Source organism: Aphelocoma coerulescens, chromosome 13 (assembly GCF_041296385.1).
Source record: "Aphelocoma coerulescens isolate FSJ_1873_10779 chromosome 13, UR_Acoe_1.0, whole genome shotgun sequence".
NCBI lineage: Eukaryota > Metazoa > Chordata > Aves > Passeriformes > Corvidae > Aphelocoma > Aphelocoma coerulescens.
In genome coordinates this window covers 1,555-70,725 of record NC_091027.1, presented here as the reverse complement: position 1 = coordinate 70,725, position 69,171 = coordinate 1,555, and the positions used below count along the sequence as shown (strand labels likewise).

The 69,171-nt window shown below is 50.0% G+C and overlaps 1 protein-coding gene and 1 long non-coding RNA gene across 13 annotated transcripts; both read left to right on the top strand.

The window, feature by feature from the left end:
* The first annotated feature begins 34,005 nt into the window (after positions 1-34,005).
* On the top strand, positions 34,006-36,439 carry LOC138118069 (uncharacterized). 2 transcript variants are annotated; one of them, XR_011154982.1, is made up of 3 exons: positions 34,006-34,048; positions 34,153-35,509; positions 35,615-36,439. It is a non-coding gene; the product is annotated as an uncharacterized lncRNA (long non-coding RNA). The 2 variants fall into 2 exon arrangements; XR_011154983.1 differs by having other exon boundaries at positions 34,012-34,048; positions 34,132-35,509.
* Positions 36,440-37,605: 1,166 nt separating this feature from the next.
* On the top strand, positions 37,606-61,760 carry LOC138118194 (tyrosine-protein phosphatase non-receptor type 1-like). 11 transcript variants are annotated; one of them, XM_069029050.1, is made up of 20 exons: positions 37,607-37,788; positions 51,307-51,390; positions 51,982-52,191; positions 52,625-52,786; positions 53,409-55,236; positions 56,238-56,317; positions 56,912-56,978; positions 57,555-57,595; positions 58,961-59,023; positions 59,102-59,143; positions 59,238-59,398; positions 59,478-59,557; positions 59,644-59,681; positions 60,652-60,714; positions 60,793-60,834; positions 60,929-60,973; positions 61,049-61,119; positions 61,201-61,241; positions 61,326-61,366; positions 61,468-61,760. In XM_069029050.1, exons 5-11 carry the CDS (start codon positions 55,227-55,229, stop codon positions 59,304-59,306), a joined length of 372 nt encoding a protein of 123 aa, XP_068885151.1. In that variant the 5' UTR covers positions 37,607-37,788; positions 51,307-51,390; positions 51,982-52,191; positions 52,625-52,786; positions 53,409-55,226; the 3' UTR covers positions 59,307-59,398; positions 59,478-59,557; positions 59,644-59,681; positions 60,652-60,714; positions 60,793-60,834; positions 60,929-60,973; positions 61,049-61,119; positions 61,201-61,241; positions 61,326-61,366; positions 61,468-61,760. The 11 variants fall into 11 exon arrangements, with proteins under 11 accessions (XP_068885147.1, XP_068885145.1, XP_068885146.1 ...); XM_069029046.1 differs by having other exon boundaries at positions 37,606-37,788; positions 53,409-56,317; positions 61,076-61,119; XM_069029044.1 differs by having other exon boundaries at positions 37,606-37,788; positions 53,409-56,317.
* Positions 61,761-69,171: the final 7,411 nt, after the last annotated feature.

Sequence of the window (69,171 nt, the reverse complement as noted above, 5' to 3'; positions counted from 1 at the left end):
AGCTGTGAAGTTCTAATGCAGCTCTTTGACTTTTGTCATCACTTTCTTGCAGATGCAGACAGATTAAATCTGCGGCAGAGCGCCCCATACCGTGTGAGGGGGTTCCCACCTGAAGGTCGGTCACTGTTTGTCTTTGCAGGGCAAACATAAATGGTGGCTGTGTTACAGGATTGTTCTTTGTCTTTGTTCTTAGGAGGTAAAGCCAGATCTTAGCAGTCAAGGTCAAGTGAATGAGGTAAGAAGTCACTGGTGGAAAGAACCACTTGTTATGCCTTGGGTGCCAAGTTCTGGTACAGCTCTAAGCATCCATTGTCATTTGTGTGTTTCAGGTAGTCCCCTTGTATTACACCGAACTCTTCGCCGACTGGCTGACAGACTTGTCTTGTTGCCCTCGTGAGTCCTCCGCAAGTATCATGGGACTCTGCGATGAAGCCTTTACCTTTTCCATGTGAAGGTACCCTCCCGGTAGCCTTTGGCGACGGCCGAGGAGTTGCGGCAAGTTAGGGTTGGAGAGGGGGGGAGCGAGGGTCCGCTCAAGTTTCAGCAGTCCCGCATCACCTCCTCTCCTCTTAACTCAGGTCTACCCTGCGATGACGGTATTGCCCTCGGGGCGTGGCCAAAGCGTGGGGCCCAAGGACCCCAGCCTTCTTAGGAGACGGTGAGTAGTGGAACTGTTGGGGGCTTGGCCAATGTGCCACGAAGTTCCTGTACTGATGTTTGGTTTTCTTTATTGTAGCCGTCTAAAAGACAAAAGCCCGGCGATGGTAGGAGCTTCCAGGATGGTGAGGCGGTCTTCTTTTGTGTCCCAGGTGGATTCGCATCTCAGGACGTCTGAGAGATAAGTCAAGGGAATGAAAGTGGAGTATCGAGTCGGGCCTCGCCGGGAGGGATTTTTGCGTCAGCTTTGGAGATGGGGATACCCAAGAAGGGGTGCCTTAGCCCGCATAAAGTGAAAGTCTCACATTTGATGACAATGCTGAGGTGCGCAGGGCAGAGCAATCGCAGTGCGTGTTGTGTCACTTGTCTATAGTGCATGCCATGTCTTTTGGGTGTCCTGTGTCACAGGTCTTTTGCCTTAGCCCTTTGATGTGCTTGCAGTCATGCTTTCCACCCTGAGTTCTCTCTCCTTGTTGTATCCTCTCGTTTGTCATCTCCTCTGTCATGGGTGCCTGCATGGGTTTGGCCCAGAGCTGCTCTGCCCTGCTGCATACCCTGGCATATCGGTGTAATAGAACAAGGCTTGGGGACTTGAAATTTGTAATGTAGGGTGCAGTTTGTCCTCTAGATGATATTTCTAGATTGTCAGAAGATGGCTGGAGCTGTGAAGCTCTCATGCAGCCCTTTGACTTTTGTCATCACTTTCTTGCAGGTGCAGACAGATTAAATCCGTGCCAGAGCGCCCTATACCGGGTGACGGGGTTCGCACAGGAAGGTCAGTCACTGTTTGTGTTTCCTCAGCAAGTGTAACTGGTGGCTTTGTTACAGCATTGTTCTTTGTCTTTGTTCTTAGGAGGGAAAGCCAGATCTCGGCAGTCAAGGTCAAGTGAATGAGGTAAGAAGTCACTGGTGGAAAGAACCACTTGGTATTCCTTGGGTGTCAAGTTCTGGTACAGCTCTAAGCATCCACTGTCATTTGTGTGTTTCAGGTGGTCCCCTTGTATTACACGGAAACCCCTCACCGACTGGCTGATGGACCTGGCTCGCTGCCCTCGTGAGTCCTCTGCAAGTATCATGGGACTCTGCGATGAAGCCTTTACCTTTTCCATGCGAAGGTACGGTCTGGGTAGCCTTCAGCAACGGCCGAGGAGTTGCAGCATGTCGGGGAGGGAGGAGGAACAAGGGTCCACTCAAGTTTCAGCAATGCTGCATAACCTCGTCTCCACTCAACCCAGGTATACCCTGCGATGATGGCGTTGGCCTTGGAGCGTGGCCAGAGCGTGCGGCCTGAGGACCCGGGCTCTCTTAGTGAACGGTGAGTAGTGGAATTGTTGGGTTTTGGCTGGCATGCCACTAAGCTCATATACCGATGTTTGGTTGTCTTTATTGTAGCTGACTGAGAGACAACAGCCTGGCAATGGCAGGAGCTTCTGGGCCGGCGAGAGGCCGCCTTCTTTTGCGCCCCAGGAAGATTCACATCCCCAGATGTCCGAGAGATAAGTTGAGGGATATGACCCACGGAGGGAATGAAAGCGGGGTGTCGGGCCGGGGCTTGCTGGGAGGGAGTTTTGAGTCAGCTTTGGAGATGGGGATGTCCAAGGAGGGGCCCCTTAGCCCGCATAATGGGAAAGCCTCACATTTGATCGCAATGCTGAGGTGCGCAGGGCAGAGCAATCGCAGTGCATGTTGCGTCACTTGTCTATTGTGCATGCCGTGTCTTTTGGGCATCTTGTGTCACGGGTCTTTTGCCTTAGCCCTTTGATGTGCTTGCAGTCACGCTTTTCGCCGAGAGTTCTCTCTCCTCGTTGCATCCCCTCTTTTGTCGTCTCCTGTGTCACGGGTGCCTGCATGGAATGGCCCAGAGCTGCTCTGCCCTGCTGCATACTCTGGCATATAGGTGTAATAGAACAAGGCCCAAGGCCTTTAAATCCATAATGTAGGGTGTAGTCTGGCCTCTAGATGATATTCCTAGGTTGTCACAAGATGGCTGGAGCTGTGAAGTTCTCATGCAGCCCTTTGACGTTTGTCATCACTTTCTTGCAGATGCAGACAGATTAAATCTGTGGCAGAGCGCCCCATACCAGGTGAGGGGGTTTCCTGCAGGAAGGTCAGTCACCGTTTGTTTGTGGGGCAAGTGTAACTGGTAGCTGTGTTACAGCATCGTTCTTTGTCTTTGTTTTTAGGAGGTAATGCCAGATCTCAGCAGTCAAAGTTGAGTTAGTGAGGTAAGTGGTGACCTGTGTACTGAACCGGTGGTTATTGTTTTGATGCCAAGTTCTGTCACTCCAAGCTTTAAGCATCCATTGTCATTTGTGTTCTTTAGGCAGTCCCCATGTATTATGGTGAAATTCCTTGCCAACTGGCTGATGGACCTGGCTCGCCACTGTCGTTAGCCCTCTGGAAGTATTACAGGACTCTGTGACGACGCCTTTACCTTTTCCATTTGAACGTGCCGTCCAGGTTGCCTTCGGCAACGGCCAGGTAGTTGCGGTGAGTTGCGGAGGGAGGGAGGAGCAAGGGCCCACTCAAGTTTCGGCAATGCCGCATCACCTCGTCTCCTCTTAACCCAGGTATACTCTGTGACGATGACGATGGCGTTGCCCTCAGAGCGTGGCCAAAGCGTGCGGCCTGAGGAGGCCAGCCTTTTTAGGAGACGGTGAGTGGCAGAATTGACAGGTTTTGGCTGAGGTGCCACTAAGTTCATGCACTGATGTTTGTCTGGTTTTCTTTATTGTAGCTGACTAAGAGAGAACCAGCCCGGTGAAGGCACGAGCTTCCCGCATGGTGATGCAGCCTTCTTTTGCACCCGAGGCAGATTGACATCCCCAGACATCCAAGAGATAAGTTGAGACCTGTGACCCACAGTAGGGGTGAAAGCGGGGTGCCGAGTTGGCACTCACCAGGAGGTATTTTTGAGTCAGATTTGGAGGTGGGGATACCCAAGAAGGGGCCCCTTAGGCCCCATAAAGCTTAAGTCTTGCTTTTGATCACAGTGCCGAGTTGCGCAGGGCAGAGCAGGCCTGGTACATGTCACCTGTCTATTGTGCGTTCTCTGTCTTTTGTGCATCTCATGTCACAGGTCTTTTGCCTTAGCCCTTTGAGATGCTTATCGCAAACGCTGGGCATTATTCTTAGCATCTCTGTTCTTGGTGTTCCTCAGTGTGGTGCCGATACTATAGATCCTTTGACTCGTGAGCTTGGAGGTGCATCAGGATCACGTCTCTCTTCAGCGACATTGAGTCGGGTGTCTTTTCAGGTCTTGTTCTGAGCTGCATTGTCAGCTGTGCCCTGCAATGATCCATTATAGAGGATGAAGGCTTGTAAGAATGTGGAGATAGCTAGAGGATTCCACCCGTCCAATTCTCGGGCATCCATCTTTGCGGTTCTTGGAATAAATCCTTCTGTTATCATCCTCTTCTGCCAGGGTTCTTGCAGCCTTGTTGGCTCACCGTCGGTCTCGCCGCGGTCATCTCATTCCTCATTTGCTCGGTCCTTGTGATCATCTAGCCTAGAGTTTTCTCTCCTTGTTTTGTCCCCTTGTTTGTCATCTCCTGTGTCACGGGTGCCTGAGTGGGTTTGGCCCAGAGCTGCTCTTCCCTGATGCATACTGTGGAGTATGGGTGTAATAGGACAAGGCCTGGGGATGTGGAATTTGTGGGGTAGGTTGTAGTTTGGCCTCAAGATGGTATTCCTAGACTGATACAGGATGGCTGGAGCTGTGAAGTTCTAATGCAGCTCTTTGACTTTTGTCATCACTTTCTTGCAGATGCAGACGGATTAAATCTGCAGCAGAGCGCCCCATACCGTGTGAGGGGGTTCCCACCTGAAGGTCGGTCACTGTTTGTCTTTGCAGGGCAAACATAAATGGTGGCTGTGTTACAGGATTGTTCTTTGTCTTTGTTCTTAGGAGGTAAAGCCAGATCTTAGCAGTCAAGGTCAAGTGAATGAGGTAAGAAGTCACTGGTGGAAAGAACCACTTGTTATGCCTTGGGTGCCAAGTTCTGGTACAGCTCTAAGCATCCATTGTCATTTGTGTGTTTCAGGTAGTCCCCTTGTATTACACCGAACTCTTCGCCGACTGGCTGACAGACTTGTCTTGCTGCCCTCGTGAGTCCTCCGCAAGTATCATGGGACTCTGCGATGAAGCCTTTACCTTTTCCATGTGAAGGTACCCTCCCGGTAGCCTTTGGCGACGGCCGAGGAGTTGCGACAAGTTAGGGTTGGAGAGGGGGGGAGCGAGGGTCCTCTCAAGTTTCAGCAGTCCCGCATCACCTCCTCTCCTCTTAACTCAGGTCTACCCTGCGATGACGGTATTGCCCTCGGGGCGTGGCCAAAGCGTGGGGCCCAAGGACCCCGGCCTTCTTAGGAGACGGTGAGTAGTGGAACTGTTGGGGGCTTGGCCAATGTGCCACGAAGTTCCTGTACTGATGTTTGGTTTTCTTTATTGTAGCCGTCTAAAAGACAAAAGCCCGGCGATGGTAGGAGCTTCCAGGATGGTGAGGCGGTCTTCTTTTGTGTCCCAGGTGGATTCACATCTCAGGACGTCTGAGAGATAAGTCAAGGGGATGAAAGCGGAGTATCGAGTCGGGCATCGCCGGGAGGGATTTTTGCGTCAGCTTTGGAGATGGGGATACCCAAGAAGGGGTGCCTTAGCCCGCATAAAGTGAAAGTCTCACATTTGATGACAATGCTGAGGTGCGCAGGGCAGAGCAATCGCAGTGCGTGTTGTGTCACTTGTCTATAGTGCATGCCATGTCTTTTGGGTGTCCTGTGTCACAGGTCTTTTGCCTTAGCCCTTTGATGTGCTTGCAGTCATGCTTTCCACCCTGAGTTCTCTCTCCTTGTTGTATCCTCTCGTTTGTCATCTCCTCTGTCATGGGTGCCTGCATGGGTTTGGCCCAGAGCTGCTCTGCCCTGCTGCATACCCTGGCATATCGGTGTAATAGAACAAGGCTTGGGGACTTGAAATTTGTAATGTAGGGTGCAGTTTGTCCTCTAGATGATATTTCTAGATTGTCAGAAGATGGCTGGAGCTGTGAAGCTCTCATGCAGCCCTTTGACTTTTGTCATCACTTTCTTGCAGGTGCAGACAGATTAAATCCGTGCCAGAGCGCCCTATACCGGGTGACGGGGTTCGCACAGGAAGGTCAGTCACTGTTTGTGTTTCCTCAGCAAGCGTAACTGGTGGCTTTGTTACAGCATTGTTCTTTGTCTTTGTTCTTAGGAGGGAAAGCCAGATCTAGGCAGTCAAGTTCAAGTGAATGAGGTAAGAAGTCACTGGTGGAAAGAACCACTTGGTATTCCTTGGGTGTCAAGTTCTGGTACAGCTCTAAGCATCCACTGTCATTTGTGTGTTTCAGGTGGTCCCCTTGTATTACACGGAAACCCCTCACCGACTGGCTGATGGACCTGGCTCGCTGCCCTCGTGAGTCCTCTGCAAGTATCATGGGACTCTGCGATGAAGCCTTTACCTTTTCCATGCGAAGGTACCGTCTGGGTAGCCTTCAGCAACGGCCGAGGAGTTGCAGCATGTCGGGGAGGGAGGAGGAACAAGGGTCCACTCAAGTTTCAGCAATGCTGCATAACCTCGTCTCCACTCAACCCAGGTATACCCTGCGATGATGGCGTCGGCCTTGGAGCGTGGCCAGAGCGTGCGGCCTGAGGACCCGGGCTCTCTTAGTGAACGGTGAGTAGTGGAATTGTTGGGTTTTGGCTGGCATGCCACTAAGCTCATATACCGATGTTTGGTTGTCTTTATTGTAGCTGACTGAGAGACAACAGCCTGGCAATGGCAGGAGCTTCTGGGCCGGCGAGAGGCCGCCTTCTTTTGCGCCCCAGGAAGATTCACATCCCCAGATGTGCGAGAGATAAGTTGAGGGATATGACCCACGGAGGGAATGAAAGCGGGGTGTCGGGCCGGGGCTTGCTGGGAGGGAGTTTTGAGTCAGCTTTGGAGATGGGGATGTCCAAGGAGGGGCCCCTTAGCCCGCATAATGGGAAAGCCTCACATTTGATCGCAATGCTGAGGTGCGCAGGGCAGAGCAATCGCAGTGCATGTTGCGTCACTTGTCTATCGTGCATGCCGTGTCTTTTGGGCATCTTGTGTCACGGGTCTTTTGCCTTAGCCCTTTGATGTGCTTGCAGTCATGCTTTCCACCCTGAGTTCTCTCTCCTCGTTGCATCCCCTCTTTTGTCGTCTCCTGTGTCACGGGTGCCTGCATGGAATGGCCCAGAGCTGCTCTGCCCTGCTGCATACTCTGGCATATAGGTGTAATAGAACAAGGCCCAAGGCCTTTAAATCCATAATGTAGGGTGTAGTCTGGCCTCTAGATGATATTCCTAGGTTGTCACAAGATGGCTGGAGCTGTGAAGTTCTCATGCAGCCCTTTGACTTTTGTCATCACTTTCTTGCAGATGCAGACAGATTAAATCTGTGGCAGAGCGCCCCATACCAGGTGAGGGGGTTTCCTGCAGGAAGGTCAGTCACCGTTTGTTTGTGGGGCAAGTGTAATTGGTGGCTGTGTTACAGCATCGTTCTTTGTCTTTGTTTTTAGGAGGTAATGCCAGATCTCAGCAGTCAAAGTTGAGTTAGTGAGGTAAGTGGTGACCTGTGTACTGAACCGGTGGTTATTGTTTTGATGCCAAGTTCTGTCACTCTAAGCTTTAAGCATCCATTGTCATTTGTGTGCTTCAGGCAGTCCCCATGTATTATGGTGAAATTCCTTGCCAACTGGCTGATGGACCTGGCTCGCCACTGTCGTTAGCCCTCCGGAAGTATTACAGGACTCTGTGACGAAGCCTTTACCTTTTCCATTTGAACGTGCCGTCCAGGTTGCCTTCGGCAACGGCCAGGTAGTTACGGTGAGTTGCGGAGGGAGGGAGGAGCGAGGGCCCACTCAAGTTTCGGCAATGCCGCATCACCTCGTCTCCTCTTAACCCAGGTATACTCTGTGACGATGGCGTTGGCCTCAGAGCGTGGCCAAAGCGTGCGGCCTGAGGAGGCCAGCCTTTTTAGGAGACGGTGAGTGGCAGAATTGACAGGTTTTGGCTGAGGTGCCACTAAGTTCATGCACTGATGTTTGTCTGGTTTTCTTTATTGTAGCTGACTAAGAGAGAACCAGCCCGGTGAAGGCACGAGCTTCCCGCATGGTGATGCAGCCTTCTTTTGCACCCGAGGCAGATTGACATCCCCAGACATCCAAGAGATAAGTTGAGACCTGTGACCCACAGTAGGGGTGAAAGCAGGGTGCCGAGTTGGCACTCACCAGGAGGTATTTTTGAGTCAGATTTGGAGGTGGGGATACCCAAGAAGGGGCCCCTTAGGCCCCATAAAGCTTAAGTCTTGCTTTTGATCACAGTGCCGAGGTGCGCAGGGCAGAGCAGGCCTGGTACATGTCACCTGTCTATTGTGCGTTCTCTGTCTTTTGTGCATCTCATGTCGCAGGTCTTTTGCCTTAGCCCTTTGAGATGCTTATCGCAAACGCTGGGCATTATTCTTAGCATCTCTGTTCTTGGTGTTCCTCAGTGTGGTGCCGATACTATAGATCCTTTGACTCGTGAGCTTGGAGGTGCATCAGGATCACGTCTCTCTTCAGCGACATTGAGTCGGGTGTCTTTTCAGGTCTTGTTCTGAGCTGCATTGTCAGCTGTGCCCTGCAATGATCCATTATAGAGGATGAAGGCTTGTAAGAATGTGGAGATAGCTAGAGGATTCCACCCGTCCAATTCTCGGGCATCCATCTTTGCGGTTCTTGGAATAAATCCTTCTGTTATCATCCTCTTCTGCCAGGGTTCTTGCAGCCTTGTTGGCTCACCGTCGGTCTCGCCGTGGTCATCTCATTCCTCATTTGCTCGGTCCTTGTGATCATCTAGCCTAGAGTTTTCTCTCCTTGTTGTGTCCCCTTGTTTGTCATCTCCTGTGTCACGGGTGCCTGAGTGGGTTTGGCCCAGAGCTGCTCTTCCCTGATGCATACTGTGGAGTATGGGTGTAATAGGACAAGGCCTGGGGATGTGGAATTTGTGGTGTAGGTTGTAGTTTGGCCTCAAGATGGTATTCCTAGACTGATACAGGATGGCTGGAGCTGTGAAGTTCTAATGCAGCTCTTTGACTTTTGTCATCACTTTCTTGCAGATGCAGACGGATTAAATCTGCGGCAGAGCGCCCCATACCGTGTGAGGGGGTTCCCACCTGAAGGTCGGTCACTGTTTGTCTTTGCAGGGCAAACATAAATGGTGGCTGTGTTACAGGGTTGTTCTTTGTCTTTGTTCTTAGGAGGTAAAGCCAGATCTTAGCAGTCAAGGTCAAGTGAATGAGGTAAGAAGTCACTGGTGGAAAGAACCACTTGTTATGCCTTGGGTGCCAAGTTCTGGTACAGCTCTAAGCATCCATTGTCATTTGTGTGTTTCAGGTAGTCCCCTTGTATTACACCGAACTCTTCGCCGACTGGCTGACAGACTTGTCTTGTTGCCCTCGTGAGTCCTCCGCAAGTATCATGGGACTCTGCGATGAAGCCTTTACCTTTTCCATGTGAAGGTACCCTCCCGGTAGCCTTTGGCGACGGCCGAGGAGTTGCGGCAAGTTAGGGTTGGAGAGGGGGGGAGCGAGGGTCCGCTCAAGTTTCAGCAGTCCCGCATCACCTCCTCTCCTCTTAACTCAGGTCTACCCTGCGATGACAGTATTGCCCTCGGGGCGTGGCCAAAGCGTGGGGCCCAAGGACCCCAGCCTTCTTAGGAGACGGTGAGTAGTGGAACTGTTGGGGGCTTGGCCAATGTGCCACGAAGTTCCTGTACTGATGTTTGGTTTTCTTTATTGTAGCCGTCTAAAAGACAAAAGCCCGGCGATGGTAGGAGCTTCCAGGATGGTGAGGCGGTCTTCTTTTGTGTCCCAGGTGGATTCACATCTCAGGACGTCTGAGAGATAAGTCAAGGGGATGAAAGCGGAGTATCGAGTCGGGCATCGCCGGGAGGGATTTTTGCATCAGCTTTGGAGATGGGGATACCCAAGAAGGGGTGCCTTAGCCCGCATAAAGTGAAAGTCTCACATTTGATGACAATGCTGAGGTGCGCAGGGCAGAGCAATCGCAGTGCGTGTTGTGTCACTTGTCTATAGTGCATGCCATGTCTTTTGGGTGTCCTGTGTCACAGGTCTTTTGCCTTAGCCCTTTGATGTGCTTGCAGTCATGCTTTCCACCCTGAGTTCTCTCTCCTTGTTGTATCCTCTCGTTTGTCATCTCCTCTGTCATGGGTGCCTGCATGGGTTTGGCCCAGAGCTGCTCTGCCCTGCTGCATACCCTGGCATATCGGTGTAATAGAACAAGGCTTGGGGACTTGAAATTTGTAATGTAGGGTGCAGTTTGTCCTCTAGATGATATTTCTAGATTGTCAGAAGATGGCTGGAGCTGTGAAGCTCTCATGCAGCCCTTTGACTTTTGTCATCACTTTCTTGCAGGTGCAGACAGATTAAATCCGTGCCAGAGTGCCCTATACCGGGTGACGGGGTTCGCACAGGAAGGTCAGTCACTGTTTGTGTTTCCTCAGCAAGCGTAACTGGTGGCTTTGTTACAGCATTGTTCTTTGTCTTTGTTCTTAGGAGGGAAAGCCAGATCTAGGCAGTCAAGTTCAAGTGAATGAGGTAAGAAGTCACTGGTGGAAAGAACCACTTGGTATTCCTTGGGTGTCAAGTTCTGGTACAGCTCTAAGCATCCACTGTCATTTGTGTGTTTCAGGTGGTCCCCTTGTATTACACGGAAACCCCTCACCGACTGGCTGATGGACCTGGCTCGCTGCCCTCGTGAGTCCTCTGCAAGTATCATGGGACTCTGCGATGAAGCCTTTACCTTTTCCATGCGAAGGTACCGTCTGGGTAGCCTTCAGCAACGGCCGAGGAGTTGCAGCATGTCGGGGAGGGAGGAGGAACAAGGGTCCACTCAAGTTTCAGCAATGCTGCATAACCTCGTCTCCACTCAACCCAGGTATACCCTGCGATGATGGCGTCAGCCTTGGAGCGTGGCCAGAGCGTGCGGCCTGAGGACCCGGGCTCTCTTAGTGAACGGTGAGTAGTGGAATTGTTGGGTTTTGGCTGGCATGCCACTAAGCTCATATACCGATGTTTGGTTGTCTTTATTGTAGCTGACTGAGAGACAACAGCCTGGCAATGGCAGGAGCTTCTGGGCCGGCGAGAGGCCGCCTTCTTTTGCGCCCCAGGAAGATTCACATCCCCAGATGTCCGAGAGATAAGTTGAGGGATATGACCCACGGAGGGAATGAAAGCGGGGTGTCGGGCCGGGGCTTGCTGGGAGGGAGTTTTGAGTCAGCTTTGGAGATGGGGATGTCCAAGAAGGGGCCCCTTAGCCCGCATAATGGGAAAGCCTCACATTTGATCGCAATGCTGAGGTGCGCAGGGCAGAGCAATCGCAGTGCATGTTGCGTCACTTGTCTATTGTGCATGCCGTGTCTTTTGGGCATCTTGTGTCACAGGTCTTTTGCCTTAGCCCTTTGATGTGCTTGCAGTCATGCTTTCCACCCTGAGTTCTCTCTCCTCATTGCATCCCCTCTTTTGTCGTCCCCTGTGTCACGGGTGCCTGCATGGAATGGCCCAGAGCTGCTCTGCCCTGCTGCATACTCTGGCATATAGGTGTAATAGAACAAGGCCCAAGGCCTTTAAATCTGTAATGTATGGTGTAGTCTGGCCTCTAGATGATATTCCTAGATTGTCCCAAGATGGCTGGAGCTGTGAAGTTCTCATGCAGCCCTTTGACTTTTGTCATCACTTTCTTGCAGATGCAGACAGATTAAATCCGTGGCAGAGCGCCCCATACCAGGTGAGGGGGTTTCCTGCAGGAAGGTCAGTCACCGTTTGTTTGCTGGGGCAAGTGTAATTGGTGGCTGTGTTACAGCATCGTTCTTTGTCTTTGTTTTTAGGAGGTAAAGCCAGATCTCAGCAGTCAAAGTCGAGTTAGTGAGGTAAGTGGTGACCGGTGTACTGAACTGGTTGTTATTGTTTCGATGCCAAGTTCTGTCACTCTAAGCTTTAAGCATCCATTGTCATTTGTGTGCTTTAGGCAGTCCCCATGTATTATGGTGAAACTCCTTGCCAACTGGCTGATGGACCTGGCTCGCCGCTGTTGTTAGCCCTCCGGAAGTATTACCGGACTCTGTGACAAAGCCTTTACCTTTTCCATTTGAACGTGCCGTCCAGGTTGCCTTCGGCAACGGCCGAGTAGTTGCAGTGAGTTGCGGAGGGAGGGAGGAGCGAGGGCCCGCTCAAGTTTCGGCAATGCCGCATCACCTCGTCTCCTCTTAACCCAGGTATACTCTGTGACGATGACGATGGCGTTGCCCTCAGAGCGTGGCCAAAGCGTGCGGCCTGAGGAGGCCAGCCTTTTTAGGAGACGGTGAGTGGCAGAATTGACAGGTTTTGGCTTAGGTGCCACTAAGTTCATGCACTGATGTTTGTCTGGTTTTCTTTATTGTAGCTGACTAAGAGAGAACCAGCCCGGTGAAGGCACGAGCTTCCCGCATGGTGATGCAGCCTTCTTTTGCACCCGAGGCAGATTGACATCCCCAGACAATCAAGAGATAAGTTGAGAGCTGTGACCCACAGTAGGGGTGAAAGCGGGGTGTTGAGTTGGGCCTCACCAGGAGGTATTTTTGAGTCAGATTTGGAGGTGGGGATACCCAAGAAGGGGCCCCTTAGGCCCCATAAAGCTTAAGTCTTGCTTTTGATCACAGTGCCGAGGTGCGCAGGGCAGAGCAGGCCTGGTACATGTCACCTGTCTATTGTGCGTTCTCTGTCTTTTGTGCATCGCGTGTCACAGGTCTTTTGCCTTAGCCCTTTGAGATGCTTATCGCAAACGCTGGGCATTATTCTTAGCGTCTCTGTTCTTGGTGTTCCTCAGTGTGGTGCCGATACCATTGATCCTTTGACTCGTGAGCTTGGAGGTGCATCAGGATCACGTCTCTCTTCAGCGAGGTTGAGTCGGGTGTCTTTTCAGGTCTTGTTCTGAGCTGCATTGTCAGCTGTGCCCTGCAATGATCCATTATAGAGGATGAAAGCTTGTAAGAATGTGAAGATAGCTGGAGGATTCCACCCGTCCAATTCTCGGGCATCCATCTTTGCGGTTCTTGGAATAAGCCCTTCTGTTATCATCCTCCTCTGCCAGGGTTCTTGCAGCCTCGTTGGCTCACCGTCGGTCTCGCCGTGGTCATCTCATTCCTCATTTGCTCGGTCCTTGTGATCATCTAGCCTAGAGTTTTCTCTCCTTGTTGTGTCCCCTTGTTTGTCATCTTCTGTGTCACGGGTGCCTGAGTGGGTTTGGCCCAGAGCTGCTCTTCCCTGATGCATACTGTGGAGTATGGGTGTAATAGGACAAGGCCTGGGGCTGTGGAATTTGTGGTGTAGGTTGTAGTTTGGCCTCAAGATGGTATTCCTAGACTGATACAGGATGGCTGGAGCTGTGAAGTTCTAATGCAGCTCTTTGACCTTTGTCATCACTTTCTTGCAGATGCAGACGGATTAAATCTGCGGCAGAGCGCCCCATACCGTGTGAGGGGGTTCCCACCTGAAGGTCGGTCACTGTTTGTCTTTGCAGGGCAAACATAAATGGTGGCTGTGTTACAGGATTGTTCTTTGTCTTTGTTCTTAGGAGGTAAAGCCAGATCTCAGCAGTCAAGGTCAAGTGAATGAGGTAAGAAGTCACTGGTGGAAAGAACCCCTTGTTATGCCTTGGCTTCCAAGTTCTGGTACAGCTCTAAGCATCCATTGTCATTTGTGTGTTTCAGGCGGTCCCCTTGTATTACACTGAAACCCCTCACCGACTGGCTGATGGACCTGGCTCGCTGCCCTCGTGAGTCCTCTGCAAGTATCATGGGACTCTGCGATGAAGCCTTTACCTTTTCCATGCGAAGGTACCGTCTGGGTAGCCTTCAGCAACGGCCGAGGAGTTGCAGCATGTCGGGGAGGGAGGAGGAACAAGGGTCCACTCAAGTTTCAGCAATGCTGCATAACCTCGTCTCCACTCAACCCAGGTATACCCTGCGATGATGGCGTCGGCCTTGGAGCGCTGCCAGAGCGTGCGGCCTGAGGACCCGGGCTCTCTTAGTGGACGGTGAGTAGTGGAATTGTTGGGTTTTGGCTGACATGCCACTAAGCTCATATACTGATGTTTGGTTGTCTTTATTGTAGCTGACTGAGACACAACAGCCTGGCAATGGCAGGAGCTTCTGGGCCGGCGAGAGGCCGCCTTCTTTTGCGCCCCAGGAAGATTCACATCCCCAGATGTCCGAGAGATAAGTTGAGGGATATGACCCACGGAGGGAATGAAAGCGGGGTGTCGGGCCGGGGCTTGCTGGGAGGGAGTTTTGAGTCAGCTTTGGAGATGGGGATGTCCAAGAAGGGGCCCCTTAGCCCGCATAATGGGAAAGCCTCACATTTGATCGCAATGCTGAGGTGCGCAGGGCAGAGCAATCGCAGTGCATGTTGCGTCACTTGTCTATTGTGCATGCCGTGTCTTTTGGGCATCTTGTGTCACAGGTCTTTTGCCTTAGCCCTTTGATGTGCTTGCAGTCATGCTTTCCACCCTGAGTTCTCTCTCCTCATTGCATCCCCTCTTTTGTCGTTTCCTGTGTCACGGGTGCCTGCATGGAATGGCCCAGAGCTGCTCTGCCCTGCTGCATACTCTGGCATATAGGTGTAATAGAACAAGGCCCAAGGCCTTTAAATCTGTAATGTATGGTGTAGTCTGGCCTCTAGATGATATTCCTAGATTGTCCCAAGATGGCTGGAGCTGTGAAGTTCTCATGCAGCCCTTTGACTTTTGTCATCACTTTCTTGCAGATGCAGACAGATTAAATCCGTGGCAGAGCGCCCCATACCAGGTGAGGGGGTTTCCTGCAGGAAGGTCAGTCACCGTTTGTTTGCTGGGGCAAGTGTAATTGGTGGCTGTGTTACAGCATCGTTCTTTGTCTTTGTTTTTAGGAGGTAAAGCCAGATCTCAGCAGTCAAAGTCGAGTTAGTGAGGTAAGTGGTGACCGGTGTACTGAACTGGTTGTTATTGTTTCGATGCCAAGTTCTGTCACTCTAAGCTTTAACCATCCATGGTCATTTGTGTGCTTTAGGCAGTCCCCATGTATTATGGTGAAACTCCTTGCCAACTGGCTGATGGACCTGGCTCGCCGCTGTTGTTAGCCCGCCCGAAGTATTATAGGACTCTGTGACGAAGCCATTACCTTTTCCATTTGAACGTGCCGTCCATGTTGCCTTCGGCAACGGCCGAGTAGTTGCAGTGAATTGCGGAGGGAGGGAGGAGCGAGGGCCCACTCAAGTTTCGGCAATGCCGCATCACCTCGTCTCCTCTTAACCCAGGTATACTCTGTGACGATGACGATGGCGTTGCCCTCAGAGCGTGGCCAAAGCGTGCGGCCTGAGGAGGCCAGCCTTTTTAGGAGACGGTGAGTGGCAGAATTGACAGGTTTTGGCTTAGGTGCCACTAAGTTCATGCACTGATGTTTGTCTGGTTTTCTTTATTGTAGCTGACTAAGAGAGAACCAGCCCGGTGAAGGCACGAGCTTCCCGCATGGTGATGCAGCCTTCTTTTGCACCCGAGGCAGATTGACATCCCCAGACATCCAAGAGATAAGTTGAGAGCTGTGACCCACAGTAGGAGTGAAAGCGGGGTGTTGAGTTGGGCCTCACCAGGAGGTATTTTTGAGTCAGATTTGGAGGTGGGGATACCCAAGAAGGGGCCCCTTAGGCCCCATAAAGCTTAAGTCTTGCTTTTGATCACAGTGCCGAGGTGCGCAGGGCAGAGCAGGCCTGGTACATGTCACCTGTCTATTGTGCGTTCTCTGTCTTTTGTGCATCTCGTGTCACAGGTCTTTTGCCTTAGCCCTTTGAGATGCTTATCGCAAACGCTGGGCATTATTCCTAGCGTCTCTGTTCTTGGTGTTCCTTAGTGTGGTGCCGATACCATTGATCCTTTGACTCGTGAGCTTGGAGGTGCATCAGGATCACGTCTCTCTTCAGCGAGGTTGAGTCGGGTGTCTTTTCAGGTCTTGTTCTGAGCTGCATTGTCAGCTGTGCCCTGCAATGATCCATTATAGAGGATGAAAGCTTGTAAGAATGTGAAGATAGCTGGAGGATTCCACCCGTCCAATTCTCGGGCATCCATCTTTGCGGTTCTTGGAATAAGCCCTTCTGTTATCATCCTCCTCTGCCAGGGTTCTTGCAGCCTCGTTGGCTCACCGTCGGTCTCGCCGTGGTCATCTCATTCCTCATTTGCTCGGTCCTTGTGATCATCTAGCCTAGAGTTTTCTCTCCTTGTTGTGTCCCCTTGTTTGTCATCTTCTGTGTCACGGGTGCCTGAGTGGGTTTGGCCCAGAGCTGCTCTTCCCTGATGCATACTGTGGAGTATGGGTGTAATAGGACAAGGCCTGGGGCTGTGGAATTTGTGGTGTAGGTTGTAGTTTGGCCTCAAGATGGTATTCCTAGACTGATACAGGATGGCTGGAGCTGTGAAGTTCTAATGCAGCTCTTTGACCTTTGTCATCACTTTCTTGCAGATGCAGACGGATTAAATCTGCGGCAGAGCGCCCCATACCGTGTGAGGGGGTTCCCACCTGAAGGTCGGTCACTGTTTGTCTTTGCAGGGCAAACATAAATGGTGGCTGTGTTACAGGATTGTTCTTTGTCTTTGTTCTTAGGAGGTAAAGCCAGATCTCAGCAGTCAAGGTCAAGTGAATGAGGTAAGAAGTCACTGGTGGAAAGAACCCCTTGTTATGCCTTGGCTTCCAAGTTCTGGTACAGCTCTAAGCATCCATTGTCATTTGTGTGTTTCAGGCGGTCCCCTTGTATTACACTGAAACCCCTCACCGACTGGCTGATGGACCTGGCTCGCTGCCCTCGTGAGTCCTCTGCAAGTATCATGGGACTCTGCGATGAAGCCTTTACCTTTTCCATGCGAAGGTACCGTCTGGGTAGCCTTCAGCAACGGCCGAGGAGTTGCAGCATGTCGGGGAGGGAGGAGGAACAAGGGTCCACTCAAGTTTCAGCAATGCTGCATAACCTCGTCTCCACTCAACCCAGGTATACCCTGCGATGATGGCGTCGGCCTTGGAGCGCTGCCAGAGCGTGCGGCCTGAGGACCCGGGCTCTCTTAGTGGACGGTGAGTAGTGGAATTGTTGGGTTTTGGCTGACATGCCACTAAGCTCATATACTGATGTTTGGTTGTCTTTATTGTAGCTGACTGAGACACAACAGCCTGGCAATGGCAGGAGCTTCTGGGCCGGCGAGAGGCCGCCTTCTTTTGCGCCCCAGGAAGATTCACATCCCCAGATGTCCGAGAGATAAGTTGAGGGATATGACCCACGGAGGGAATGAAAGCGGGGTGTCGGGCCGGGGCTTGCTGGGAGGGAGTTTTGAGTCAGCTTTGGAGATGGGGATGTCCAAGAAGGGGCCCCTTAGCCCGCATAATGGGAAAGCCTCACATTTGATCGCAATGCTGAGGTGCGCAGGGCAGAGCAATCGCAGTGCATGTTGCGTCACTTGTCTATTGTGCATGCCGTGTCTTTTGGGCATCTTGTGTCACAGGTCTTTTGCCTTAGCCCTTTGATGTGCTTGCAGTCATGCTTTCCACCCTGAGTTCTCTCTCCTCATTGCATCCCCTCTTTTGTCGTTTCCTGTGTCACGGGTGCCTGCATGGAATGGCCCAGAGCTGCTCTGCCCTGCTGCATACTCTGGCATATAGGTGTAATAGAACAAGGCCCAAGGCCTTTAAATCTGTAATGTATGGTGTAGTCTGGCCTCTAGATGATATTCCTAGATTGTCCCAAGATGGCTGGAGCTGTGAAGTTCTCATGCAGCCCTTTGACTTTTGTCATCACTTTCTTGCAGATGCAGACAGATTAAATCCGTGGCAGAGCGCCCCATACCAGGTGAGGGGGTTTCCTGCAGGAAGGTCAGTCACCGTTTGTTTGCTGGGGCAAGTGTAATTGGTGGCTGTGTTACAGCATCGTTCTTTGTCTTTGTTTTTAGGAGGTAAAGCCAGATCTCAGCAGTCAAAGTCGAGTTAGTGAGGTAAGTGGTGACCGGTGTACTGAACTGGTTGTTATTGTTTCGATGCCAAGTTCTGTCACTCTAAGCTTTAACCATCCATGGTCATTTGTGTGCTTTAGGCAGTCCCCATGTATTATGGTGAAACTCCTTGCCAACTGGCTGATGGACCTGGCTCGCCGCTGTTGTTAGCCCGCCCGAAGTATTATAGGACTCTGTGACGAAGCCATTACCTTTTCCATTTGAACGTGCCGTCCATGTTGCCTTCGGCCACGGCCGAGTAGTTGCAGTGAGTTGCGGAGGGAGGGAGGAGCGAGGGCCCGCTCAAGTTTCGGCAATGCCGCATCACCTCGTCTCCTCTTAACCCAGGTATACTCTGTGACGATGACGATGGCGTTGCCCTCAGAGCGTGGCCAAAGCGTGCGGCCTGAGGAGGCCAGCCTTTTTAGGAGACGGTGAGTGGCAGAATTGACAGGTTTTGGCTTAGGTGCCACTAAGTTCATGCACTGATGTTTGTCTGGTTTTCTTTATTGTAGCTGACTAAGAGAGAACCAGCCCGGTGAAGGCACGAGCTTCCCGCATGGTGATGCAGCCTTCTTTTGCACCCGAGGCAGATTGACATCCCCAGACAATCAAGAGATAAGTTGAGAGCTGTGACCCACAGTAGGGGTGAAAGCGGGGTGTTGAGTTGGGCCTCACCAGGAGGTATTTTTGAGTCAGATTTGGAGGTGGGGATACCCAAGAAGGGGCCCCTTAGGCCCCATAAAGCTTAAGTCTTGCTTTTGATCACAGTGCCGAGGTGCGCAGGGCAGAGCAGGCCTGGTACATGTCACCTGTCTATTGTGCGTTCTCTGTCTTTTGTGCATCGCGTGTCACAGGTCTTTTGCCTTAGCCCTTTGAGATGCTTATCGCAAACGCTGGGCATTATTCTTAGCGTCTCTGTTCTTGGTGTTCCTCAGTGTGGTGCCGATACCATTGATCCTTTGACTCGTGAGCTTGGAGGTGCATCAGGATCACGTCTCTCTTCAGCGAGGTTGAGTCGGGTGTCTTTTCAGGTCTTGTTCTGAGCTGCATTGTCAGCTGTGCCCTGCAATGATCCATTATAGAGGATGAAGGCTTGTAAGAATGTGAAGATAGCTGGAGGATTCCACCCGTCCAATTCTCGGGCATCCATCTTTGCGGTTCTTGGAATAAGCCCTTCTGTTATCATCCTCCTCTGCCAGGGTTCTTGCAGCCTCGTTGGCTCACCGTCGGTCTCGCCGTGGTCATCTCATTCCTCATTTGCTCGGTCCTTGTGATCATCTAGCCTAGAGTTTTCTCTCCTTGTTGTGTCCCCTTGTTTGTCATCTTCTGTGTCACGGGTGCCTGAGTGGGTTTGGCCCAGAGCTGCTCTTCCCTGATGCATACTGTGGAGTATGGGTGTAATAGGACAAGGCCTGGGGCTGTGGAATTTGTGGTGTAGGTTGTAGTTTGGCCTCAAGATGGTATTCCTAGACTGATACAGGATGGCTGGAGCTGTGAAGTTCTAATGCAGCTCTTTGACCTTTGTCATCACTTTCTTGCAGATGCAGACGGATTAAATCTGCGGCAGAGCGCCCCATACCGTGTGAGGGGGTTCCCACCTGAAGGTCGGTCACTGTTTGTCTTTGCAGGGCAAACATAAATGGTGGCTGTGTTACAGGATTGTTCTTTGTCTTTGTTCTTAGGAGGTAAAGCCAGATCTTAGCAGTCAAGGTCAAGTGAATGAGGTAAGAAGTCACTGGTGGAAAGAACCCCTTGTTATGCCTTGGCTTCCAAGTTCTGGTACAGCTCTAAGCATCCATTGTCATTTGTGTGTTTCAGGCGGTCCCCTTGTATTACACTGAAACCCCTCACCGACTGGCTGATGGACCTGGCTCGCTGCCCTCGTGAGTCCTCTGCAAGTATCATGGGACTCTGCGATGAAGCCTTTACCTTTTCCATGCGAAGGTACCGTCTGGGTAGCCTTCAGCAACGGCCGAGGAGTTGCAGCATGTCGGGGAGGGAGGAGGAACAAGAGTCCACTCAAGTTTCAGCAATGCTGCATAACCTCGTCTCCACTCAACCCAGGTATACCCTGCGATGATGGCGTCGGCCTTGGAGCGCAGCCAGAGCTTGCGGCCTGAGGACCCGGGCTCTCTTAGTGGACGGTGAGTAGTGGAATTGTTGGGTTTTGGCTGACATGCCACTAAGCTCATATACTGATGTTTGGTTGTCTTTATTGTAGCTGACTGAGACACAACAGCCTGGCAATGGCAGGAGCTTCTGGGCAGGCGAGAGGCCGCCTTCTTTTGCGCCCCAGGAAGATTCACATCCCCAGATGTCCGAGAGATAAGTTGAGGGATATGACCCACGGAGGGAATGAAAGCGGGGTGTCGGGCCGGGGCTTGCTGGGAGGGAGTTTTGAGTCAGCTTTGGAGATGGGGATGTCCAAGAAGGGGCCCCTTAGCCCGCATAATGGGAAAGCCTCACATTTGATCGCAATGCTGAGGTGCGCAGGGCAGAGCAATCGCAGTGCATGTTGCGTCACTTGTCTATTGTGCATGCCGTGTCTTCTGGGCATCTTGTGTCACAGGTCTTTTGCCTTAGCCCTTTGATGTGCTTGCAGTCATGCTTTCCACCCTGAGTTCTCTCTCCTCATTGCATCCCCTCTTTTGTCGTCTCCTGTGACACGGGTGCCTGCATGGAATGGCCCAGAGCTGCTCTGCCCTGCTGCATACTCTGGCATATAGGTGTAATAGAACAAGGCCCAAGGCCTTTAAATCTGTAATGTATGGTGTAGTCTGGCCTCTAGATGATATTCCTAGATTGTCCCAAGATGGCTGGAGCTGTGAAGTTCTCATGCAGCCCTTTGACTTTTGTCATCACTTTCTTGCAGATGCAGACAGATTAAATCCGTGGCAGAGCGCCCCATACCAGGTGAGGGGGTTTCCTGCAGGAAGGTCAGTCACCGTTTGTTTGCTGGGGCAAGTGTAATTGGTGGCTGTGTTACAGCATCGTTCTTTGTCTTTGTTTTTAGGAGGTAAAGCCAGATCTCAGCAGTCAAAGTCGAGTTAGTGAGGTAAGTGGTGACCGGTGTACTGAACTGGTTGTTATTGTTTCGATGCCAAGTTCTGTCACTCTAAGCTTTAACCATCCATGGTCATTTGTGTGCTTTAGGCAGTCCCCATGTATTATGGTGAAACTCCTTGCCAACTGGCTGATGGACCTGGCTCGCCGCTGTTGTTAGCCCGCCCGAAGTATTATAGGACTCTGTGACGAAGCCTTTACCTTTTCCATTTGAACGTGCCGTCCATGTTGCCTTCGGCCACGGCCGAGTAGTTGCAGTGAGTTGCGGAGGGAGGGAGGAGCGAGGGCCCGCTCAAGTTTCGGCAATGCCGCATCACCTCGTCTCCTCTTAACCCAGGTATACTCTGTGACGATGACGATGGCGTTGCCCTCAGAGCGTGGCCAAAGCGTGCGGCCTGAGGAGGCCAGCCTTTTTAGGAGACGGTGAGTGGCAGAATTGACAGGTTTTGGCTTAGGTGCCACTAAGTTCATGCACTGATGTTTGTCTGGTTTTCTTTATTGTAGCTGACTAAGAGAGAACCAGCCCGGTGAAGGCACGAGCTTCCCGCATGGTGATGCAGCCGTCTTTTGCACCCGAGGCAGATTGACATCCCCAGACAATCAAGAGATAAGTTGAGAGCTGTGACCCACAGTAGGGGTGAAAGCGGGGTGTTGAGTTGGGCCTCACCAGGAGGTATTTTTGAGTCAGATTTGGAGGTGGGGATACCCAAGAAGGGGCCCCTTAGGCCCCATAAAGCTTAAGTCTTGCTTTTGATCACAGTGCCGAGGTGCGCAGGGCAGAGCAGGCCTGGTACATGTCACCTGTCTATTGTGCGTTCTCTGTCTTTTGTGCATCTCGTGTCACAGGTCTTTTGCCTTAGCCCTTTGAGATGCTTATCGCAAACGCTGGGCATTATTCTTAGCGTCTCTGTTCTTGGTGTTCCTCAGTGTGGTGCCGATACCATTGATCCTTTGACTCGTGAGCTTGGAGGTGCATCAGGATCACGTCTCTCTTCAGCGAGGTTGAGTCGGGTGTCTTTTCAGGTCTTGTTCTGAGCTGCATTGTCAGCTGTGCCCTGCAATGATCCATTATAGAGGATGAAGGCTTGTAAGAATGTGAAGATAGCTGGAGGATTCCACCCGTCCAATTCTCGGGCATCCATCTTTGCGGTTCTTGGAATAAGCCCTTCTGTTATCATCCTCCTCTGCCAGGGTTCTTGCAGCCTCGTTGGCTCACCGTCGGTCTCGCCGTGGTCATCTCATTCCTCATTTGCTCGGTCCTTGTGATCATCTAGCCTAGAGTTTTCTCTCCTTGTTGTGTCCCCTTGTTTGTCATCTTCTGTGTCACGGGTGCCTGAGTGGGTTTGGCCCAGAGCTGCTCTTCCCTGATGCATACTGTGGAGTATGGGTGTAATAGGACAAGGCCTGGGGCTGTGGAATTTGTGGTGTAGGTTGTAGTTTGGCCTCAAGATGGTATTCCTAGACTGATACAGGATGGCTGGAGCTGTGAAGTTCTAATGCAGCTCTTTGACCTTTGTCATCACTTTCTTGCAGATGCAGACGGATTAAATCTGCGGCAGAGCGCCCCATACCGTGTGAGGGGGTTCCCACCTGAAGGTCGGTCACTGTTTGTCTTTGCAGGGCAAACATAAATGGTGGCTGTGTTACAGGATTGTTCTTTGTCTTTGTTCTTAGGAGGTAAAGCCAGATCTTAGCAGTCAAGGTCAAGTGAATGAGGTAAGAAGTCACTGGTGGAAAGAACCCCTTGTTATGCCTTGGCTTCCAAGTTCTGGTACAGCTCTAAGCATCCATTGTCATTTGTGTGTTTCAGGCGGTCCCCTTGTATTACACTGAAACCCCTCACCGACTGGCTGATGGACCTGGCTCGCTGCCCTCGTGAGTCCTCTGCAAGTATCATGGGACTCTGCGATGAAGCCTTTACCTTTTCCATGCGAAGGTACCGTCTGGGTAGCCTTCAGCAACGGCCGAGGAGTTGCAGCATGTCGGGGAGGGAGGAGGAACAAGAGTCCACTCAAGTTTCAGCAATGCTGCATAACCTCGTCTCCACTCAACCCAGGTATACCCTGCGATGATGGCGTCGGCCTTGGAGCGCAGCCAGAGCGTGCGGCCTGAGGACCCGGGCTCTCTTAGTGGACGGTGAGTAGTGGAATTGTTGGGTTTTGGCTGACATGCCACTAAGCTCATATACTGATGTTTGGTTGTCTTTATTGTAGCTGACTGAGACACAACAGCCTGGCAATGGCAGGAGCTTCTGGGCAGGCGAGAGGCCGCCTTCTTTTGCGCCCCAGGAAGATTCACATCCCCAGATGTCCGAGAGATAAGTTGAGGGATATGACCCACGGAGGGAATGAAAGCGGGGTGTCGGGCCGGGGCTTGCTGGGAGGGAGTTTTGAGTCAGCTTTGGAGATGGGGATGTCCAAGAAGGGGCCCCTTAGCCCGCATAATGGGAAAGCCTCACATTTGATCGCAATGCTGAGGTGCGCAGGGCAGAGCAATCGCAGTGCATGTTGCGTCACTTGTCTATTGTGCATGCCGTGTCTTCTGGGCATCTTGTGTCACAGGTCTTTTGCCTTAGCCCTTTGATGTGCTTGCAGTCATGCTTTCCACCCTGAGTTCTCTCTCCTCATTGCATCCCCTCTTTTGTCGTCTCCTGTGTCACGGGTGCCTGCATGGAATGGCCCAGAGCTGCTCTGCCCTGCTGCATACTCTGGCATATAGGTGTAATAGAACAAGGCCCAAGGCCTTTAAATCTGTAATGTATGGTGTAGTCTGGCCTCTAGATGATATTCCTAGATTGTCCCAAGATGGCTGGAGCTGTGAAGTTCTCATGCAGCCCTTTGACTTTTGTCATCACTTTCTTGCAGATGCAGACAGATTAAATCCGTGGCAGAGCGCCCCATACCAGGTGAGGGGGTTTCCTGCAGGAAGGTCAGTCACCGTTTGTTTGCTGGGGCAAGTGTAATTGGTGGCTGTGTTACAGCATCGTTCTTTGTCTTTGTTTTTAGGAGGTAAAGCCAGATCTCAGCAGTCAAAGTCGAGTTAGTGAGGTAAGTGGTGACCGGTGTACTGAACTGGTTGCTATTGTTTCGATGCCAAGTTCTGTCACTCTAAGCTTTAACCATCCATGGTCATTTGTGTGCTTTAGGCAGTCCCCATGTATTATGGTGAAACTCCTTGCCAACTGGCTGATGGACCTGGCTCGCCGCTGTTGTTAGCCCGCCCGAAGTATTATAGGACTCTGTGACGAAGCCTTTACCTTTTCCATTTGAACGTGCCGTCCATGTTGCCTTCGGCCACGGCCGAGTAGTTGCAGTGAGTTGCGGAGGGAGGGAGGAGCGAGGGCCCGCTCAAGTTTCGGCAATGCCGCATCACCTCGTCTCCTCTTAACCCAGGTATACTCTGTGACGATGACGATGGCGTTGCCCTCAGAGCGTGGCCAAAGCGTGCGGCCTGAGGAGGCCAGCCTTTTTAGGAGACGGTGAGTGGCAGAATTGACAGGTTTTGGCTTAGGTGCCACTAAGTTCATGCACTGATGTTTGTCTGGTTTTCTTTATTGTAGCTGACTAAGAGAGAACCAGCCCGGTGAAGGCACGAGCTTCCCGCATGGTGATGCAGCCTTCTTTTGCACCCGAGGCAGATTGACATCCCCAGACAATCAAGAGATAAGTTGAGAGCTGTGACCCACAGTAGGGGTGAAAGCGGGGTGTTGAGTTGGGCCTCACCAGGAGGTATTTTTGAGTCAGATTTGGAGGTGGGGATACCCAAGAAGGGGCCCCTTAGGCCCCATAAAGCTTAAGTCTTGCTTTTGATCACAGTGCCGAGGTGCGCAGGGCAGAGCAGACCTGGTACATGTCACCTGTCTATTGTGCGTTCTCTGTCTTTTGTGCATCTCGTGTCACAGGTCTTTTGCCTTAGCCCTTTGAGATGCTTATCGCAAACGCTGGGCATTATTCTTAGCGTCTCTGTTCTTGGTGTTCCTCAGTGTGGTGCCGATACCATTGATCCTTTGACTCGTGAGCTTGGAGGTGCATCAGGATCACGTCTCTCTTCAGCGAGGTTGAGTCGGGTGTCTTTTCAGGTCTTGTTCTGAGCTGCATTGTCAGCTGTGCCCTGCAATGATCCATTATAGAGGATGAAGGCTTGTAAGAATGTGAAGATAGCTGGAGGATTCCACCCGTCCAATTCTCGGGCATCCATCTTTGCGGTTCTTGGAATAAGCCCTTCTGTTATCATCCTCCTCTGCCAGGGTTCTTGCAGCCTCGTTGGCTCACCGTCGGTCTCGCCGTGGTCATCTCATTCCTCATTTGCTCGGTCCTTGTGATCATCTAGCCTAGAGTTTTCTCTCCTTGTTGTGTCCCCTTGTTTGTCATCTTCTGTGTCACGGGTGCCTGAGTGGGTTTGGCCCAGAGCTGCTCTTCCCTGATGCATACTGTGGAGTATGGGTGTAATAGGACAAGGCCTGGGGCTGTGGAATTTGTGGTGTAGGTTGTAGTTTGGCCTCAAGATGGTATTCCTAGACTGATACAGGATGGCTGGAGCTGTGAAGTTCTAATGCAGCTCTTTGACCTTTGTCATCACTTTCTTGCAGATGCAGACGGATTAAATCTGCGGCAGAGCGCCCCATACCGTGTGAGGGGGTTCCCACCTGAAGGTCGGTCACTGTTTGTCTTTGCAGGGCAAACATAAATGGTGGCTGTGTTACAGGATTGTTCTTTGTCTTTGTTCTTAGGAGGTAAAGCCAGATCTTAGCAGTCAAGGTCAAGTGAATGAGGTAAGAAGTCACTGGTGGAAAGAACCCCTTGTTATGCCTTGGCTTCCAAGTTCTGGTACAGCTCTAAGCATCCATTGTCATTTGTGTGTTTCAGGCGGTCCCCTTGTATTACACTGAAACCCCTCACCGACTGGCTGATGGACCTGGCTCGCTGCCCTCGTGAGTCCTCTGCAAGTATCATGGGACTCTGCGATGAAGCCTTTACCTTTTCCATGCGAAGGTACCGTCTGGGTAGCCTTCAGCAACGGCCGAGGAGTTGCAGCATGTCGGGGAGGGAGGAGGAACAAGAGTCCACTCAAGTTTCAGCAATGCTGCATAACCTCGTCTCCACTCAACCCAGGTATACCCTGCGATGATGGCGTCGGCCTTGGAGCGCAGCCAGAGCTTGCGGCCTGAGGACCCGGGCTCTCTTAGTGGACGGTGAGTAGTGGAATTGTTGGGTTTTGGCTGACATGCCACTAAGCTCATATACTGATGTTTGGTTGTCTTTATTGTAGCTGACTGAGACACAACAGCCTGGCAATGGCAGGAGCTTCTGGGCAGGCGAGAGGCCGCCTTCTTTTGCGCCCCAGGAAGATTCACATCCCCAGATGTCCGAGAGATAAGTTGAGGGATATGACCCACGGAGGGAATGAAAGCGGGGTGTCGGGCCGGGGCTTGCTGGGAGGGAGTTTTGAGTCAGCTTTGGAGATGGGGATGTCCAAGAAGGGGCCCCTTAGCCCGCATAATGGGAAAGCCTCACATTTGATCGCAATGCTGAGGTGCGCAGGGCAGAGCAATCGCAGTGCATGTTGCGTCACTTGTCTATTGTGCATGCCGTGTCTTCTGGGCATCTTGTGTCACAGGTCTTTTGCCTTAGCCCTTTGATGTGCTTGCAGTCATGCTTTCCACCCTGAGTTCTCTCTCCTCATTGCATCCCCTCTTTTGTCGTCTCCTGTGACACGGGTGCCTGCATGGAATGGCCCAGAGCTGCTCTGCCCTGCTGCATACTCTGGCATATAGGTGTAATAGAACAAGGCCCAAGGCCTTTAAATCTGTAATGTATGGTGTAGTCTGGCCTCTAGATGATATTCCTAGATTGTCCCAAGATGGCTGGAGCTGTGAAGTTCTCATGCAGCCCTTTGACTTTTGTCATCACTTTCTTGCAGATGCAGACAGATTAAATCCGTGGCAGAGCGCCCCATACCAGGTGAGGGGGTTTCCTGCAGGAAGGTCAGTCACCGTTTGTTTGCTGGGGCAAGTGTAATTGGTGGCTGTGTTACAGCATCGTTCTTTGTCTTTGTTTTTAGGAGGTAAAGCCAGATCTCAGCAGTCAAAGTCGAGTTAGTGAGGTAAGTGGTGACCGGTGTACTGAACTGGTTGTTATTGTTTCGATGCCAAGTTCTGTCACTCTAAGCTTTAACCATCCATGGTCATTTGTGTGCTTTAGGCAGTCCCCATGTATTATGGTGAAACTCCTTGCCAACTGGCTGATGGACCTGGCTCGCCGCTGTTGTTAGCCCGCCCGAAGTATTATAGGACTCTGTGACGAAGCCTTTACCTTTTCCATTTGAACGTGCCGTCCATGTTGCCTTCGGCCACGGCCGAGTAGTTGCAGTGAGTTGCGGAGGGAGGGAGGAGCGAGGGCCCGCTCAAGTTTCGGCAATGCCGCATCACCTCGTCTCCTCTTAACCCAGGTATACTCTGTGACGATGACGATGGCGTTGCCCTCAGAGCGTGGCCAAAGCGTGCGGCCTGAGGAGGCCAGCCTTTTTAGGAGACGGTGAGTGGCAGAATTGACAGGTTTTGGCTTAGGTGCCACTAAGTTCATGCACTGATGTTTGTCTGGTTTTCTTTATTGTAGCTGACTAAGAGAGAACCAGCCCGGTGAAGGCACGAGCTTCCCGCATGGTGATGCAGCCGTCTTTTGCACCCGAGGCAGATTGACATCCCCAGACAATCAAGAGATAAGTTGAGAGCTGTGACCCACAGTAGGGGTGAAAGCGGGGTGTTGAGTTGGGCCTCACCAGGAGGTATTTTTGAGTCAGATTTGGAGGTGGGGATACCCAAGAAGGGGCCCCTTAGGCCCCATAAAGCTTAAGTCTTGCTTTTGATCACAGTGCCGAGGTGCGCAGGGCAGAGCAGGCCTGGTACATGTCACCTGTCTATTGTGCGTTCTCTGTCTTTTGTGCATCTCGTGTCACAGGTCTTTTGCCTTAGCCCTTTGAGATGCTTATCGCAAACGCTGGGCATTATTCTTAGCGTCTCTGTTCTTGGTGTTCCTCAGTGTGGTGCCGATACCATTGATCCTTTGACTCGTGAGCTTGGAGGTGCATCAGGATCACGTCTCTCTTCAGCGAGGTTGAGTCGGGTGTCTTTTCAGGTCTTGTTCTGAGCTGCATTGTCAGCTGTGCCCTGCAATGATCCATTATAGAGGATGAAGGCTTGTAAGAATGTGAAGATAGCTGGAGGATTCCACCCGTCCAATTCTCGGGCATCCATCTTTGCGGTTCTTGGAATAAGCCCTTCTGTTATCATCCTCCTCTGCCAGGGTTCTTGCAGCCTCGTTGGCTCACCGTCGGTCTCGCCGTGGTCATCTCATTCCTCATTTGCTCGGTCCTTGTGATCATCTAGCCTAGAGTTTTCTCTCCTTGTTGTGTCCCCTTGTTTGTCATCTTCTGTGTCACGGGTGCCTGAGTGGGTTTGGCCCAGAGCTGCTCTTCCCTGATGCATACTGTGGAGTATGGGTGTAATAGGACAAGGCCTGGGGCTGTGGAATTTGTGGTGTAGGTTGTAGTTTGGCCTCAAGATGGTATTCCTAGACTGATACAGGATGGCTGGAGCTGTGAAGTTCTAATGCAGCTCTTTGACCTTTGTCATCACTTTCTTGCAGATGCAGACGGATTAAATCTGCGGCAGAGCGCCCCATACCGTGTGAGGGGGTTCCCACCTGAAGGTCGGTCACTGTTTGTCTTTGCAGGGCAAACATAAATGGTGGCTGTGTTACAGGATTGTTCTTTGTCTTTGTTCTTAGGAGGTAAAGCCAGATCTTAGCAGTCAAGGTCAAGTGAATGAGGTAAGAAGTCACTGGTGGAAAGAACCCCTTGTTATGCCTTGGCTTCCAAGTTCTGGTACAGCTCTAAGCATCCATTGTCATTTGTGTGTTTCAGGCGGTCCCCTTGTATTACACTGAAACCCCTCACCGACTGGCTGACGGACCTGGCTCGCTGCCCTCGTGAGTCCTCTGCAAGTATCATGGGACTCTGTGATGAAGCCTTTACCTTTTCCATGCGAAGGTACCGTCTGGGTAGCCTTCAGCAACGGCCGAGGAGTTGCAGCATGTCGGGGAGGGAGGAGGAACAAGGGTCCACTCAAGTTTCAGCAATGCTGCATAACCTCGTCTCCACTCAACCCAGGTATACCCTGCGATGATGGCGTCGGCCTTGGAGCGCAGCCAGAGCGTGCGGCCTGAGGACCCGGGCTCTCTTAGTGGACGGTGAGTAGTGGAATTGTTGGGTTTTGGCTGACATGCCACTAAGCTCATATACTGATGTTTGGTTGTCTTTATTGTAGCTGACTGAGAGACAACAGCCTGGCAATGGCAGGAGCTTCTGGGCCGGCGAGAGGCTGCCTTCTTTTGCGCCCCAGGAAGATTCACATCCCCAGATGTCCGAGAGATAAGTTGCGGGATATGACCCACGGAGGCAATGAAAGCGGGGTGTCGGGCCGGGGCTTGCTGGGAGGGAGTTTTGAGTCAGCTTTGGAGATGGGGATGTCCAAGAAGGGGCCCCTTAGCCCGCATAATGGGAAAGCCTCACATTTGATCGCAATGCTGAGGTGCGCAGGGCAGAGCAATCGCAGTGCATGTTGCGTCACTTGTCTATTGTGCATGCCGTGTCTTTTGGGCATCTTGTGTCACAGGTCTTTTGCCTTAGCCCTTTGATGTGCTTGCAGTCATGCTTTCCACCCTGAGTTCTCTCTCCTCATTGCATCCCCTCTTTTGTCGTCTCCTGTGTCACGGGTGCCTGCATGGAATGGCCCAGAGCTGCTCTGCCCTGCTGCATACTCTGGCATATAGGTGTAATAGAACAAGGCCCAAGGCCTTTAAATCTGTAATGTATGGTGTAGTCTGGCCTCTAGATGATATTCCTAGATTGTCCCAAGATGGCTGGAGCTGTGAAGTTCTCATGCAGCCCTTTGACTTTTGTCATCACTTTCTTGCAGATGCAGACAGATTAAATCCGTGGCAGAGCGCCCCATACCAGGTGAGGGGGTTTCCTGCAGGAAGGTCAGTCACCGTTTGTTTGCTGGGGCAAGTGTAATTGGTGGCTGTGTTACAGCATCGTTCTTTGTCTTTGTTTTTAGGAGGTAAAGCCAGATCTCAGCAGTCAAAGTCGAGTTAGTGAGGTAAGTGGTGACCGGTGTACTGAACTGGTTGTTATTGTTTCGATGCCAAGTTCTGTCACTCTAAGCTTTAACCATCCATGGTCATTTGTGTGCTTTAGGCAGTCCCCATGTATTATGGTGAAACTCCTTGCCAACTGGCTGATGGACCTGGCTCGCCGCTGTTGTTAGCCCGCCCGAAGTATTATAGGACTCTGTGACGAAGCCTTTACCTTTTCCATTTGAACGTGCCGTCCATGTTGCCTTCGGCAACGGCCGAGTAGTTGCAGTGAGTTGCGGAGGGAGGGAGGAGCGAGGGCCCGCTCAAGTTTCGGCAATGCCGCATCACCTCGTCTCCTCTTAACCCAGGTATACTCTGTGACGATGACGATGGCGTTGCCCTCAGAGCGTGGCCAAAGCGTGCGGCCTGAGGAGGCCAGCCTTTTTAGGAGACGGTGAGTGGCAGAATTGACAGGTTTTGGCTTAGGTGCCACTAAGTTCATGCACTGATGTTTGTCTGGTTTTCTTTATTGTAGCTGACTAAGAGAGAACCAGCCCGGTGAAGGCACGAGCTTCCCGCATGGTGATGCAGCCTTCTTTTGCACCCGAGGCAGATTGACATCCCCAGACATCCAAGAGATAAGTTGAGAGCTGTGACCCACAGTAGGGGTGAAAGTGGGGTGTTGAGTTGGGCCTCACCAGGAGGTATTTTTGAGTCAGATTTGGAGGTGGGGATACCCAAGAAGGGGCCCCTTAGGCCCCATAAAGCTTAAGTCTTGCTTTTGATCACAGTGCCGAGGTGCGCAGGGCAGAGCAGGCCTGGTACATGTCACCTGTCTATTGTGCGTTCTCTGTCTTTTGTGCATCGCGTGTCACAGGTCTTTTGCCTTAGCCCTTTGAGATGCTTATCGCAAACGCTGGGCATTATTCTTAGCGTCTCTGTTCTTGGTGTTCCTCAGTGTGGTGCCGATACCATTGATCCTTTGACTCGTGAGCTTGGAGGTGCATCAGGATCACGTCTCTCTTCAGCGAGGTTGAGTCGGGTGTCTTTTCAGGTCTTGTTCTGAGCTGCATTGTCAGCTGTGCCCTGCAATGATCCATTATAGAGGATGAAGGCTTGTAAGAATGTGAAGATAGCTGGAGGATTCCACCCGTCCAATTCTCGGGCATCCATCTTTGCGGTTCTTGGAATAAGCCCTTCTGTTATCATCCTCCTCTGCCAGGGTTCTTGCAGCCTCGTTGGCTCACCGTCGGTCTCGCCGTGGTCATCTCATTCCTCATTTGCTCGGTCCTTGTGATCATCTAGCCTAGAGTTTTCTCTCCTTGTTGTGTCCCCTTGTTTGTCATCTTCTGTGTCACGGGTGCCTGAGTGGGTTTGGCCCAGAGCTGCTCTTCCCTGATGCATACTGTGGAGTATGGGTGTAATAGGACAAGGCCTGGGGCTGTGGAATTTGTGGTGTAGGTTGTAGTTTGGCCTCAAGATGGTATTCCTAGACTGATACAGGATGGCTGGAGCTGTGAAGTTCTAATGCAGCTCTTTGACCTTTGTCATCACTTTCTTGCAGATGCAGACGGATTAAATCTGCGGCAGAGCGCCCCATACCGTGTGAGGGGGTTCCCACCTGAAGGTCGGTCACTGTTTGTCTTTGCAGGGCAAACATAAATGGTGGCTGTGTTACAGGATTGTTCTTTGTCTTTGTTCTTAGGAGGTAAAGCCAGATCTTAGCAGTCAAGGTCAAGTGAATGAGGTAAGAAGTCACTGGTGGAAAGAACCACTTGTTATGACTTGGGTGCCAAGTTCTGGTACAGCTCTAAGCATCCATTGTCATTTGTGTGTTTCAGGTAGTCCCCTTGTATTACACCAAACTCCTCGCCGACTGGCTGACAGACTTGTTTTGCCGCCCTCGTGAGTCCTCCGCAAGTATCATGGGACTCTGCAATGAAGCCTTTACCTTTTCCATGTGAAGGTACCGTCCCGGTAGCCTTTGGCGACGGCCGAGGAGTTGCGGCAAGTCGGGGAGGGAGGGTGGGGGAGCGAGGGTCCGCTCAAGTTTCAGCAGTCCCGCATCACCTCCTCTCCTCTTAACTAAGGTATACCCTGCGGTGATGGTATCGGCCGCGGGGCGTGGCCAAAGCGTGTGGTCCGAGTTCCCCGGCCTTCTTAGGAGACGGTGAGTAGTGGAACTGTTGGGGGCTTGGCCAATGTGCCACGAAGATCCTGTACTGATGTTTGGTTTTCTTTATTGTAGCCGTCTAAAAGACAAAAGCCCGGCGATGGTAGGAGCTTCCAGGATGGTGAGACGGTCTTCTTTTGCGTCCCAGGTGGATCCACATCTCAGGACGTCTGAGAGATAAGTCAAGGGGATGAAATCGGAGTATCGAGTCAGGCCTTGCCGGGAGGGATTTTTGCGTCAGCTTTGGAGATGGGGATACCCAAGAAGGGGCGCCTTAGCCCGCATAAAGTGAAAGTCTCACATTTGATGACAATGCTGAGGTGCGCAGGGTAGAGCAATCGCAGTGCATGTTGTGTCACTTGTCTATAGTGCATGCCATGTCTTTTGGGTGTCCTGTGTCACAGGTCTTTTGCCTTAGCCCTTTGATGTGCTTGCAGTCATGCTTTCCACCCTGAGTTCTCTCTCCTTGTTGTATCCTCTCGTTTGTCATCTCCTCTGTCATGGGTGCCTGCATGGGTTTGGCCCAGAGCTGCTCTGCCCTGCTGCATACCCTGGCATATCGGTGTAATAGAACAAGGCTTGGGGACTTGAAATTTGTAATGTAGGGTGTAGTTTGGCCTCTAGATGATATTTCTAGATTGTCAGAAGATGGCTGGAGCTGTGAAGTTCTCATGCAGCCCTTTGACTTTCGTCATCACTTTCTTGCAGATGCAGACGGATTAAATCCGTGCCAGATCGCCCCATACCGTGTGAGGGGGTTCCCACCTGAAGGTCGGTCACTGTTTGTCTTTGCAGGGCAAACATAAATGGTGGCTGTGTTACAGGATTGTTCTTTGTCTTTGTTCTTAGGAGGTAAAGCCAGATCTCAGCAGTCAAGGTCAAGTGAATGAGGTAAGAAGTCATTGGTGGAAAGAACCACATGTTATTCCTTGGGTGGTAAGTTCTGATACAGCTCTAAGCATCCATTGTCATTTGTGTGTTTCAGGCTGTCCCATTGTCTTAGGCCGTACCCCTCACCGACCGGCCGACGGACCTGTCTCGCTGCCCTCGTTAGTACTCTGTGAGTATCATGGGACTCTGTGACGAAGCCTTTACCTTTTCCATGTGAGGGTACCATCCAGGTTGCCTTTGGCCGAGGAGTTGCAATAAGTTGGGGAGGGAGGGAGGGGGAGCGCGGATCCGCTCAAGTTTTAGCAATGCCGCATCACCTTGTCTCCACTCAACTCAGGTATACCCTACAACGATGGCGTTGGCCTTGGAGGGCGGCCAGAGCGTGCGGCCCGAGGACTCCAGCCTTTTTAGGAGACGGTGAGTGGCAGAATTGATGGGTTTTGGCTGAGGTGCCACTAAGTTCATGCACTGATGTCTGTTTGGTTTTGTTTATTGTAGCTGACTAAGAGATAACCAGCCTGGTGAAGGCACCAGCTGCCTGCATGGTGAGGCGGCCGCCTTTTGCACCCGAGGCAGATTGACATCCCCAGACATCAAAGAGGTAAGTTGAGACCTGTGACCCACAGTAGGGGTGAAAGCGGGGTGTCGAGTTGGCACTCACCGGAGGTATTTTTGAGTCAGATTTGGAGGTGGGGATACCCAAGAAGGGGCCCCTTAGGCCCCATAAAGCTTAAGTCTTGCTTTTGATCACAGTGCCGAGGTGCGCAGGGCAGAGCAGGCCTGGTACATGTCACCTGTCTATTGTGCGTTCTCTGTCTTTTGTGCATCTCATGTCACAGGTCTTTTGCCTTAGTCCTTTGAGGTGCCAAGCATGTACCTTTTCACTTTGCACGTATTGTCCAGGCCACCTCCAGAGTCGGGTGAAGATTTGAGATGCGCCAGGGCAGCAGTGTAGAGGAGCCCTGGGGATTAATCTTCTGGAGGGTGATAGTCACGTTTTCTGTTTTGTCGTCTTAGGTACCATGAGCCGGTGTGGAGCCGAAGTTTGGAAACGGCCGGTAAGCAATTAGCCTTTGCAGTTATGAGGGAGGGGGGTGTTGCAGAAGGGGTCATTTTTGGGACGTCTCATTGCAGTCTGAAGTTTCTTTCTGAATTTTCGCAGCCTCCAAAGCAGACTACAGGGAATGTACTGATGTCCACAGCGCCCACGTGTTCTTTTCTGTCGAGGATGGATTTTTTCCTCTCATCTCTGAAAGCTAAGTGCTGGGACTGGTGGTTGGGAGAAGGGAAAAACCTTTGGAATCACAGGAGGCAATCTGAAGTTAGCTTAGAGGAGAGGGCTGTAGTGGGATGGGCCCCTTGGAAGTAAAGGGAGAGGGTTTCTCCTTAGCATCACCTGACCCTTTGCCAGGCAGAGCAGTTCCATACCCATGTTTTTGCAAGCTTTGTGCTTTGAGTCTTGATGTCATCGCAGATCTTTTTGCCTGAGGAGCCTGCCTTTGGGTCCGGAGCGGTCGCCCAGCAGTCATCACCTCTTTCTCTAGGCCTACTGAACTTCTTGAGTATCCTCTTAACAGCTTTGGCACTAACTTCTCGTAAGGAGTTGTTTCACTGTCACGTGTTATTGCTATAGAGCCGTCTTTCCTTTGGCATCATCACTTTCTGGCTCATCTTGCAGCAGGAATCTTGGGTCCATCAGGTGAAACTGCTGGGCAGTTTTAACTTCTCTCTGTGTTACGTAGTTTGTGTCTATGTTGTGTAGTTTGTGTCTGTCAGGGTCCCTTCCCCGCCCTGTAGCCCTGGGAGCCCTGAGGGAGGCACGGGATTTCCCTGCCCCTGGTCAGCCTCGTTCCCCATTGGTTGGTTTGCGTTTCCCTGCGCAGGCAAAGGAGCTCGGGGGCTGACTGTAACAGTTCCTCGGCAGATCCCGGCCATGCGGCTGGAGAAATAAACATCTCTGAAACATCTAGCAAGAATCCGTCTATATATATTTCTTTTCCACGGGACTCCTGGTTTGATATAGGCGTGTTGCAGTATCCCCACTGTAACATGTGTCCACCCTATTCTGTGTCCTAGGGCTTTGTTATGTCTTGATGCTTTATCGGCATTGTTCTGGGCCGTATTGGCAGCGGGGGGGGGGGTCTCTCCTTGTGTACTTTCCCAGATTGGGCTTATTCTGGCATCTTTACATTTTTACTTTTTGAGACCAGAGGAAGTGCAGGAGATGTTCTCATCCATCTTCCTTCTCACTTTTGGTAGTGCTTTCTGTTCACATCCTATTCCCTTAGACTTCTATATGGAGCATATTAGACCCTCCTCATGTGACTGTGGTAGTTCTGTAGGTTTTGTTGCCTTAAAGCATATCGGGCTCAAGAATTAATCTTCCAGAGAGTTATCTCAAGCCCTCTTGTCATCTTTGCTTATATTTGGCGCACCACCCTGTCCATGTGCTCTTTGCAGTTGGAGCTGCCCTGCCCTGGCAGGGTAATGGTTAAGAAGAACAGTTATAAAACTTAAAGGTTCATATCTTTTCTATGGGGTTTTGGGTAGAAAATGTATGGGCCTAGCGTGGAGATAACTCCCAGCCTTCTGCCCCTCACTGACCGCCTCATGTTGTCTCTTAGGTCCCTGAGGTGGCTTTGGATCTCTGTGGTCACTGATGCTACCAATTTTCCCAGAATCTACCGTTTGATGTCGAGGAGCAGCAGCTGGAAGATGTGCTGAAGCATCTTCATCCGTAGAGTTTTTTGAGTAAGGGCCACAGTCAGTGTGTAAGCTGAAGAGTGTGTGACTGTGTGTCTGTGAGAGTTGTCTGTCTTTCTGCTTCTGTCTGCCTGTGAGAGCATGTGTGGTGATGGGTTCTAATGTTGTATGTGAGATTTTTGCCTTTCAGGTTTTTCAACACATTTTTAAATTTTGAATTAAAAAAACCCCAGCCAGGTTTGTTCCCCCCCCCCCGGTTTTTTTTCCTTCGGTCCTGGCCGGTCTGCGAGGCGACGTTCATCGCCAAGGTTTGGGTGCGGACCGTGCCGGCGATGGGGTTTTGTGAGGCAGGATGATTTGGAGGCTCCTGGGAACCACATTCCCATAGAGCGCCGAGGGTTAGTGGAGCGGTCAAGATGAGAGCAAGGGTGGGTTTGTGGGTAAGCTAAAGGAGGTGTAGGTGGTGGATGACTGTTATGTTCTCTACATGTTGCTGTTTTGGGTTTCTTATAACAATAAAAGAAAATGTAATAAACTTTCTAGAAACAGTAGCATTGTTTTATTGTATTGATATGTATTTGGCTTGCATTGCCCTGTATTGTTCTGTATTGGTGTTTGCCACTGAATTTCCATGTATTGCTCCGTGTGTAAATTGGACTTTTGCCAGCATGTATATGGATTGTATTCGTACTTGTGTTTGTATACGTTATTTCCACATTTTGCTGAAGTGTAAATAAAAAAATTCAATGGAGAAAGAAGTTCCAAAGAACTCGCTCAGAACAGGGACAGAAGAGAAAGCGCAGACTTTCAATGCAGTACTCTAAAACCGGCGAGAGATTTAGTCTCTGTCGGAGCAAAAGCTCCTCTGGACTCAGGCCCAGAGGGAAGCCAAAGCACGGGGATTGAATTTAAACCTTTGGACAGGCTGAGATACATGAAGCCACACCAAAGTGAAATAGAAACATAGATTTTTAACTTCAGTAGAAATATATGCTAAGTGCCTTAAACATTAAAAAGCTGTAGCAGAGACCTTAAACACAGTTCTTGCTGCAGCAGTGTTACCTTTTCACAGAATTCTTTACTTTAGACAAAATATAGATAGAATTACACTGTTCATATTTTTTAGATAGACTGTTCACATAAACAATAAGAGCCGATAGAAACTGCATACGCAAATCTGTGTAATACCTATGTAGTACTTGTGTAAGGCTTACGACTGTTAAAATCAGGCCAGGATAGGTTAAGAAAAACTAGAATCGTGTATTAATCTTATTGGTCAGTTAACAAATATAATCCACACTTCCGTAAGAAAAAATATAGAGTGTATAGTACATTGTATAGAGTGCATCAAGTATAGTGTGTATAGTATATAAAGCATATAGAGTATATGGAGCATATAGAACATATAGAAGAGGCTGGTTTTGCCTGCTGTTGCTGCTTGGCTTTATCATGTAACCCCCTCTGAACTCTGCCTTCAAGAAAACTATGAGACTATGAAATAAAGAACTTAGCAGAACAGCAGCCTCCTCTGCTCCGTTACCCCGGTCCGAGAAGGAAGGGTACCCCGTCAAAAGCTCAACAAGTCTCGTATATCAAATCTCAAAAGTCACATGCATACTTATGGAACACTTTCTAGTTTAAAAAAATATTTCAAAAACCAACCCTGACAGTTTACCTGCACCTGGCATCAACTATCTATTATCTATGGAAAGGAAAGCCCAGTGCCTCAGCGTGTCAGGTGCAGACAATGAGCCGTCCAGGGAAGGAGCAGCAAATCCTTTCTGCACCTGCCCTCACACTTGGACCGGCAACAACCCCAGGTGTGAGCCGTGAGAATGATGAGGGGGCGGAGCAGCCGCAGGTGTGAGCTGTGACGGTGAGGAGAGGGCGGCTCCTGCCGGGGCCTGTTTTAGGAGGGGTTACCTCAGCTCACTTTTGCAGGGCTATGTTGGAGGAGAGGGGCTTACGGTGAGGTCCTGGGGGGGTCTCTCACGAAAGGACGGTGAGAGCATCTCACAGGGTCTGGGGGAGCACTCGGATGCAGTTAGATGCGGAGCATTGCCAAAGGAGGCGCCAGGCAGCTGCAGCTAAGCAGGTGAGCCGGTGCGTGGGTTTGCGGGGGGGGGTCTTTCTATTTTTCCCTTCTGATTTCATCTTGCCAGTCCCTCCCCCCGTGCCCTCAGAAAAAATGGGGATTACGAGAACAAAAGGAGTTTAAATGGAGGGAAGAAACTCCTCCTTCATTATTGTCTGTGTTTGAACGAGGGGATCCCCCTTCCATTTAAAATGGAAGGGGAAAGCACAGATGTTACCATTTTATGGGTTTGAATTGAGGGTAACCCCTCCATTTTCATCAACCTAAGTTCTAAATTGAGGGGGAAGCCCTGCTGCCCCTGCTTTTTGAGGGTTTTAATGAAGGTAACAATCGCCCTTTCCCCATCATTTGAGAGTTGAGGAAAACTCCTCTCTTTCTGATATCTTAGACCATTAAATAGAAAGGGAGAACACATTTATTTATTTACCATTGTATTGGTTTGAATTGAGGTGAACACCCCCCGTTGCCTCAGTTTCAGGGGTTAAATTGAAAGAAACTCCGGCTTTTCCAGCACTTGAAAGGTTTGAATCGGAGCGTGCCACCGCATTTGAGGTCGCTTCCGGCCATGCCCCGGCACCGAATGTCTCGCGCGGGAGCACTCCCGGCCCCTGGGGAATTTCTGAGGAGGAGTGGGAATTTGGGGGCTGGGCCGCCGACAGGGACCGACGGAGCCGCGCCGGTCCGAGCCGCGCGGAGCCGAGGTGAGCGCCGCCGGGCCGGCAGGCGGGAGATGCGGCACGGAGCCGCGCCGCCCCCGGTCGTCCCGCCCGCTCCGTGCCGTCCGTGCGCGGGGCTCGGGCGCCGCCGGGTCCCCTTCGGTCAGGCGCCGGTGCCGGTGCCGTTCGGCAGGCGCCGGGGGCGGGCGGGGGTCTCCCGGCGCGGGACCGCCCCCGCCTGCCGGAGGAGGCGCTTTCGTGCCGCGAGCCGCGCGCCGCCGGGTCCCCCTCGGCCCGGCGCCAGTGCCGCTCGGCAGGCGCCGGGGGCGGGAGGGGTCTCCCGGCGCGGGGCCGCCCCCGCCTGCCGGAGGAGCCGCTTCCGTGCCGCGAGCCGCGCTGCGCCCGGTTCTGGGAGCGCGGGGCCGTCCCCGGGCGGCGAGTGCCGCCGGTTCCGTGGGTCGCGTGGCTTTTCCGGTCCCCTCGCACCGTGGAACAGCGCCAGCCCGGAGCGAGTCCCAGCAAGGGGCGCTGTAGCACGCTTGCGGCTTGTCCGCTTCATAGTTTGCTTGCAAAAGGCCACCGAAAGGAACAATGGAAAAAAACCCAACCCCGATCTCCCAGGCTTTTTATCCAGGAGCTTAATTGGTATTGCTCTTTAACTGAGCCACGGCTTTAAATAATGAATGATTTAGCAGCCTCTGAGATAATCCTTGTCCCCTCTGTGATTGACGGAGGCAGACAAGGAGGTTTAATCAAATTAGAGAATTTATTAATTACAGCAAGCAAGGCATAAGCAAAATCAGCGCTGGGCGACAGGGGAGTCCCCGCTCCACCGACTGCCGCAGGGGTTTGCAAATTTCAGTCCTTCTTTTATGCAGGATCATTTCCTATTAACTTATCTTTAAGGGAGTACTCTACGCATGTGTGAGCTTGTTGCTAGGGGGTCGTTTTCTGCCTTCTGGTGGTCGATGGCTGAAGGCAAGTAGTCTTCTTCAAGTGCCCTCTGGGTGACCCTTTCCATATTTGGTCAGTTAGTATCCCCCGCTTTTCTTCCTGGAGCTTAAACAATAGTACACTTACAGCACTTACAACCTTTACATATGGATTTGTTAAGACATTTCCTGTTATGTACGTTGTGGCCTGTGTCAGCTGTTTTCAATGAACAAAATACCCTTATTTATTACAATCCCCCCTTTTTCTCTTGTTCATTTTTGTTCATTGAATCTTTTTAGCTCTTGTTTAGCTAATTCTAACATTTCTTCTTCATGATTTTCTGGTATCTTCTGGTATTTAGCCCTAAGGAGCATTAAATGTGCTACTTCTAAGCGCCCTTTTACTATGGAGATCAGCTTATTGAATATACACGGCCCAAATGTGAGTCCTAGGACTAACAGAATTAGAGGCCCTGCAATGGTAGATAACAAAGTGGTTAACCAGGGTGAATGATTAAACCAGGATTCATACCAGCTCTGTTGTGCCTCTCTTTCTCTTTTCCGTTGTTCTAGCCGTTTTCTTAGTTCAGTCATGGTGTCTATCACTACCCCAGTGTGGTCTGCATAAACACAGCATTCTTCTTTGAGTGCTACACACAGTCCTCCCTGCTGAAGGAATAATAAGTCTAATCCCCTCCTATTTTGTAGGACTACTTCTGATAGAGATATTACTGATTTTACTAGGCCATCAATTGCTTGTTCTATTCGGCTTAGATCTTCATCTACTGAGACCCTTAGTGCTCTTAATTCTTTTTGCTGGGTGACTAAGGATGCTACTCCAGTTCCTGCCCCAACTCCTCCTATAGTGAGAAGGGTTGCTATGGTTAATGCAGTAAAAGGTTCTCTTTTTACTAGGTGATGATCTGCTGTGGTGTGTTGTTGGTACATGTATTCACTAGGATGATACGTGATTCGGGGTATGATGGACACTTGAATACAATAATCGTGGGTGTAATTAAATAGTTGAATTCGATGTAGTTTAAGTTCTAGCGGGGGTCTTTGAGTTATCATGCTCTTTTTCCATAATTATTCTCTATATTTCATTAAGGTAATAATGTAATGATTCATGTTTTGGTCTCTTAAATTTGGGTGATCTTGAGGTTCCCCCATATTATAAGGCATTCCATACAGCATCTCAAAAGGGGAGATTCCCATGTCAGATCTTGGTTGAGTCCGTATGTTTAACAAAGCTAATGGTAGACATTTCACCCACGACAACTTGGTTTCAAGCATAAGCTTTGTCAATTGCTTCTTTATTTCCCCATTCATTCTTTCTACTCGTCCTGAACTTTGGGGATGCCAGGGGGTATGATATTCCCACTTTATTCCCATAATTCCCATTACTTCTTTGATGATTTTAGATACAAAGTGGGGTCCTCGGTCGGAGTCAATAGTCTCAATTATTCCATATCTAGGGATAATATTTTCTAATAGAACTTTGACCACTGTCTATGCTGTTGCCCTTGCTGTGGGAAATGCTTCGACAAAATGCGTTAGATGGTCTACTATAACTAATAAGTATTTACTTCTTCCTACTTTGGGCAATTCGGTGAAATCTAGTTGTATGTTAGCAAAGGGCCTGTGTGCTAGTGGTCTCCCTCCCAATGGGTGTTCTCTTAAATAAGCCTTATTCACTTTAAGGCAAGTTATGCAGCCTTTAACAATTTGTTTTGCCAAATTATATATTCCAATACACATATACTTGGTGGCAAACTGGTCTGCTAGTGCTTGTGTTCCCCAATGAGTTTGGCTATGTAACCTTGGTAAAATTTCTACTGCTATTGATTTAGGTAGTACTACTCTTCCATCTGGGAGTTTCCATTCTCCTTCTGAATTTTCTTTTAGCCCCATTTGTGATAGTTTCTCTTTTTCTTGTTCTGTAAAACTATACATTCTAGTTTTATTGAGGAATTTCTCCTTTGGTTGTTCCTTATCCTGAACTTGTTGTATAACCAAAAGTGCTGCCCTTTTTGCTTCTTGGTCTGGCCCATTATTACCTCTACTCCTAAAATCTAATCCTTTCTGGTGTCCTTTAAGATGTACTACAGCAATTCTTCTAGGCTCCCGTAAGGCCTGGAGTAGCTGTCTTATTAGCTCCTGATGGACTAAGTCTTTCCCTTGAGAGTTTATTAACCCTCGTTCTTCCCATATTTTTCCAAATGTATGTACCACTCCATATGCATATTTGGAGTCTGTATATATTGTCCCTGTTTTATTTTTCAGCAATCTCAGAGCTCGTAAGACTGCATACAATTCACAAGCTTGAGCTGACCAGGATCTACTTAGAGGTCCTGACTCTAAGACTTCTGACCCTTCCTCTTTAATGATTGCATAGCCAGATACTCTCTTTCCCTCGATTACCCGAGATGATCCGTCTACAAACAGCCTCTCCCCTTCTTCTAATTCTTCTTCTTCTAAGTCCGGTCGGATTTTGGTTTGTTCTTCTATGGTTAACATGCAATCATGGGCTAATTTTTTCTCATTTGGTTCTCCGTATAAGAACTGGGCCGGATTTTGTAGTGTAGTGACCTCTAGTGTTAGCTTTGGGGAATCTAATAAGATCCCTTCATACTTTAAAAGTCTCGAATCTGTTATCCATTTTTCAGCTTTTTGTTGCAATATTCCCCTAATATTATGTGGAGATAGTACCTTGAGTTCCCCATTAAAAGTTATTTTACGTGCTTCTTCTACCAAGAGAGCACAGGCTACCACTGCCTGTAGGCATGTAGGCCATCCCTTGCTTACTGGGTCTAATAGCTTTGACAAGTATTGAGTTAATACTCCATATGCTGTCCCATTTTCAATGTTTACAAATAGATAAAATGGTCTTTTAAAATCAGGTAAACTTAGTACTGGAGCGTTAATTAAATCCTGTTGCAGTTGTTCTAAGCTCTGCTCATCCTCTCTGCTCCATTTCAATAACCCGTCATGACTGAGCTTGTTATACAGAAATTTAACCTTGGTACTATAATTATCAATCCATTGTCTACAGTAGCCTACTAATCCTAGCAATTGCCTTACTTGTCTCTTGCTCCTTGGTGGCGGGAGTGAGAGGATTCCTTTCACTCTTTCAGGGTCTATTTTTTTCGCTCCTTTACTCAAATAATGGCCTAAATATTTTACTTCTTCTTCTACAAACTGTAATTTTGCCTTTGATACTTTTAGTCCCTTCAAGCTTAAAAAGTTTAACAGTTTAATGCTCTCCTCCTGAACTTCTTCTTCTTTTTTTCCTGCAATCAGGAGGTCATCCACATACTGAATCAAAGTAATGTTTTCTCTTGTTTGATATTCTTGGAGGATTTGTTCTAATGCTTGTCCAAATAAATTTGGTGATTCTGTGAACCCCTGTGGCAGCACGGTCCATCGCAACTGTTGTCGCCTATGAGTATCTGGGTCCTCCCATTCAAAGGCAAAATAATCTCTACTATTTTCGTCTAAGGGGCAGGCCCAAAATGCATCTTTTAGATCAATTACACTACACCAGTGATTTTCTGGCCCTAGTCTACTTAATAGGGTGTATGGGTTAGCAACCACCGGGAACCGGGCCACTGTCCTCTTATTAATTTCTCTTAAATCATGCACCGATCAATAGGATCCATCTGGTTTCTTTACTGGTAAAATGGGTGTATTAAAAGGGGACATACAGGCTTCTAGGAGTCCCTTGCTTATTAGTCTGTCTATTTCAGGCTTTAGTCCTCGTTTCCCTTCTGGGGATATGGGATACTGCTTGGTCCTTATTGGAATTTCTGGATCTTTTATGGTTACGGAGAAGGGCGGAATGTTCAGTTGGCCCACACTGTCAGGCGTGTACCATACCTCAGGGTTAATTTCCTTTTCATCCTCTACTCTAAGGGGGCATAGTTTGATTCTCAATTCTTTATTAATTACCTCTAGGTTTATTCCCAATTCTACTATGAGATCTCTACCCATGAGGTTATACTCTGCTTCTGGTGCCAACAAAAGGCTTCCTATTCCTATTTTTGATTCGGTTTCTATCAGGACATCTTTAATAACAGGGACCTCAAAAGGTTCACCCTTGGCGCCCACTACAAGGGCGGTGTCTCGGGAGACTTTACATCCAGATGGTAAAACTTGGATAGTTGATCTTTCTGCTCCCGTATCTACCAGGAATTCAAATTCCTGGCACTGGGGACCGACTTTTATTTTTATCAAGGGCTCTGGATGTTTCTTGGTCCCCAGTAAGTAGAGCCCCTGACCCCTCTAATCTTCTTTAAACATCTTTTCATCTCTTATCCTCTTTCTACAATCCCTTCTGATGTGTCCCTTCTCCCCACAATAAAAACATACGACTGCTTCCCTCCTTTCCACTCTCTGATTTCCCTCTGTGTTCCTAGGGGCCTTTCTGGGTATTTGCCCCATTCGGCGGGGAGAGTCTTGTTTTCTGCTTTCCCTTACTGCTGCCACCATCATTCTGACTTGTCTCTTGTGATTCTCTTCATCCCTCCTGACATATACTTTCTGTGCTTCCCTCAACAATTCATCTAATCCTCTCTCCTGCCAATTTTCTAGTTTTTCTAGCTTCCTCCTGATGTCATCCCATGATTTGGCTACAAATTGAGTTTTCAGAAGTGCCTGACCCAACTGTGTGTCTGGGTCCAGGCCTGAATACAGCTGTAGATTCTTTCTTACCCTTTCTAGCCAATCTGTTGGAGTTTCCTCCTTTCTCTGCCTCTCATTAAAGGCCTTATTTATGTTTTGTCCTCTTGGTACTGCCTCTCGGACCCCTTGTATAACTATTGTCCTTAAGTCCTGCATATGAGTTCTGTGTGCTGGATCCTGATGATCCCAATTAGGGTTTTGTAAAGGCCATTTGATATCTGCCTGTGGGCCTTGGGCATGTTGGGCATCCCAAATTTGCATTCCCGCTCGCCTAATCATGTTCTTTTCTTCTGCAGTAAAAAGAATATTTAGAATTGACTGCAACTCATCCCAGGTCTATATATTAGGGCCTAAAAATTGATCTAGCTTCTCTGCAACTCCCAGGGGGTCTTCTAATAGGTTCCCCATTTCCTTCTTAAAGTCCCGTACATCTCCAGAGCTAAGGGGAACTGAAATAAAGCCAATTCCTGGTTGGGGTCCCCCCATAGGCACTTCTCTTAATGGATAGAGGTTATGACGTCTAGCTCTGCCCCTTGTCATTGGTCCCTCCCGTTCGGGTTCAGGATTCCCTTCCTCTTCCTCTAGGGGCTGCTCAGGGAGTGGGAGTGGGGGTGCTTGCGGGGCCTGCGGAGGTATATAGGGGGGTGGAATCAACGGGACTTCCTCTTTCTTTTTATCTTTTCTTCTTACCCCCGAGTTTTCAGATTTTTCCTTTAAAGTAAACAGGAGTACCCCGGGGGTCTCTATCCATATTTTTGCATATTCACTCTCTTCTCGACTAAAAGGAGTTTTGGAATTTACCCATAAATTCAAATCCTGTCTCACCCAGTCCTCGTAGGACCCAAATATAGGCCAAAATACATTTTGTGATATCTGCTTTCCTCCCCAGACCTCTATACAATAATAAATCATCTTGGCCTTATCTTTATTCTGTGTACTCGAATAATGCCTCCAATTATTCAATAAAAGCCCTAACGGACTATCCTCAGGTACTGGGGGAAACCTCATGGAACTAGAGGGCTTGCTTTTCCCCTGTCCCATCCTCTGGAGTGCCTTCAGGCGTTCTGTGTGTGGAATCACTCGCTTCCCCTGGTTCGTGGCCCACGCCCTCGCGGGCAATGGGAACCGCACTACTGAGGGTCCACACTCGCTTGGGGAGTCCGGCTGCCGGCCCCCCTCTCACACACCGCACTCGCCACACTCCAGGATACCCGACCCCGACCGAACGGATCCCTTTTCCGCAAATACTCACGCTTCCAGCGTCTTCGTCCGGACCTCTGTGCACAAAGTTTATGGGGCCGACCGGTTCCCTTTGTTTAATGCCTTGAGTTTAGGTTCGTCGGTGGGAGCGAGGTAAAGACTGAGGATACCGAGGCCACCAGAGGTGGGGCGCCTCCCCTATCTCTGTCTCACCGTACCATTCCCATCCAAGTCACGGCACCAAATTGTGATTGACTGAGGCAGACAAGGAGGTTTAATCAAATTAGAGAAGTTATTAATTACAGCAAGCAAGGCATAAGCAAAATCAGCGCTGGGCGACAGGGGAGTCCCCGCTCCACCGACTGCCGCAGGGGTTTGCAAATTTCAGTCCTTCTTTTATGCAGGATCATTTCCTGGTAACTTATCTTCAAGGGAGTACTCTACGCATGTGTGAGCTTGTTGCTAGGGGGTCGTTTTCTGCCTTCTGGTGGTCGATAGCTGAAGGCAAGTAGTCTTCTTCAAGTGCCCTCTGGGTGACCCTTTCCATATTTGGTCAGTTAGTATCCCCCGCTTTTCTTCCTGGAGCTTAAACAATAGTACACTTACAGCACTTACAACCTTTACATATGGATTTGTTAAGACATTTCCTGTTATGTACGTTGTGGCCTGTGTCAGCTGTTTTCAATGAACAAAATACCCTTATTTATTACACCTCTATCTTGACAAGATTAAGGTGAATTTGGCTTCTTAGGTTGTGTAATTAGCATCTGCTGTCTGAACTAACATTTGCTGTCTCCAGCTAGTTAACTTGTGCTTACATGAGTTAGTTATTGACTGCCCCTTCTTCAATCCCCCCCTTTTCTTTGGGTATTTGTAATTCTTTACAAATCTTGCATGTCTTTAAAGTAAGAACCCTTCTCTATCTTAGTTCTAAGTTTATGCTTGTGCCATGGAGCATAAGCATCTCGATTCCAGGTACATAATATCATACAACAGTAACTACTAATACAAACACTAAGTAACAATGCAATAACACAAATAGCTATTACAAACAATTGTTTAAGCCGGGTAAGTTGGGTAACCATGCTGTAAGTTTGTCTCATACCTCCTCAAACCTTCAAGAACTGTAATCTAAGGTGATCTGATGCAATGTTCGCTTTGGATAAATAATTTTAACAGTTTTCTGGGTATGATTATGAGACCCTTTATCCTAGCCCACCCATCTGTGCTCATTTGTCCCTTGTCTTCTTGTATCCAATTTAAATCATCAGTGTCATATGGTGGTTTGTTTTTATTTTTTTACTTATAAGGATGCTAGAAGGAATTAGAGCTAGGGCTTGGATCTGAAGCCCACTGGCCACTGCCTTTGCTGTTTTGTCTGCCATAGCATTTCCCAGTTCAGGGATAGTGTTACCCTGGGACTGTCCCTTACAATGCATTATAGCCACTTTTGAAGGTTTTACCACTGATTCCAGTAACTGTACAATTTCAGTAGCTTGCTTGATTTCTTCTGTGAGGTTAATAAACCCCTTTCTTTCCAGATAGCCCCGTGAGCGTGTACCACCCCAAAAGTATACCTCGAATAAGTCCAAATGTTGATAGGTTTTCCTTCGGCCAATGCCAAGGCTCGAGTTAGGGCTATTATTTCAGCCTTTTGAGCTGATGTCCCCACAGGTAATGGTTTTGCCTCAATGACAGCATCTGTGGCTATAACTGCATACCCAGCGAGCCGCTTACCATTCTTGACATAACCGCTCCTATCGGTGAACCAGTTTGCCGCATTTTCTAGCGGAGAGTCCTTTAGGTCCGGGCGGCCAGAGTAAACCGAGTCCACGGTTTCGATGCGGTCATGCCGTACAGGCTCCTCAGCAGCTTTGCCCCAGGTAAGCTGCTGGGTTTAAAATGTTAGTTACTTGGATACTCACATCCTCCGATTCTGCTAGGACAGCCTGGTATTTGAGAAAGCGAGATGGGGTTAACCAGTGATTTCCTTTCTGTGTGAGCACTGCTGACACCGTGTGAGAGACAAAAACAGTTATCTACTGTCCCAGTGTGAACTCGTGAGCTTCTACGTTCAGGATCACGGCTGCCACTGCACGCAGTGCAGGCTCTCCGTGGCTGACCACGTCCAGCTGCTTGGAGAAATAAGCCACCGGCCTTTTGTAGGGTCCCAGCTTCTGTGCGAAAAGTCCCAGCGCCAGTCCTTGTCTCTCATGTCAAAACAACAGAAAAGGTTTAGTGACATCTGGTATGCCCAGTAGAGTTACAAATACATTATTAGTCTCTGGTGTCCAGCATAGGTGAGTTCCCCTAGTCTCTTTTAGGAGTTGGTATAAAGGTTTCACAATGAGTCTATAGTTGCAGATCCGTAATCTACACCATCCTGTCATTCCCAGAAAAGTTCTCAGTTCTTTGGTTCTTCAGTTGGCCAGGGCATTTGACAAATTGCCTCCTTCCTGTTGTCTCTCAAGGCTCTCTCCCCTCCTGCCAGTTCATACCCCAGATATGTAACATTGTGGAGGACTAGCTGAGCCTTTTCAGGAGAGACTCTATGTCCACTTAGTCTCAGAAAATTTAAAAGACTTACAGTCCAGTTCTTGCAGTCTTCACAGGTCCTTGTTGCTATTAATAGATCATCGATGTACTGCAAGAGCGTACCTTCCCTTTCCCAAGCGGCGGCGTCCAGGCTTCCAGTTCCTCGGCTAATTGATCTCCAAATATCACGGGTCTATTTTTGAATCCTTGTGGCAATACAGTCCACGTAAGCTGGCTTTTTCTCCCTGTTCTGGGGTTTTCCCATTCAAAGGCAAAAATTTCCTGACTGCTTTCAGCTAATGGCAGACAAAAGAAAACATCCTTTAAATCTAAAACTGAAAACCACACTCAGTCACTTGGTAATTTTGTGAGTAAAGTGTCCTCAGGTCCTGAACTAATCAATAACTTCCATTTGGCTTTTGTACTGGTAGAATTGGGGTATTGCAGGAAGACCTACACTCTCTCAACAACTTCTGATCAATAAATTTACTAATTATTGGTTCCATTCCTACTCATGCTTCATGCCTTAGTGGATATTGTTTAACTGACACTGGTTGTACCCCTTCCAGTAGTTCAATAATCACTGGGGGAGCCCGTTTTGATCTCCCTGGAATTTCAACATCTCTTACTAATGGGATCATCTGATTTGTTATTTTACTATCTATGGGTATTTCTCTTCTTTCAGTCTTGTTTGTTTTGTTGGTTTTTTTTTGGTTTGGTTTTGTTTTTTTTCCTAGGCCTGAGTTGGGCAAAGAATGGGTTTTCCCTTTATCTAATCTTAGTGGTTTAACTTACACTTCAAAGTCCTAGTCAGGTATCTTCAGGAGGCTTCTTTGGTTGTAACTTCTTTATACAGTTTTTGTTATAATGATATTCTTACTCTGCTATATAATTCTATACATTATGAAGGATTAGTTTTTATGATACAAAACTAACACACAGAACATTTTCATACAAAATATTCTCATGCAAACATATCTTTACATCAGGGCTATGCTCTGTTTTCCAGGAGACAGATTATAGCACTCTTGTCATTTAATCTTGACACAAACTACAAACTGTGGCTTTATTTTTGGTGGGATTAAAAATGAAATGAATTCTCTTTCAAACTTAGGGGTTTTTTTTCCTTTTTACCTCATGTATTTTTTTTTTTTTTTTTTGGTGAATAAATTGCCTTCATCCCATTCTGCACCTACAACTGACATTGCAGAATATGCTATAAATAGGAGGGGTGAGGAAAAGTTAAAACATCCTCTTAAGACATATGGCATGAGATTGAACAGCACTTTAGTTTGAGAGCTGGTAGAAGGCTTTTCTGTATCCCTCCTGGTTTAGGAAGGGGGATTCAATCATTTCTCATGTAGCATTTGCTTGTGTTTTGTCAAGACTCTTTAATTCACTAATTAGAAAATCCAAAAAATTTAGCCAGATTATAATAATTTTGAAGCCTTCTGAGGCAGAACCGGGAGGGTTAGTCCATATTTGTAGGATTTCAAATATGTATAAATTCTTATACCAACTCTCAGGATAATATTGGTTGAAACAAATTATACATCCATAAGACCCGAGCCACACCATTTTTCAGTAAAAAGACAAAACAAGTTAGACAAAAATTAAACTCAAGAATATGTAGAATGCTTTAACTACTATTTGATCTGTCACTTGCAATGAAAACACAAACAAATTACAAACATTAACCAACTGACAATGCAAGCAATTATGGTGACACTTTCAATTTCATTGGTTTTCACACAGCTCCATCTCAGGTATTGGTAGATTCCTATAAAAGAAAAGTGAAAATTTGGCCCACTAGACCGATTATTAAAAAAGAAGTAAAACTTTATAGGGCTAACACAAAGTGACAGCGAAGCAACGGTTATCACATTTAGGTGTGATTTTGCTGCTTGCAGTTTCCTTGCTCTCAAACTGCTCGCTTTATCTTTGATGTCGGGACATTTGACATTCCTAGAAAAGAGAAAAGAAACAAACTTCCCCCAAAAAAAAAAGTCTGAGTGAAACAAGAGTTTAATTGCATTAACTTATTCAAGTGGAGTTTTAGTTTTTATTCTATGAAGTGCTTGTCGCACCACTTTTGTTGTCTCCCACAGGTTTTCGGTGGGGTTTCTTCCAATCGATTCTTCAGCGGAGGGAGCGAGACTGCTTTTAAGAGTTTTGCAAGAGTCGCAGTCTGTGAATCAGGCATTTGAGTCGCCTTTTTTTCTTTTTAAATAACCAATCACATTTTTAGTAATCAATCATCTTTTAGTAACCAATTGTTCCTTATCTCAATATTTTTTTTTTTTTACCAAGTCCACCCCAGGAGTAGAGAGGTGACTAACAAATTAACCAAGGAAGGACAGCAAAACATTCTCCCCATAGGTTTCTTTACAGCCCCCGCAGATGAGGCTGCATGACAAATACCTGGGCCTGCACAGGGACAACACCATCCCCACAAGGCAGCAGCTGCAGAATTGGCCGCAGGATTAGAATCTGCCAATTCTAGTTCTCCACAATAAACCACAGACCGGTGGCAGGGGAGGGTTCCCCACAAGATAGGAGCTCCGGATTCACCTCAGAACCGAAACCTGCCAATTTTGGCTTTTCACAACAAAACACAAAAGGCACAGGGGCACGGGTCCCCTCCAAACAGGAGCCTTTCAGCTCTGCACAAGCACCACATAACAGGAGCCTCGCAGCTCCGCACAAAACACCAAGCAGAAAAGGGAACTAAACACCCAAACCTATTAACCACAATGTCCACAATTCTTACAACCTCTGCCATCACCTTTGCCATTGCTTTTGCCTTTTCCTCATCTCTTCTTCCATACGCTTGCTGTACTTTTCTAACCAGCTCCTCTCAAATTTCTCACTATTCTCTGCCACTCTCCCCTTTAACATTATCTGCACTTTCCTTTTCTGCCAAGTTCTTTATTCCTGCTCTTTCTAGTCTGATACCAAGCTCTCTCCTCTGGCAGCTTGGACACCACCCACTCCATCTAGTAGAAATACAATACCACTTTCTCTCACAATTAATACATGCACACAAAGACAAGCTTTAGAACCGTTTTCTCACACTTAACACGGGATTTCAAAAGGGAAATCAGATGGAGCTATATCAGAAAGGCGTTGGGGGTCTGCATGTTTTCAATTCAATAGCTAAAATCTTTCTCCTCTAAAATCCACCCCCTTTGGACAGTAAGGTTGAATTCCAAACCGACAGTTTATGTGATTTATGCTCATTCGCTCTTTGCCAAACGCTTCGCTTTCCTCCGGTCGAGCCCGTCGCCGGGGTACGGAACCGCAGATAGAGCCTCTCACTCGCTTTGTACTTTGACAGCACGTCTCATCCACTCTCACTCACACAGCAGCAGAATAGCGACAGACAAAACAAAAATAGCAGTACAATAGCACATGCCAGTGGGGTCCAGCCCCTTAAAGGTACCTTTCCCAGTGGGGTCCAACCCCTTTGAAAGTCGGGGTCCAACCCCTTAAAAGTACTTTTTTTTCTTGCCCAGGACTAATTTTGGGAGACCCAAAAGTCCCGAGTCTTCTTCGGGACTTTCAACCCACCCTCAGGGACTCGAACCCTGGACCTGCAGGTATTTCTGTGTTTAAAAGGAATAGCAAATACCTTAATTTGGTGCAGATGGTCCTTGTCCGCCCCCGCCACGAGCCAAAGGACAGCCGAGCTCCCCCTGAAAATTCAGGGTCGCGACCGGGAGGTCCGCTTAGCCCTGGATCCGGCAGCCGGGCAGAGAGGGTCCCATCTCGGGGCACCAGATGAATCGCGCCGCAGCCGGGCCAGGAGATTGGCTTGAAATTGGGGGTCACGAATTGGTCTGGATTTGATGATTCTGCATGAGATGTCATGGAAATGAAACTCTTGGATATTTCTGAGACGTACCTGGGGACACTCCAGGCGGTTTCATGTCTCAGCCATACCCAGAGTGACACAGGCTTCTGAGCTGCACTGAAATAACTGAATTGTAAATAAGTAAATTTACTTACCCAATTCCCTTTGGTCCCAGTGGAGACCTTCACAACAAGAGACAATTACTTGTAATTAGTTTCTTGGCTGTGCAGCTATAAAAACTCCCTGAGACTCCCTGAAACTTTGTCCTTGGAATTTAAGTCAGTCCTTCTGACTGGTGTATCCAAACTAAAACTGTTCCCAAACCCTGTTTTTGCAGACCCAGGAAACTCGGGAGATTCTGCACTTTCACTACACCACCTGGCCCGACTTTGGGGTCCCAGAGTCGCCGGCCTCGTTCCTGAATTTCCCGTTCAAGGTGCGGGAGTCGGGCTCGCCGAGCCCCGGGCACGGCCCGGTCGTGGTGCACTGCAGCGCTGGCATCGGGAGGTCGGGCACCTTCTGCCTGGTGGACACCTGTCTGCTGCTGGTAAGGGCCACCTGCAGGGCCACCTCTCCTGCACAGGCACCTTCAGGGGAGCTTTGGTGCAGCCTTAAAGGAGCTGGAGCAGGGGCTGGAGGGGTTCCCTGTGATTTCCTGTTGTTTTACTCTGCTGTTTTGGGAGTGTATTCCAAGGCAGGTCTCATTCCTAAGTGGCCATTTTGAGTTAGGGGAAGAAAAGTCTCCAGTTTTCAGAGTGATTCGCAAAGACAGGCTTTGCTTTCAGGGAAAGCAGCATTTTTGAGGCCCAGTGTTTTCCCCTGTGTGTTTTTGGAGACCCAGTAAAGAGCCGTTGATACCAATTGTATGTGAGTTCATTCGTTCTGTAATGTGGAGGGTGGTGTGAAGGCCTTACCACAAAGTGAGTCATTGTAGTGAACCTCATCAGAGCAGAAAACACGTTTCACGTTTTTATCTGCAGATGGACAAACGGAAAGACCCTTCTTCCGTGGACGTTAAGCAGGTTCTCCTGGAAATGAGGAAGTACAGGATGGGGCTCATCCAGACTGCAGATCAGCTCCGGTTCTCCTACTTAGCTGTTATTGAAGGGGCAAAATTCATCTTGGGAGATGCTTCAGTGCAAGTAAGTGCTCCTGGCAGCTCCCAGGGAACTGCAGCAAGTGGGTGGAAGGAACAGGATGGAAAGAAGCTTCCAATCTGGTGCTTGCTTCAGCTTCAGTACATGTTTATGTTATGGGGCTTTTAGGTACAGTGCTTTACAATCTGTCACAACCTAAAGTGCTGCGTTTTATTTATTTCCACAAGTACCTGTGATGTAGCAGGTGCCTCCTGTGCTTTCCAGCACAGTGACTGGGGTGGAGCTGCTGCATCAGCCTCCCCTGACATTTCAGACAGTACAAGTTTTCTAATATGCCTGAAGTTTAAGTGTCATGATTAAATTAATCAGGGTTTTTTATGGTAAGCAGAACTCTAGCAAAATAGATTTTATTTTGTGCTGCTTAGGTTTTTTAGAAGCAGATGGGAATTTCTTGCTTTTATGGCCAATATGTTTTGTGTAGTGGATGTAGCTTGGGCTTGGAGTTCTTGTGTTTTTCTTGCCTTTTTTTCAATTCTGCCAAGCCTCCAGATCTGTGTAATTCCCTTGCCAAACTATCCTCCTCCCCAACAGTGCAGCGCTTGTTCCCTTACACCTTTAGTTCATTGTGGAAAGCATTTATTTCAGTGAACAAATGTTGTTGTGGCAGGTGCAGCGAAAAGCAGAAGAATTCTCGGTAAGTTCATCTCGGAGACCTCAAGTGCCGGCCAAAACCTCGCCACATTCTGCCGTGACGCCACCGAGGGAGGAAAGAGCGTGAGGTGCAAAGCCCCGAGCAGAGCGGTAGGAAACGGAAGGACCGAAGATTCGGGCTAGGTACGGATTTAAACCGGGCCAGGTATAGGAACTGCAGAGCAGGAAGAGTCATTTAGCTGGAATTAATTTGTTTCAGGAAGCGTCTCATCATATAGTCTGTAATTTAACAGTTCCCATGCCAGGAACTGTTAATCGTAGCGGAAGACAGCAAACGAAGCCTAGAGACTCGACCGGGATGCCCCAGGTCCCTGCCAGGCGCAGATTACAAAAAACCAAACCCCGAGGTTACAAAAACAGTAAAAGCTCATCATACAATACACAGGGAAAAAAAAAAAAGCCTACAAATACACCAAAAAAACAGCCTACAGAAAAATTTTGTTCTTTGTTTTGTTTGTTATTTGTCTGGTATTTTGGAACAAAATACCAGAATAACCTAGTTCAAAATCATAGAAACCCAAATTTCAAAATATCAGAAAAACAGTTTCAAACAACCACAATACCCAGTTCCAAAATATTAAAATAGCCTAGTTTCAAAATACCAGAACACCACGTTCAGAGGTAGCAAAGTAACCCAGTTTCAAATTGCCAGAACACGTTCAGAAATACCAAAGTAACCCAGTTACAAATTACCAAGTTCCAAAATACCAAAGTTACCCGGTTTCCAAATATCAGAATACCAGGTTCCAAAATACCAAACTAATTCCATTTCAAAACAACAGAATATCAAGTTCCAAAATATCAAAATGACCCCGTTTCCAAATATCAAATTGTAAAATACCGATTTTCAGATGTCTTGTACAGGCAGGATTCCCAAACCCACAAAAATGCAGTATTGTCAAAATGGGATCTGTGCTACCAAAATGGGTATTTTCTCCTTTGAAAAGCTTTCCCATAATGACCATCAATAGATGCATTTTTTTAAATTGTACAGCCAGATGTACAATAAGACTTCTACTTCAAAAAGCCAACACTCGTAGTAGTTTTCTGCTTAGATCGTGTCCGCAAGCATCGGCATTTGGGCCGGAGAGCTGCGGGTGGGATCAAGGGATAGAGTAAACCCTCTCCCTGCAGATACACGAGGAAAGACCGAGTAGCAGGGAAAGGGAGTATTTATAAACAATATCAATATTTCACCGAAATTCAGGGCGGACCGGCGACGGGGGCGCTCGGGTTCGGTCCGGGCCTGCCGAGACGGGCCATAAACGACCCGGCCAAACCCTCGACCCCCTCGAGGAACACGTCAAACACTTCAAAGGAAACGGAAGTCAGTAACAATTATGGAAGAACCATTACCGGTAATCGCTTGCGATCGGCAGGGAATTTCCTCAGTAAGTACAAGCCTAGGACATAGGGAATTTTGGAGGCGGGATCCCAATTTTGGCCACGTGCACCCGGACGAGAAGGCCGGTCCTTTTCCACGGAAAGGAAAGCCCCACACCCCGGCGTTTCGGGGGCGGACGACGGCCCACGTAGGGGAGGGAACGACCGGCAGGACCTTTCTCCGCCTCATCCCCCCGCTCCGAGGTGCGGCAGCACCGAGCGCGACCGGCGTGGATGAGGAGGGGGCGGCTCTGCCAGAGGTCGCTTTCAGAGGGTTCCCGAGGCACACCTACACGGGGAGCTGCCGGTCGAGAGGGGCCAACGGCGGCGTCCCGAGAGACGCTTCGGGAACAACGGTCGCAGCGCTCCGCAGGAGCCGGGGAGCGGCTGGATGCACCCGGGTAAGGAGCATCGCTTCAAGAAAACACCCAGGGAAAAGCTCTCGTGCCAAGGGGCAGCACCTGAGCGGGCAGGGCAGTATGTGAGGTCCCTTTCATCTCCCCCTTTTCCATCATTGTAAGGTTTAAATTGAGGGGGAAGCCCAGTTCTCCCTCCTTTCTAAGGGTTTGAATTGAGGAAAAATCCCCCTTTTTCCAGCACCAGAGAGTTTTAAAGTGAGGAAAACCCCTCTTTTCCCAATAGGTTAGGGGATTAAATTGAAGGGGAGAAGCCATTAATTTGCCATTGTATCGGTTCAAGTGGAGGCAACTCCTGCCCGTTCCCTCATTTTAAAGACTTCAGTCAAAGAAAGCTCTCCCTTTTTGAGCATTTTAAGGATTTAAATTGCATCTCAGGGTGCTCCTACCCAAGCCCCGGTACCGAACGTCATACGGGAGCGAGCCCCGCACGGACGTAACCCTAATAGCAGCTAGGAGGGTATTAAGAAGTCTTATTTTTATTTATAATGTATATAGCCTTAATTAGAGGTCCCAAGGAGAGTTACATCGTTAATAAAATTACTATTCTTCTCTACCCTACTAAGCCACAGGTGGAGTACTACTCAGTAATTACTAGGGAATAATTATGCAACTTAACAACAAATTACCTAGCTGAGTTCCCAAAACACAAAGTTTGATTTCTTACCGGCCGGCCACCCTTTTGCTCAATATAAAAGCAAAAAAAGAAAGCATCGTCGTTTCCCTGAAGAGTTTCCTACCAAGCCCTTTACTCACCTCAAATTTAAGTCAGAGGAGCCAAACAGTGGCAACTCCTAGGAGGGCTTTTATACCTTGCAGGATTTGGCTCCTCCCTTTTCCCTGGGCATCATGGGAACGAGGGGCGGACCCGGCCAGGGGTATATTAAGCCCAGGCTTTTGCAAGGGGAGTCATTCCCTCTCTGGGAGTGAGTGGGGTAAGAGCTCTCCTCTCATTTCAGTGATGGGGATCTTTCTGCTTATCTCAGCTTGCTTTCAGCAGGCTCTTTTAGCCTCTAAAGCAACAGAGGCTTTGAAGACATCGGGAAGAAGATACCATGGAATACAGGTAATATTTAAGTTCACTCATTTGGGTTACATGTTTAGGGTTGGTAAGGTGGTTTTATAATTTCTGGTTTTGTGCTAAGGTTTTTTTTTTTTGGAGCAGTGCAACTTCCTGCTATTCCGGGTTGTGTTGAGTGGGATACTTCAAATTTTTTCAGTGAATTCATTGTGTCCAAAAAGGGATCTACCTCGTGCCGTAGATGGTGTCCGAGATTGAGGCTTCCGATAGGGAAGTTGAGGATTGCGACCGGGAGAGGGAGGACGAGCAGGGTAGTGGGTTAGGAGTTACAGCAGGGGGCTTTTGAAGGCGGCACGGTGTATTTGGGAGCCGCTTAAGGCCTTTCCATAAGCATAGCAGCCTCATTTACAAGTTTTATGGCATGCAAACACATCCCATGCATTTATGGAAACGCCTTGTAACTCTGTCCCTTGCTACCCTGGGTGCCTCTCACAATAGCAGCCGCAGCCTTAGACTAGGGATAAAGCTAGGGCCTTGAGAATCTAGGGGCACTTAGGAGCGAAGCGAGCTGCCGACTTGTTGCGATTTGCCACTAAACTCATAGTTTGATCTTGGTTTTCTTTATTGTATCTGACTAAGAGACAACAGCCCAGCGACAGCAGGACCTTCCCGGGTAGCGAGAGCCAGCCTTCTTTTTGCACCCGAGGCACGTTCGCATCCCCGGACATCCAAGAGATAAGTCGAGGGCTCTGACCTATGGAGGGGATGAAAGCGGGGTGTCGGGTTGGAACTTGCCGGGAGGGATTTTTGAATTAGCTTTGGAGATGGAGATATCCAAGAAGGGGCCCCTTAGCCCACATAAAGGGAAGTCTCGCTTTTGATCACAATGCCGATGTGCGCAGGGCAGAGCAATCCCGGTGCGTGTCGTGTCACCTGTCTATTGTTACGTTCTGTGTCTTTTGGGCATCTTGTGTCTCGTGTCTTCTGCCTTAGCCCTTTGATGTGCTTGCAGTCGTTCTTTTCGCAGAGAGTTTTCTGTCCTTGTCGTGTCTCCTCATTTGTCATCTCCTGTGTCACGGGTGCTTGCACGGGTTTGGCCCGGAGCTGCTCCGCCCTGCCGCATAGTCTGGCACATAGGTGTAATAGAACAAGGCCTGGGGACTTGAAATTTGTAATGTAGGTTGTAGCTGGGCTCTAGATGATATTCCTAAATTCACACGAGATGGTCGGAGCCGTGAAATTCTCATGCAGCCCTTTGACTTTTGTCATCGCTTTCTTTCAGATGCAGATGGATTAAATCTGTGGCAGAGCGCCCCATACCGGGTGAGGGGATTCCCGCAGGAAGGTCAGTAACTGTTTGTCTGTGCTGGGCAAGTGTAAATGATGGCTATGTTATAGCACCGTTCTTTGTCTCTTTCTTTTAGGAGATAAAGCCAGATCTCAGCAGTCAAGGTCAAGTTAGTGAGGTAAGCGGTGACCGGTGGAAGGAAAAAGTTGTTATCGCTCGGGTGCCGAGTGCCGGTACTCTAAACTTTAAGCGGCCATCGTCATTTGCGTGTTTTGAGCAGTCCACTTGTATTATGCCAAATCCCCTCACCGACCGGCCGACAGAGCCGGCTCGCCGCCCTCGTGAGCCCTCCCAAAGTGTTATGGGGCTCTGCAATGAAGCCTTTACATTTTCTGATGTTTTGGTTTTCTTTGTTGTAGCTGACTAGGAGATGGCAGGAACTTCCCGGACAGCGAGGTAGCCTTATTTTGCACCCGAGGCGGATTCACATCCCGGACGTCCGAGAGATAAGTCGAGGGTTACGACCCACCGAGGGGATGAAAGCAGGGTGCCGGGTCGGGCCTCGCCGGGAGGGATTTTTGAGTCAGCTTTGAAGGCGGGAATGTCCAAGAAGGGGCCCCTTAGCCCACATAAAGGGCAAGTCTCACTTTTGATCACAATGCCGAGGCGGGCAGAGCAGTCCCGGTGCGTGTCGTGTCACTTGTCTGTTGTATGTTCTGTGTCTTTTGGGCATCTTGTGTCTTAGGTCTTTTTCCTTAGCCCTTCGAGGGGCCAGCTTATCGGAAATGCCAGGCATCATCCTTAGCATCCGTGTTCCTCGGCCGGGTGCCGATACCGTCGGAGCTTTGACCGACGAGCTTGGATGCACATTGGAATCGCATCTCCCTTCAGAGGCATTGAGTCAGAGGTCTTTTATGGTCTTGTTCTGAGCTATATTCACAGCTCTGCACCGCAGTGATCCATTACAGAGGATTAGGACTTGTCAGAATGCAAAGAGCGGTAGAGGATTCTGACCGGACGATTCTCGGGCATCCATCTTTGCGGTTCTCGGAATAAGCCCTTCCGTTAGCATCTTCTTCGAGCCTCGTCGGTCTCGCCGAGATCATCTCGCTCCGCATTCTCTCGGTCCTTGCGGTCATTCCTCTTGCCAGAGTTTTCTCTCTTCATCGCATCTCCTCGTTTGTCATTTCCTGTGTCACGGGTGCCTGCATGGGTTTGGCCCGGAGCTGCTCTGCCCCGCCGTGTAGTCTGGTGTATAGGTGCAGTAGGACAAGTCCCAAGGCCTTGAAATCTGTAATATAGGGTGTAGTTTGGCCTCTAGCTGGTATTCCTAGATTGACACAGGATGCCTGGAGCTGTTATCATGCAGGACTCTGACTTTTGTCATCGCTTTCTTTCAGATGCAGATGGATGAAATCTGTGTCAGGGCGCCCAAGACCGGGCGAGGGGGTTCCCGCAAGAAGGTCAGTCGCCGTTTGTGTTTGTGGGGTAACTGTAAATGGTGGCTATGTTACAGCATTGTTCTTTGTCTTTGCTTTCAGGAGGTAAAGCTGGATAGCAGTAGTCAAGGTCGATGGAGCGAGGTAAGCGGTGACCGGTGGACAGAACGAGTTGTTATTGCTCGGTTATCAATTTCCGGTGCAGTTCTAAGCATCCATTGTCATTTGTGTGTTTTAGGGGGTCCGCTTTTTTTATGCCGAACCTTCTCGCCGACCGCCCGACAGACCCGGTTTGCCACTGTCGTGAGCGCTCTGGAAGTATTACGGGACTCTGCAACGAAGCCTTTACATTTTCTCTTCTGAGGTACCTTCCGGTACATCCACGGCCGTGGAGTTGCGGTGAGTCAGGGAGGGAGGAGGAGGGAGGGTCCACTTAAGTTTCAGCAATGCCACACCACCTTGTCTCCTCTTAACCCAGGCATACCCCGCGATGACGGCGTCGGCCTCGGAGCGCGGCCGAAGCGTGCGGTCGGAGGACCCCGGCCTTCTTAGGGGACGGTGAGTAGCGGAATTGTCGGGGCTTTGGCCGACGTGCCACTAAGTTCCTGTAGTGATGTTTGGTTTTCTTTATTGTGGCTGACTAGGAGACGACAGCCCGGTGATGACAGGAGCTTCCCAGAGGGTGAGCCGGCCTTCTGTTGTGCCTGAGGAGGATTCCCATCTCCAGATGCCTGAGAGATAAGTTGAGGGCTACAATCCACTGAAGGAATGAATGTGCGGTGTTGGGTCAGGGCTCGCCGGGAGGGATTTTTGAGTCAGATATGGAGGTGGGGATGTCCAGGAAGGGGCCCCTTAGGCCACATAAAGGGCAAGTCTCACTTTTGATCACAATGCTGAGGTGTGCAGAGCAGAGCAGTCCCGGTGTGTGTCACTTGTCTATTGTATGTTCTGTGTCTTTTGGGCATCTTCTGTTGCAGGTCTTTTGCCTTAGCCCTTTGAGATGCTTATTGGAAATGTTGGGTGTTATTCTTAGCATCTCTGCTCTCGGTGCTCTTTGGCCCGGTGCCGATACCATCGATCCTTTGACTCAAGAGCTTGGAGGTGTATCAGAATCGCATCTCTCTTTAGAAGCGTCGAGTCAGATGTCTTTTATGGTCTTGTTCTGAGCTGTATTCACAGCTGTATGCCGCAATGATCCATTATAGCGGATTAGGACTTGTCAGAATGCAAAGAGCGGTAGAGGATTCTGACCGTACGATTCTTGGGCATCTGTCTTTGCGGTTCTCGGAATAAGTCCTTCCGCCGGGGTTCTTTGAGCCTCATCGGCTCACCGTCGGTCTCGCCTAGGTCATCTCATTCCTCGGTCTCTCGGTCCTTGCGATCGTTCTTCTCTACGAGGGTTTTCTCTCTTCATCGCATCCCCTCCTTTGTCCTTTCCTGTGTCACAGGTGTCTGCGTAAATTTGGCCCGGAGCTGCTCTGCCCTGCTGCACGGTCTGGCATATGGGTGTAATAGGACAAGGCCTGGGGACTTGTAACTTGTGGTGTAGGCTGTAGTTTGGCCTCTAGATGGTATTCCTAGATTGACACAAGATAGCTGGGGCTGTGAAGTTCTCATGCAGCACTTTGACTTTTGTCATCGCTTTCTTTCAGATGCGGAGGGATTAAATCCGTGGCAGAGCGCCCTGGACCGGGTGACGGGGTTCCCACCGGAAGGTCAGTCACCATTTGTGTTTGTGGAGCAAGCGCAAATGGTGGCTGTGTTACAGCATTGTTCTTTGTCTTTATTTTTAGGAGGTCAAGCTGGATCTCAGCCATCAAGGTGAAGTGAGTGAGGTAAGTGGTGACTAGTGGACTGAACTAGTTTTTCTTCCTCACTTATCAATTTCTGGTGCAGCTCTAAGCATCTGTTATTTTTTGCGCATTTTAGGCGGTCCACCGGCAAGATGTCCCGGTCGGGGATGCTGGCAGCCAGGTGGGTGCAAGCTTAAGCTATAGGTACAGTGTACTTTAATTGGAGGGGGGAGGTTGTGATTTCAGAGTCTTTCAGGATGTTTTTTGCTTTGTTTCTTTGCAGGTGCTGCTGCTGCCTTGGATGTGCCAAGAAATAGAGACAATCAGGTGAGTTGGCCTTTAAGTGGGGCAAGTAATAGGCGAGCGGTATGTGGCAGTGTGCTAAGCATGTACCTTTTCGCTTTGCAGGTATTTTCTGGGCCGCCTCTGGAATCGGATGAAGATTTGAGGTGAGCCAGGGTACTGGTGCGGAGGACCCCTGGGGATTAATATTCTCGAGGGCCACAGTGACGTTTTCTGTTTTGTTGTCTTAGGTGCCGTGAGCAGCTGCGGAGGTGAAGTTTGGAAGCGGCAGGTAAGCGAGCCTGGGCCCTTAGGAGGGAGGGAGGCCTTGCGGAAGGGGTCGCTTTTGGGACGTCTCACTGTGGTCTGAATTTTTTTTCTGAATTTTTGCAGCCACCAAAACAGACCCTGGGGACCGTATCAACATCCATGGCGCCCGTGTGCTCATTTCCATTGAGGATGGATTTTGTTGGCTCGTCTTCCAAAAGCTAAGTGTTGGGACCGGTGGTGGGGACAAGGGAAAACCCTTTGGACTTGCAGGAGGCAATTTGAAGTTAGCTTAGAGGAGAGGGCTGTAGAGGGATAGGCCCCTTAGAAGTAAAGGGAGAGGGTTTCTCCTCAGCATCACCCGACCTTTTGCCGGGCAGGACGGTTCCGACCCGTCTCCGTGTTCTCACGAGCTTCACGTCATCAGCCTTCTCTGAGTCTTGATGTCATCGCAAAACCTTTTGGCCCAGGAGCTCGCCTTTGGGTCCGGAGCGATCGCCCCGGTCCCCCAGCAGTTGTTGCCTTCTTCTCTAGGCCTACTGAGCTTGAGCATCCTCTTAACAGCTTTGGTACCAACTTCTTGTAAGGACTTATGTTTTGCTATCATGTGCTATTGCCATAGAGCTTTCTTTCCTTTGGCATCATCGGCCTCTGGCTCATCTTGCAGTAGGAATCTTGGGTCCATCAGGTGAGACTGCTGGGCAGTTTCAACTTGTGTCTATGTTCTGTAGGTTGTGTCTATGTTATGTAGTGTCCATTGTCCTCTGTGTCACAGGGCTTTGTTGCATATCAGTGACTTTTTTTGCATTGTTCTGGGCCGTATTGGCTGTACTCTACTTGCCTACTTTCCCAGATGGGGCTTATTCTGGCATCTTTACCTTTTCACTTCTTGAGACTGGAGGAAGTACACAAGATGTTCTCATCTATCTTCCTTCTCAGTTTTAGTACTGGCTTCTTTTCACATGTCATTCCCTTGGACCTCTAGAGGGAGGGTATCGGACCCTCCCTCCATGACCGCAGTATTTCAGTAGGTTCCATCGCCTCTAAGTGTATTGTGCTCAAGAATTAATCTTCTGGAGACTCATCTCAAGCCCTCGTGTCATCTTTTCTTAATTTGGGGTGCCGCCCCTCTGTGCGCTGCTTAGGGTCGGAGCCGCCCTGCCCTGGCATGTAGAGTCACAGTTAGGTAGAACAGTCATAAAACTTAAGGGTTCATTTATTTTCTGTGGGGTTTTGGGTAGAAAATTTATGGGCCTGGTGTGGGGATAACTCCTAGCCACGGGCCACTCTCTGACCGCTTCACATTTTCTTGCAGGTCCCGAGGCGGCTTTGGATCTCCACGGTCACAGATGCTACCGATTTTCCTGGAATCTACGGCTCGATGTCGAGGAGCGGCAGCCAGGGAAGATGTATCAAAGTATTTTCATTGGTGGAGTGTTTTGATGAATGGCTACAGTCAGTGTGTAAGCTGAAGAGCGTGTGACTGTCTGTATCTGTGTGTGAGAGGTTGTGTGTGCTTATGTGGTTGTGTCTGCCTGTGAGTGTGTGTGTGTGGAATGGTTCTAACCTTGTGTGTTTGGTTTTTGCCTTTCAGGTTTTTCAACACATTTTTAAATTTAGAATAAAAAAACCCCAGCTGGGGGGTTTTTTTTTTTTCCCCCCCGGCTGGGTTTTTTTTTCCTCGGTCCCGGCCGGTCTGCGAGGCGATGTTCATCGCCAAGGTTTGGGTGCGGACCGTGCCGGGCCGGGGTTTTGTCAGGCAGGACGATTTGGAGGCTCTCGGGAACCCCGTTCCCGAGCAGCCTGGGGGAGGAGAGTGGTTGAGATGATGGTGGGGTTGTGTGGAAGCTGAAAGAGGTGTGTGTGTGTGTGTGTGTGTGTGTGTGTGTGTGTGTGGTAGAATGGTTCTAACCTTGTGTGTTTGGATTTTGCTTTTCAGGTTTTTCAACACATTTTTAAATTTAGAATAAAAAAACCCCAGCTGGGGGGGTTTTTTTTTTTTTCCCCCCCGGCTGGGTTTTTTTTTCCTCGGTCCCGGCCGGTCTGCGAGGCGATGTTCATCGCCAAGGTTTGGGTGCGGACTGTGCCGGGCCGGGGTTTTGTCAGGCAGGACGATTTGGAGGCTCTCGGGAACCCCGTTCCCGAGCAGCCAGGGTGGGGAGAGTGGTTGAGATGATGGTGGGATTGTGTGGAAGCTGAAAGAGGTGTGTGTGTGGTGGAATGGTTCTAACCTTGTGTGTTTGGTTTTTGCCTTTCAGGTTTTTCAACACATTTTTAAATTTAGAATAAAAAAACCCCAGCTGGGGGGGTTTTTTTTTTTTTCCCCCCCGGCTGGGTTTTTTTTTCCTCGGTCCCGGCCGGTCTGCGAGGCGATGTTCATCGCCAAGGTTTGGGTGCGGACCGTGCCGGGCCGGGGTTTTGTCAGGCAGGACGATTTGGAGGCTCTCGGGAACCCCGTTCCCGAGCAGCCTGGGGGGGGGAGAGTGGTTGAGATGATGGTGGGGTTGTGTGGAAGCTGAAAGAGGTGTGTGTGTGGTGGAATGGTTCTAACCTTGTGTGTTTGGTTTTTGCCTTTCAGGTTTTTCAACACATTTTTAAATTTAGAATAAAAAAACCCCAGCTGGGGGGGTTTTTTTTTTTTTCCCCCCCGGCTGGGTTTTTTTTTCCTCGGTCCCGGCCGGTCTGCGAGGCGATGTTCATCGCCAAGGTTTGGGTGCGGACCGTGCCGGGCCGGGGTTTTGTCAGGCAGGACGATTTGGAGGCTCTCGGGAACCCCGTTCCCGAGCAGCCAGGGTGGGGAGAGTGGTTGAGATGATGGTGGGATTGTGTGGAAGCTGAAAGAGGTGTGTGTGTGGTGGAATGGTTCTAACCTTGTGTGTTTGGTTTTTGCCTTTCAGGTTTTTCAACACATTTTTAAATTTAGAATAAAAAAACCCCAGCTGGGGGGGTTTTTTTTTTTTCCCCCCCGGCTGGGTTTTTTTTTCCTCGGTCCCGGCCGGTCTGCGAGGCGATGTTCATCGCCAAGGTTTGGGTGCGGACCGTGCCGGGCCGGGGTTTTGTCAGGCAGGACGATTTGGAGGCTCTCGGGAACCCCGTTCCTGAGCAGCCTGGGGGGGGGAGAGTGGTTGAGATGATGGTGGGGTTGTGTGGAAGCTGAAAGAGGTGTGTGTGTGGTGGAATGGTTCTAACCTTGTGTGTTTGGTTTTTGCCTTTCAGGTTTTTCAACACATTTTTAAATTTAGAATAAAAAAACCCCAGCTGGGGGGGTTTTTTTTTTTTTCCCCCCCGGCTGGGTTTTTTTTTCCTCGGTCCCGGCCGGTCTGCGAGGCGATGTTCATCGCCAAGGTTTGGGTGCGGACTGTGCCGGGCCGGGGTTTTGTCAGGCAGGACGATTTGGAGGCTCTCGGGAACCCCGTTCCCGAGCAGCCAGGGTGGGGAGAGTGGTTGAGATGATGGTGGGATTGTGTGGAAGCTGAAAGAGGTGTGTGTGTGGTGGAATGGTTCTAACCTTGTGTGTTTGGTTTTTGCCTTTCAGGTTTTTCAACACATTTTTAAATTTAGAATAAAAAAACCCCAGCTGGGGGGGTTTTTTTTTTTTTCCCCCCCGGCTGGGTTTTTTTTTCCTCGGTCCCGGCCGGTCTGCGAGGCGATGTTCATCGCCAAGGTTTGGGTGCGGACCGTGCCAGGCCGGGGTTTTGTCAGGCAGGACGATTTGGAGGCTCTCGGGAACCCCGTTCCCGAGCAGCCAGGGTGGGGAGAGTGGTTGAGATGAGAGCAATGGTGGGGTTGTGTGGAAGCTGAAAGAGGTGTTTGTGGTGGATGACTGGTATGTTCTCCCTGTGGTGCTGTTGTTTTGGGTTTTCTGTAACAATAAAACAAAATGTAGCAAGTTTTCCAGAAATAGAGTAATTGTTATATTGTATTGATATGTATTTGCCTTGTGCTGCTCTGTATTGGTCTGTATTTGTGTCTGCTGCTGTATTTCCATGTATTGCTCTGTATGCAAATAGGACTTTTACCAGTGTGTATATGGATTGTATTTGTACTTTATTTGTATACATTGTTGTTTCTGTATATTGTGCTAGAGTGTAAATACAAAAATCCATTCAATAAAGTTGAATAAACTCTAAAACCCTAATAAAGATCCCTAGCCCCCCCCTCCTTCCTTGGCTCCTGTCTTTCTTTGGTGTGGTTTAGTCATTTATTCACTGTATTTCTTGCTTTGCTTCACTTTACTTTTCTCTGTCTATCTTTATTTCTGTGTCTGTTTTTCTTTTTCTCATTGTTTCTACCTCTGTCTCTCAGTTTCTCCTCACTCTCTCCAATTATGTTTCTCTCTAGCTTTACTTCCCTATTTCTCTTTAACTATTTCCTTGTTTGTCTCTGACTCCATTTCTTTGCTTCTCTAGAACTGTTTCTTTGCTTTCCTATTTCTCCTTATTGCTTTGTCTCTCTCTTTTTCTCTTTAACTCTGTTTCTGTCCTTCTCTATTTTTCTCTTTTAACTCTTCTTTGTTCCTCTGTTTGTCTTTATTCCTGTGTTTTCTCTACTTTTCTCTTTCCTCTTCTCTCCAACTCTACTTTTCTGTCTTTAACTTTGCTTTCTCTCTCTCTCTAACTTTTTAACTTTACTTTTCTCTTTCCCGCTGACTCTTTTGCTTTACTTTCCCCTTTCTCTTTAACTTTTCTACTTTGCTTTCCTGTTTCTAACTTTTCAACTTTGCTTTTCTCCTTCCCTCTAACTTTTCAACTTTGCTTTTCTCTTTCCCTCTAACTTTTCTGCTTTGCTTTTCTCTTTCCCTCTAACTTTTCTACTTTGCTTTTCTCCTTTTCTCTTTCCCTCTAACTTTTCTACTTTGCATTTCTCTTTTTCTCTTTCTCTCTAACTTTAACTTTTCTACTTTGCTTTTCTTTTTCTCTCTCTCTAACTTTAACTTTTCTACTTTGCTTTGCTTTTCTCTTTTTCCCTTTCTCTCTCTCTAACTTTAACTTTTCTACTTTGCTTTTCTCTTTTTCTCTTTCTCTCTATCTAACTTTAACTTTTCTACTTTGCTTTTCTCTTTTTCTCTTTCTCTCTATCTAACTTTAACTTTTCTACTTTGCTTTTCTTTTTCTCTTTCTTTCTCTCTAACTTTAACTTTAACTTTTCTACTTTGCTTTTCTCTTTCCCTCTAACTTTAACTTTTCTACTTTGCTTTTCTCTCTTTAACTTTTCTACTTTTTCTCTTTTTTCCTTCTCTTTAACTTTAACTCTTCTACTTTGCTTTTCTCTTTCTCCTTCTCTTCAACTTTAACATTTCTACTTTGCTTTTCTCTTTCTCTCTAACATTTCTACTTTGCTTCTCTCTTTTTCTCTAACTTTTCTACTTTGCTTTTCTCTTTTTCTCTTTCTCTCTAACTTTAACTTTTCTACTTTGCTTTTCTCTTTCCCTCTAACTTTTCTACTTTGCTTTTCTCTCTTTCTCTTTCTCTCTAACTTTAACTTTTCTACTTTGCTTTTCTCTCTTTCTCTTTCTCTCTAACTTTTCTACTTTGCTTTTCTCTCTTTCTCTTTCTCTCTAACTTTATTTCTAACTTTTGTTAGAAATAAAGTTTACTTTTCTTTATAGCTTAAATTTAAAAAAGCAGCAGTAGGGCTTTTAATGCTCCCTGGGAGTAAAAAAAAAAAAAGTTTTACATATAGAATTTTTACTCCCAGGGAGCATTAAAAGCCCTACTGCTGCACCAGACTTATTATTTTTCTTCTTTTTATATATAGTATATAGGGCCCCTAATTAGTGCTCCAGCTGGGAGCAACCAATTGAATGAATTAGTCATCACATAGCTACTCCCATCTGGAGCAGTAATTGAATTAGGTAATGGGATACCCCCCCACACCTATCACTCACCCCAAGCCCCCTCCCCCATTCATCACAGGCCCCCACCCCCCACATATGCGTCGCTGCCCCCCTGGCCCGTGTCACACGCCCCCCCCGGTCCCGGTCACCGCCCCCCTGGCCCACCCCACACACCCCCCGGCCCTGGTCGCCGCCCCCCTGGCCTGCGTCACACGCCCCCCGTCGCCGCCCCCCTGGCCCACCCCACACGCCCCCCCTGGCCCCGGTCACCGCCCCCCTGGCCCACCCCACACACCCCCCGGCCCTGGTCGCCGCCCCCCTGGCCTGCGTCACACGCCCCCCCCCGGCCCCGGTCGCCGCCCCCCTGGCCCGCATCACACGCCCCCCCCCGGCCCCGGTCGCCGCCCCCCTGGCCCGCGTCACCCGCCCCCCCCCGGCCCCGGTCGCCGCCCCCCTGGCCCGCGTCATGCCGCTCCGCCCCCCGGCGCCGCCCCCTGTCCCGCGTCACGCCGTTCCGCCCCCCGGCGCCGCCCCCTGTCCCGCGTCACGCCGCTCCGCCCCCCGGCGCCGCCCCCTGTCCCGCGTCACGCCGCGCCGTCCCCCGGCGCCGCCCCCTGTCCCGCGTCACGCCGCGCCGCCCCCCGGCGCCGCCCCCTGTCCCGCGTCACGCCGCGCCGTCCCCCGGCGCCGCCCCCTGTCCCGCGTCACGCCGCGCCGCCCCCCGGCGCCGCCCCCTGTCCCGCGTCACGCCGCGCCGCCCCCCGGCGCCGCCCCCTGTCCCGCGTCACGCCGCGCCGCCCCCCGGCGCCGCCCCCTGTCCCGCGTCACGCCGCGCCGCCCCCCGGCGCCGCCCCCGGCGCTTGCGTCACGCCGCGCCGCCCCCCGGCGCCGCCCCCGGCGCTTGCGTCACGCCGCGCCGCCCCCCGGCGCCGCCCCCGGCGCTTGCGTCACGCCGCGCCGCCCCCCGGCGCCGCCCCCGGCGCTTGCGTCACGCCGCGCCGCCCCCCGGCGCCGCCCCCGGCGCTTGCGTCACGCCGCGCCGCCCCCCGGCGCCGCCCCCGGCGCTTGCGTCACGCCGCGCCGCCCCCCGGCGCCGCCCCCGGCGCTTGCGTCACGCCGCGCCGCCCCCCGGCGCCGCCCCCGGCGCTTGCGTCACGCCGCGCCGCCCCCCGGCACCGCCCCCGGCGCTTGCGTCACGCCGCACCGCCCCCCGGCGCCGCCCCCGGCGCTTGCGTCACGCCGCTCCGCCCCCCGGCGCCGCCCCCGCCGCCTGCGTCACGCCGCTCCGCCCCCCGCCGCCTGCGTCACGCCGCCCCGCCCCCGGCTCCGCCCCCCTCCTTCGCGCGCGCGCGAAATGTAGCCCCGCCCCCCTCCCCTCACGCCGCCCCGCCCCCGGCTCCGCCCCCCTCCTTCGCGCGCGCGCGAAATGTAGCCCCGCCCCCCTCCCCTCACGCCGCCCCGCCCCCGGCTCCGCCCCCCTCCTTCGCGCGCGCGCGAAACGTAGCCCCGCCCCTCTCCCCTCACGGCATTTCCCGCCCCCGGCACCGCCCCTCCGCCAGTCCCGCGCCGACCCTGCAGCTGCCGGCAGCCAGAGCCCACCGGTCCGGCACCCGCCGCCGCCTGCAGCCACCCGCCAGCCCTCCGTGAGCCGCCGCCGGTCCCGCACCACTCCGCCGCCGCCTGCAGCCACCCGCCAGCCCTCCGTGAGCCGTCGCCGCCCCCCCACCGGTCCCGCACCGCTCCGCCACCCCACACCGCCCCACCGCACCTCCCCACCGCCCGCCGCTCCCCCCTCCCGCCATTCTGGGTCCCCTCACGGTATCCCCTGCCCCGTGCCGCCCGCGGGTTCCCTCACGACAGCCCCCCCCGGCACTCCGGACCCCCTCAGGGCAACCCCCACCCCGTGCCGCCCGCGGGTCCCCTCACGGCACCCCCCCCACCCCGCGCCGGTCACGGCAGCCCCTCCCGGCACTCCGGACCCCCTCAGGGTATCC

Excerpts from the sequence above, each read along its gene's own strand:
- LOC138118194 (XM_069029042.1), top strand. The coding sequence starts at position 37,732 with ATGCAGTTAGATGCGGAGCATTGCCAAAGGAGGCGCCAGGCAGCTGCA. Across the intron at positions 38,490-51,306 it reads CCGAGCCGCGCGGAGCCGAG|GACTAATTTTGGGAGACCCA; the intron begins GTGAGCGCCGCC and ends TTTCTTGCCCAG. Across the intron at positions 52,192-52,624 it reads TGGACACCTGTCTGCTGCTG|ATGGACAAACGGAAAGACCC; the intron begins GTAAGGGCCACC and ends TTTTATCTGCAG.